The 72,089-nt window shown below is 44.7% G+C and overlaps 3 protein-coding genes across 4 annotated transcripts; all 3 read left to right on the top strand.

The window, feature by feature from the left end:
- Positions 1-2,025: 2,025 nt before the first annotated feature.
- On the top strand, positions 2,026-5,573 carry LOC120036196 (mucin-1-like; the record flags this gene model as incomplete). The annotated part of the gene is made up of 1 exon (XM_038982674.1): positions 2,026-5,573. A coding segment is annotated over one exon (3,548 nt), but the record flags the coding sequence as incomplete, so codon positions are not given.
- Positions 5,574-14,182: 8,609 nt separating this feature from the next.
- Positions 14,183-22,376, top strand: LOC120036194 (neuropilin and tolloid-like protein 1). The gene is made up of 4 exons (XM_038982671.1): positions 14,183-14,198; positions 15,582-15,695; positions 20,225-20,846; positions 22,316-22,376. The coding sequence occupies exons 1-4, from the start codon at positions 14,183-14,185 to the stop codon at positions 22,374-22,376; spliced, it is 813 nt and encodes a 270-aa protein (XP_038838599.1).
- Positions 22,377-28,565: 6,189 nt separating this feature from the next.
- LOC120036195 (mitochondrial import inner membrane translocase subunit Tim21-like) lies at positions 28,566-31,166 on the top strand. 2 transcript variants are annotated; one of them, XM_038982672.1, is made up of 6 exons: positions 28,566-29,105; positions 29,324-29,386; positions 29,493-29,590; positions 29,852-29,925; positions 30,039-30,144; positions 30,307-31,166. In XM_038982672.1, exons 1-6 carry the CDS (start codon positions 28,805-28,807, stop codon positions 30,397-30,399), a joined length of 735 nt encoding a protein of 244 aa, XP_038838600.1. In that variant the 5' UTR covers positions 28,566-28,804; the 3' UTR covers positions 30,400-31,166. The 2 variants fall into 2 exon arrangements, with proteins under 2 accessions (XP_038838600.1, XP_038838601.1); XM_038982673.1 differs by lacking the exon at positions 29,324-29,386.
- Positions 31,167-72,089: the final 40,923 nt, after the last annotated feature.

Genomic DNA, 72,089 nt, shown 5'->3' with positions numbered 1-72,089 from the left:
GTGTGGTTTAATGGGCTTCTCTGTATCAGACAACAGTGTGGTTTAATGGGCTCCTCTGTATCAGACAGCAGTGTGGTTTAATGGGCTCCCCTGTATCAGACAGCAGTGTGGTTTAATGGGCTTCTCTGTATCAGACAACAGTGTGGTTTAATGGGCTCCTCTGTATCAGATAGCAGTGTGGTTTAATGGGCTCCTCTGTATCAGACAACAGTGTAGTTTAATGGGCTCCTCTGTATCAGACAGCAGTGTGGTTTAATGGGCTCCTCTGTATCAGACCACAGTGTAGTTTAATGGGCTCCTCTGTATCAGACAGCAGTGTGGTTTAATGGGCTCCTCTGTATCAGACAGCAGTGTGGTTTAATGGGCTCCTCTGTATCACACAGCAGTGTGGTTTAATGGGCTCCTCTGTATCAGACAGCAGTGTGGTTTAATGGGCTTCTCTGTATCAGACAACAGTGTGGTTTAATGGGCTCCTCTGTATCAGACAGCAGTGTGGTTTAATGGGCTCCTCTGTATCAGACAGCAGTGTGGTTTAATGGGCTTCTCTGTATCAGACAACAGTGTGGTTTAATGGGCTCCTCTGTATCAGACAACAGTGTGGTTTAATGGGCTCTGTATCAGACAGCAGTGTGGTTTAATGGGCTTCTCTGTATCAGACAACAGTGTGGTTTAATGGGCTCCTCTGTATCAGACAACAGTGTGGTTTAATGGGCTCCTCTGTATCAGACAGCAGTGTGGTTTAATGGGCTCCTCTGTATCAGACCACAGTGTGGTTTAATGGGCTCCTCTGTATCAGACCACAGTGTGGTTTAATGGGCTCCTCTGTATCAGACCACAGTGTGGTTTAATGGGCTCCTCTGTATCAGATAGCAGTGTAGTTTAATGGGCACCTCTGTATCAGACCACAGTGTAGTTTAATGGGCTCCTCTGTATCAGACGGTAGTGTGGTTTAATGGGCTCCTCTGTATCAGACAGCATTGTGGTTTAATGGGCTCCTCTGTATCAGACCACAGTGTGGTTTAATGGGCTCCTCTGTATCAGACAACAGTGTGGTTTAATGGGCTCCTCTGTATCAGACAGCAGTGTGGTTTAATGGGCTCCTCTGTATCAGACGGTAGTGTGGTTTAATGGGCTCCTCTGTATCAGACAACAGTGTGGTTTAATGGGCTCCTCTGTATCAGACAACAGCGTGGTTTAATGGGCTCCTCTGTATGAGACGGCAGTGTGGTTTAATGGGCTCCTCTGTATCAGACAACAGTGTGGTTTAATGGGCTCCTCTGTATCAGACGGTATTGTGGTTTAATGGGCTCCTCTGTATCAGACAACAGTGTGGTTTAATGGGCTCCTCTGTATCAGATAGCAGTGTGGTTTAATGTGCTCCTCTGTATCAGATAGCAGTGTGGTTTAATGGGCTCCTCTGTATCAGACAGCAGTGTGGTTTAATGGGCTCCTCTGTATCAGACAGCAGTGTGGTTTAATGGGCTCCTCTGTATCAGACAGCAGTGTGGTTTAATGGGCTCCTCTGTATCAGATAGCAGTGTGGTTTAATGGGCTCCTCTGTATCACACAGTAGTGTGGTTTAATGGGCTCCTCTGTATCAGATAGCAGTGTGGTTTAATGGGCTCCTCTGTATCAGACAGCAGTGTGGTTTAATGCCGCATGCATTAGTATGCATGCATCTGTGTGCGTGTGTGTGTGTGTGTGTCTGTGTGTGTGTGCATGTGTGTGTGTGTGCATGTGTGCGTGCATGTGTGTGTGTGCATGTGTGTTGTGCATGCGTGTGTGTGTGCGTGTGTGCATCTGTGCGTGTGTGTGTGTGTGCATGCGTGTGTGTGAGCGCGTGCGTGCGTGTGTTTTTGCGTGTGTGTGTGTGTGTGTGTGCGTGCGTGTGCGTGTGTGTGAGCGCGTGCGTGCGTGTGTGTGTGCGTCTGTGCGTGTTTGTGTGTGCGTGTGTGTGTGTGAGTGTTACCACTTCCTTTTCCACAGCCTGTAAATAGCCATTATTTAAACACATCCGTCCACTAGGCGCACCCACCACACACTCTAACCAGATCCTACTGGAGACAGGGGCTGTACTGGGAACTGCTGCGCCCACCACACACTCTAACCAGATCCTACTGGAGACAGGGGTCGTACTGGGAACTGCTGCTCCCACCACACACTTTAACCAGATCCTACTGGAGACAGGGGTTGTACTGGGAACTGCTGCTCCCACCACACACTTTAACCTGATCCTACTGGAGACAGGGGTTGTACTGGGAACTGCTGCTCCCACCACACACTCTAACCAGATCCTACTGGAGACAGGGGTTGTACTGGGAACTGCTGCTCCCACCACACACTCTAACCAGATCCTACTGGAGACAGGGGTTGTACTGGGAACTGCTGCTCCCACCACACACACTAACCAGATCCTACTGGAGACAGGGGTTGTACTGGGAACTGCTGCTCCCACCACACACTCTAACCAGATCCTACTGGAGACAGAGGTTGTACTGGGAACTGCTGCTCCCACCACATACTCTAACCAGATCCTACTGGAGACAGGGGTTATACTGGGAACTGCTGCTCCCACCACACACTCTAACCAGATCCTACTGGAGACAGGGGTTGTACTGGGAACTGCTGCTCCCACCAAACACTCTAACCAGATCCTACTGGAGACAGGGGTTGTACTGGGAACCGCTGCTCCCACCACACACTCTAACCAGATCCAACTGGAGACAGGGGTTGTACTGGGAACTGCTGCTCCCACCACACACTCTAACCAGATCCTACTGGAGACAGGGGTTGTACTGGGAACCGCTGCTCCCACCACACACTCTAACCAGATCCTACTGGAGACAGGGGTCGTACTGGGAACTGCTGCTCCCACCACACACTTTAACCAGATCCTACTGGAGACAGGGGTTGTACTGGGAACTGCTGCTCCCACCACACACTCTAACCAGATCCTACTGGAGACAGGGGTTGTACTGGGAACTGCTGCTCCCACCACACACTCTAACCAGATCCTACTGGAGACAGGGGTTGTACTGGGAACTGCTGCTCCCACCACACACTCTAACCAGATCCTAATGGAGACAGGGGTTGTACTGGGAACTGCTGCTCCCACCACACACTCTAACCAGATCCTACTGGAGACAGAGGTTGTACTGGGAACTGCTGCTCCCACCACACACTCTAACCAGATCCTACTGGAGACAGGGGTTGTACTGGGAACTGCTGCTCCCACCACATACTCTAACCAGATCCTACTGGAGACAGGGGTTGTACTGGGAACTGCTGCTCCCACCACACACTCTAACCAGATCCTACTGGAGACAGGGGTTGTACTGGGAACCGCTGCTCCCACCACACACTCTAACCAGATCCTACTGGAGACAGGGGTTGTACTGGGAACCGCTGCTCCCACCACACACTCTAACCAGATCCTACTGGAGACAGGGGTTGTACTGGGAACTGCTGCTCCCACCACACACTCTAACCAGATCCTACTGGAGACAGGGGTTGTACTGGGAACCGCTGCTCCCACCACACACTCTAACCAGATCCTACTGGAGACAGGGGTTGTACTGGGAACTGCTGCTCCCACCACACACTCTAACCAGATCCTACTGGAGACAGGGGTCGTACTGGGAACCGCTGCTCCCACCACACACACTAACCAGATCCTACTGGAGACAGGGGTCGTACTGGGAACTGCTGCTCCCACCACACACTCTAACCAGATCCTACTGGAGACAGAGGTTGTACTGGGAACTGCTGCTCCCACCACATACTCTAACCAGATCCTACTGGAGACAGGGGTTATACTGGGAACTGCTGCTCCCACCACACACTCTAACCAGATCCTACTGGAGACAGGGGTTGTACTGGGAACTGCTGCTCCCACCAAACACTCTAACCAGATCCTACTGGAGACAGGGGTTGTACTGGGAACCGCTGCTCCCACCACACACTCTAACCAGATCCAACTGGAGACAGGGGTTGTACTGGGAACTGCTGCTCCCACCACACACTCTAACCAGATCCTACTGGAGACAGGGGTTGTACTGGGAACCGCTGCTCCCACCACACACTCTAACCAGATCCTACTGGAGACAGGGGTCGTACTGGGAACTGCTGCTCCCACCACACACTTTAACCAGATCCTACTGGAGACAGGGGTTGTACTGGGAACTGCTGCTCCCACCACACACTCTAACCAGATCCTACTGGAGACAGGGGTTGTACTGGGAACTGCTGCTCCCACCACACACTCTAACCAGATCCTACTGGAGACAGGGGTTGTACTGGGAACTGCTGCTCCCACCACACACTCTAACCAGATCCTACTGGAGACAGGGGTTGTACTGGGAACTGCTGCTCCCACCACACACTCTAACCAGATCCTACTGGAGACAGAGGTTGTACTGGGAACTGCTGCTCCCACCACACACTCTAACCAGATCCTACTGGAGACAGGGGTTGTACTGGGAACTGCTGCTCCCACCACATACTCTAACCAGATCCTACTGGAGACAGGGGTTGTACTGGGAACTGCTGCTCCCACCACACACTCTAACCAGATCCTACTGGAGACAGGGGTTGTACTGGGAACCGCTGCTCCCACCACACACTCTAACCAGATCCTACTGGAGACAGGGGTTGTACTGGGAACCGCTGCTCCCACCACACACTCTAACCAGATCCTACTGGAGACAGGGGTTGTACTGGGAACTGCTGCTCCCACCACACACTCTAACCAGATCCTACTGGAGACAGGGGTTGTACTGGGAACCGCTGCTCCCACCACACACTCTAACCAGATCCTACTGGAGACAGGGGTTGTACTGGGAACTGCTGCTCCCACCACACACTCTAACCAGATCCTACTGGAGACAGGGGTCGTACTGGGAACCGCTGCTCCCACCACACACTCTAACCAGATCCTACTGGAGACAGGGGTCGTACTGGGAACTGCTGCTCCCACCACACACTCTAACCAGATCCTACTGGAGACAGGGGTTGTACTGGGAACCGCTGCTCCCACCACACACTCTAACCAGATCCTACTGGAGACAGGGGTCGTACTGGGAACTGCTGCTCCCACCACACACTCTAACCAGATCCTACTGGAGACAGGGGTTGTACTGGGAACCGCTGCTCCCACCACACACTCTAACCAGATCCTACTGGAGACAGGGGTCGTACTGGGAACTGCTGCTCCCACCACACACTCTAACCAGATCCTACTGGAGACAGGGGTTGTACTGGGAACCGCTGCTCCCACCACACACTCTAACCAGATCCTACTGGAGACAGGGGTCGTACTGGGAACCGCTGCTCCCACCACACACTCTAACCAGATCCTACTGGAGACAGGGGTCGTACTGGGAACTGCTGCACCCACCACACACTCTAACCAGATCCTACTGGAGACAGGGGTTGTACTGGGAACTGCTGCTCCCACCACACACTCTAACCAGATCCTACTGGAGACAGGGGTTGTACTAGGAACTGCTGCTCCCACCAGTCTGCATGCAGCTCCTGATAAATGGGATGTCTTGGGGACTGACTTCAACCCTTAGATCCACTAAACCAGAACATGTGCACGTCCAGAATCATTCAAAACAATGTGTGTGAATTGGGACTGTTGGACTTAATTTAAATAGTTTGTTCTAATCCAATGTGCTCTTCTCAGGAGTCGACCCCTACATCCTTACCCTCCGTTCTGTTGAGTCACTGCAGTAAATATTGAATGTTCAGTTAAAACTATACCACTAGAAACAGATTACCATTGGATTGCAATAAAGATTGATTAAATCCCATTCAATGACATCAAATTGAATGGAGGAAACTGTCTCGGCTTGGTGTAGTCATTTGATTCGTCAGCAGGTCTGTCTATTACACTGGGTGGGTCTGTCTATTACACTGGGTATGTCTGTCTATTACACTGGGTGGGTCTGTCTATTACACTGGGTGGGTCTGTCTATTACACTGGTGGGTTTGTCTATTACACTGGGTGGGTCTGTCTTTTACACTGGGTGGGTCTGTCTATTACACTGGGTGGGTCTGTTACACTGGGTGGGTCTGTCTATTACACTGGGTGGGTCTGTTACACTGGGTGGGTCTGTCTATTACACTGGGTGGGTCTGTTACACTGGGTGGGTCTGTCTATTACACTGGGTGGGTCTGTTACACTGGGTGGGTTTGTCTGTTACACTGTGTGAGTCTATTACACTGGGTGGGTCTGTTACACTGAGTGGGTCTGTCTATTACACTGGGTGGGTCTGTCTATTACACTGGGTGGGTCTGTCTATTACACTGGGTGGGTCTGTCTATTACACTGGGTGGGTCTGTTACACTGGGTGGGTCTGTTACACCGGGTGGGTTTGTCTATTACACTGGGTGGGTCTGTTACACTGGGTGGGTCTGTCTATTACACTGGGTGGGTCTGTTACACTGGGTGGGTCTGTTACACTGGGTGGGTCTGTCTATTACACTGGGTGGGTCTGTCTATTACCCTGGGTGAGTCTGTTACACTGGGTGGGTCTGTCTATTACACTGGGTGGGTCTGTCTGTTACACTGGGTGGGTCTGTCTATTACACTGGGTGGGTCTGTCTATTACCCTGGGTGAGTCTGTTACACTGGGTGGGTCTGTCTATTACACTGGGTGGGTCTGTCTGTTACACTGGGTGGGTCTGTCTATTACACTGGGTGGGTCTGTCTATTACACTGGGTGGGTCTGTCTATTACACTGGGTGGGTCTGTCTGTTACACTGGGTGGGTCTGTCTATTACACTGGGTGGGTCTGTCTGTTACACTGGGTGGGTCTGTCTATTACACTGGGTGGGTCTGTTACACTGGGTGGGTCTGTCTATTACACTGGGTGGGTCTGTTACACTGGGTGGGTCTGTTACACTGGGTGGGTCTGTCTATTACACTGGGTGGGTCTGTTACACTGGGTGGGTCTATTACACTGGGTGGGTCTGTTACACTGGGTGGGTCTGTCTATTACACTGGGTGGGTCTGTTACACTGGGTGGGTCTGTATATTACACTGGGTGGGTCTGTCTATTACACTGGGTGGGTCTGTCTATTACACTGGGTGGGTCTGTTACACTGGGTGGGTCTGTCTATTACACTGGGTGGGTTTGTCTATTACACTGGGTGGGTCTGTTACACTGGGTGGGTCTGTCTATTACACTGGGTGGGTCTGTTACACTGGGTGGGTCTGTCTATTACACTGGGTGGGTCTGTTACACTGGGTGGGTCTGTCTATTACACTGGGTGGGTCTGTTACACTGGGTGGGTCTGTCTATTACACTGGGTGGGTCTGTTACACTGGGTGGGTCTGTCTATTACACTGGGTGGGTCTGTCTATTACACTGGGTGGGTCTGTCTGTTACACTGGGTGGGTCTGTTACACTGGGTGGGTCTGTCTATTACACTGGGTGGGTCTGTCTATTATACTGGGTGGGTCTGTTACACTGGGTGGGTCTGTCTATTACACTGGGTGGGTCTGTTACACTGGGTGGGTCTGTCCGTTACACTGGGTGGGTCTGTCCGTTACACTGGGTGGGTCTGTCTATTAAACTGGGTGGGTCTGTCTATTACACTGGGTGGATCTGTCTATTACACTGGGTGGGTCTGTCTGTTACACAGGGTGGGTCTGTTACACTGGGTGGGTCTGTTACACTGGGTGGGTCTGTCTATTACACTGGGTGGGTCTGTTACACTGGGTGGGTCTGTCTGTTACACTGGGTGGGTCCGTTACACCGGGTGGGTCTGTCTATTACACTGGGTGGGTCTGTTACACTGGGTGGGTCTGTCTATTACACTGGATGGGTCTGTTACACTGGGTGGGTCTGTCTATTACACTGAGTGGGTCTGTTACACTGGGTGGGTCTGTCTATTACACTGGGTGGGTCTGTTACACTGGGTGGGTCTGTCTTTTACACTGAGTGGGTCTGTCTATTACACTGGGTGGGTCTGTCTGTTACACTGGGTGGGTCTGATACACTGGGTGGGTCTGTCTATTACACTGGGTGGGTGTGTCTATTACACTGGGTGGGTCTGTCTGTTACACTGGGTGGGTCTGTTACACTGGGTGGGTCTGTCTATTACACTGGGTGGGTCTGTTACACTGGGTGGGTCTGTCTATTACACCGGGTGGGTCTGTCTATTACACTGGGTGGGTCTGTCTGTTACACTGGGTGGGTCTGTTACACTGGGTGGGTCTGTCTATTACACTGGGTGTGTGTGTCCGTTACACCGGGTGGGTTTGTCTATTACACCGGGTGGGTGTGTCCGTTACACCGGGTGGGTCTTTCCGTTACACCGGGTGGGTGTGTCCGTTACACCGGGTGGGTGTGTACGTTACACTGGGTAGGCCGCAGGATGGCCAGTGCGTTAGTGTTATTGGTGATTGAGAGGGGAGGTGTCTTGCTTGTGTAATTATCGCTGTGATGATGAAGCGCTGACACATTACCAGAGACGCTATAATTGGATAACTCTATTCATGCTGCCTCGAAGGCTCTGTCTCTCCATTCTCTCTCCCTCTCTCTCTCTCTCTCTCCCCCTCTCTCTCTCTCTCAACACCTCTCTCTCTCTCTCTCCCTTTCTCTCTCTCTTTCTCCTAACACCTCTCTTTCCGTCCCTCTCTCTCTTTCTCTCTCTCCCTTTCTCTCTCTCCCTTTCTCTCTCTCTCCCTTTCTCTCTCTCTCTCTCTTTCTCTACTAACACCTCTCTCTCTATCTCTCTCTTTCTCCCTTTCTCTCTCCCTCTCCTAACACATCTCTCTCTCTCTCGCACTCTCTCTCTCTCTCTCTCTCTCTCTCTCCATTTCTCTCTCTCTCCTAACACCTCTCTCTCTCCCTTTCTCTCTCTCCTAACACATCTCTCTCTCTCTCCTAACACCTCTCTCTCTCTCTCTCTCTCTCTCCTAACACCTCTCTCTCCCTTTCTCTCTCGCTCTCTCCTAACACATCTCTCTCTCTCTCCTAACACCTCTCTCTCTCTCTCTCTCTCCTAAAACCTCTCTCTCCCTTTCTCTCTCGCTCTCTCCTAACACATCTCTCTCTCTCTCTCTCCTAACACATCTCTCTCTCTCTCCTAACACCTCTCTCTCCCTTTCTCTCTCTCTCTCTCTCTCTCTCTCGCTCTCTCTCTCTCTCTCTCTCTCAATTCAATTCAATTCAATTCAAGGGGCTTTATTGGCATGGGAAACATGTGTTAACATTGCCAAAGCAAGTGAGGTAGATATTATACAAAAGTGAAATAAACAATACAAATTAACAGTAAACATTACACATACAGAAGTTTCAAAACAATAAAGACATTACAAATGTTATATTATATATATACAGTGTTGTAACAATGTACAAATGGTTAAAGCACACAAGTTAAAATAAATAAGCATAAATATGGGTTGTATTTACAATGGTGTTTGTTCTTCACTGGTTGCCCTTTTCTTGTGGCAACAGGTCACAAATCTTGCTGCTGTGATGGCACACTGTGGAATTTCTCCCAGTAGATATGGGAGTTTATCAAAATTGGATTTGTTTTCAAATTCTTTGTGGATCTGTGTAATCTGAGGGAAATATGTCTCTCTAATATGGTCATACATTGGGCAGGAGGTTAGGAAGTGCAGCTCAGTTTCCACCTCATTTTGTGGGCAGTGTGCACATAGCCTGTCTTCTCTTGAGAGCCATGTCTGCCTACGGCGGCCTTTCTCAATAGCAAGGCTATGCTCACTGAGTCTGTACATAGTCAAAGCTTTCCTTAAGTTTGGGTCAGTCACAGTGGTCAGGTATTCTGCCACTGTGTACTCTCTGTTTAGGGCCAAATAGCATTCTAGTTTGCTCTGTTTTTTTGTTAATTCTTTCCAATGTGTCAAGTAATTATCTTTTTGTTTTCTCATGATTTGGTTGAGTCTAATTGTGCTGTTGTCCTGGGGCTCTGTGGGGTGTGTTTGTGTTTGTGAACAGAGCCCTAGGACCAGCTTGCTTAGGGGACTCTTCTCCAGGTTCATCTCTCTGTAGGTGATGGCTTTGTTATGGAAGGTTTGGGAATCGCTTCCTTTTAGGTGGTTGTAGAATTTAACGGCTCTTTTCTGGATTTTGATAATTAGTGGGTATCGGCCTAATTCTGCTCTGCATGCATTATTTGGTGTTCTACGTTGTACACGGAGGATATTTTTGCAGAATTCTGCATGCAGAGTCTCAATTTGGTGTTTGTCCCATTTTGTGAAATCTTGGTTGGTGAGCGGACCCCAGACCTCACAACCATAAAGGGCAATGGGCTCTATGACTGATTCAAGTATTTTTAGCCAGATCCTAATTGGTATGTTGAAATTTATGTTCCTTTTGATGGCATAGAAGGCCCTTCTTGCCTTGTCTCTCAGATCGTTCACAGCTTTGTGGAAGTTACCTGTGGTGCTGATGTTTAGGCCGAGGTATGTATAGTTTTTTGTGTGCTCTAGGGCAACGGTGTCTAGATGGAATTTGTGGTCCTGGTGACTGGACCTTTTTTGGAACACCATTATTTTGGTCTTACTGAGATTTACTGTCAGGGCCCAGGTCTGACAGAATCTGTGCAGAAGATCTAGGTGCTGCTGTAGGCCCTCCTTGGTTGGTGACAGAAGCACCAGATCATCAGCAAACAGTAGACATTTGACTTCGGATTCTAGTAGGGTGAGACCGGGTGCTGCAGACTGTTCTAGTGCCCGCGCCAATTCGTTGATATATATGTTGAAGAGGGTGGGGCTTAAGCTGCATCCCTGTCTCATCCCACGACCCTGTGTGAAGAAATGTGTGTGTTTTTTGCCAATTTTAACCGCACACTTGTTGTTTGTGTACATGGATTTTATAATGTCGTATGTTTTACCCCCAACACCACTTTCCATCAATTTGTATAGCAGACCCTCATGCCAAATTGAGTCGAAGGCTTTTTTGAAATCAACAAAGCATGAGAAGACTTTGCCTTTGTTTTGGTTTGTTTGGTTGTCAATTAGGGTGTGTAGGGTGAATACATGGTCTGTTGTACGGTAATTTGGTAAAAAGCCAATTTGACATTTGCTCAGTACATTGTTTTCATTGAGGAAATGTACGAGTCTGCTGTTAATGATAATGCAGAGGATTTTCCCAAGGTTACTGTTGACGCATATTCCACGGTAGTTATTGGGGTCAAATTTGTCTCCACTTTTGTGGATTGGGGTGATCAGTCCTTGGTTCCAAATATTGGGGAAGATGCCAGAGCTAAGGACGATGTTAAAGAGTTTTAGTATAGCCAATTGGAATTTGTTGTCTGTATATTTGATCATTTCATTAAGGATACCATCAACACCACAGGCCTTTTTGGGTTGGAGGGTTTTTATTTTGTCCTGTAACTCATTCAAGGTAATTGGAGAATCCAGTGGGTTCTGGTAGTCTTTAATAGTTGATTCTAGGATTTGTATTTGATCATGTATATGTTTTTGCTCTTTATTCTTTGTTATAGAGCCAAAAAGATTGGAGAAGTGGTTTACCCATACATCTCCATTTTGGATAGATAATTCTTCGTGTTGTTGTTTGTTTAGTGTTTTCCAATTTTCCCAGAATTGGTTAGAGTCTATGGAGTCTTCAATTACATTGAGCTGATTTCTGATGTGCTGTTCCTTCTTTTTCCGTAGTGTATTTCTGTATTGTTTTAGTGATTCACCATAGTGAAGGCGTAGACTCAGGTTTTCCGGGTCTCTATGTTTTTGGTTGGACAGGTTTCTCAATTTATTTCTTAGATTTTTGCATTCTTTATCAAACCATTTGTCATTGTTGTTCATTTTCTTCGGTTTTCTATTTGAGATTTTTAGATTTGATAGGGAAGCTGAGAGGTCAAATATACTGTTAAGATTTTCTACTGCCAAGTTTACACCTTCACTATTGCAGTGGAACATTTTACCCAGGAAGTTGTCTAAAAGGGATTGAATTTGCTGTTGCCTAATTGTTTTTTGGTAGGTTTCCAAACTGCATTCCTTCCATCTATAGCATTTCTTAATGTTACTCAGTTCCTTTGGCTTTGATGCCTCATGATTGAGTATTGCTCTGTTCAAGTAGACTGTGATTTTGCTGTGGTCTGATAGGGGTGTCAGTGGGCTGACTGTGAACGCTCTGAGAGACTCTGGGTTGAGGTCAGTGATAAAGTAGTCTACAGTGCTACTGCCAAGAGATGAGCTATAGGTGAACCTACCATAGGAGTCCCCTCGAAGCCTACCATTGACTATGTACATACCCAGCGTGCGACAGAGCTGCAGGAGTTGTGACCCGTTTTTGTTGGTTATGTTGTCATAGTTGTGCCTAGGGGGGCATATGGGGGAGGGAATGCTGTCACCTGCAGGCAGGTGTTTGTCCCCCTGTGTGCTGAGGGTGTCAGGTTCTTGTCCAGTTCTGGCATTTAGGTCGCCACAGACTAATACATGTCCCTGGGCCTGGAAATGATTGATTTCCCCCTCCAGGATGGAGAAGCTGTCTTTATTAAAGTATGGGGATTCTAGTGGGGGGATATAGGTAGCACACAGGAGGACATTTTTCTCTGTTAAGATAATTTCCTTTTGAATTTCTAGCCAAATGTAAAATGTTCCTGTTTTGATTAATTTAATGGAGTGAGTTAGGTCTGCTCTATACCAAATTAGCATTCCCCCTGAGTCCCTTCCCTGTTTCACACCTGGTAGTTTGGTGGATGGGACTACCAGCTCTCTGTAACCTAGAGGGCAACCAGTGGGTCCGTCTCCGCTATACCATGTTTCTTGCAGGATGACAATGTCTGCATTACCGATTTCTTTGGGGAAGTCCGGGTTCCTGCTCTTTAGGCCAAAGGCAGATGACCTCAGGCCTTGGATATTCCAGGATGATATAGTGAAGGCTTTTTGTTCCATAAAGTGTCCAATGTTGTTGGCCGTGTGGTTTGGCCTCAGGCCAGTAAGTGTGAGCAGAGCCTGCTGAGCATCTGGTACATGCCGATCTCTCCCTCTCTCCCTCTCTCCCTCTCTCCCCTTCTCTGCCTCTCTCCCTCTCTCCCTCTCTCCTTCTCCGCCTCTCTCCCTCTCTCCCTCTCTCCCTCTCTCCTTCTCCGCCTCTCTCCCTCTCTCCCTCTCTCCTTCTCCGCCTCTCTCCCTCTCTCCCTCTCTCTCTCTCTCCTAAAACCTCTCTCTCTATCCCCTCTCTCTCTCTCGCTCTCTCCTAACACATCTCTCTCTCTCTCTCTCCTAACACATCTCTCTCTCTCTCTCTCTCTCTCCTAACACCTCTCTCTCCCTTTCTCTCTCTCTCTCTCTCTCTCTCTCTCCTAAAACCTCTCTCTCTCTCTCTCTCCTAACACCTCTCTCTCTCTCTCTCTCTCTCTCTCTCTCTCTCTCTCTCCTAACACATCTCTCTCTCTCTCTCTCTCCTAACATCTCTCTGTCTCTCCCTCGTTTCCTCACATCTCTCACTTTGTATGATCTCAGTCGCCAACAATCATCGCAGCTACAGCTCTGTATCTTACGGATACACACATACACGCACACGCACAAACACACATACACACACACATATGCACACATGTACATACACACACGTACGCACTCACAAACACACACGCACAGCGTTCCATTCTCTGCCAGTATCAACACACCGTCATAACGTACCTCTTCTAAGTTTGCACGTGTCTCCCTATTGGCATCTATACATAGGTAATTAGTGTTCCCATTCAAGTTAAGTTATGTATATATGCAGTAACTCTGGCCCTGAAGGATTCAGGCCTACATGTGTTAGTGTGATATCTCCAGGATATCAAGGTATTCTCTCCAGGTGTTACCCTGCCTGTGTAATTATATAGATCGCTTTATGAAGTACACTCCCAGAGAGATTACTATGCACGGCCTTGTCTCAGGGGATTTCTGAAAAAGGAGGAAAGATGAAAATTCATGAAGAACAGATGGTTCAGAGCTGAATCATTTATACAGGTTCATGTCTGTCTCTGATAATGATTCATGTTGTTGACTGATTTGTGCTTCCTGCTGGGGTTGATTTTGTGTCAGATCAGACGCGGTAACTAGGCTGTTTGGTCTGCAATAGTATGCACTCCTTTCATTAAAATCACAATCATCCTTAACCATTTGAGTAATGTAGCTTATACTTGTGATTATTATGGGGAAACGTCTAATACATAATTGATTACAAAAATGGAAGGGGTGACAGGTAGCCTAGTGGTTAGAGCGTTGGGTGGCAGGTAGCCTAGTGGTTAGAGCGTTGGGCCAGTAACCAGCAGGTAGCCTAGTGGTTAGAGCGTTGGGCCAGTAACCAGCAGGTAGCCTAGTGGTTAGAGCGTTGGGTGGCAGGTAGCCTAGTGGTTAGAGCGTTGGGCCAGTACCCAGCAGGTAGCCTAGTGGTTAGAGCGTTGGGTGGCAGGTAGCCTAGTGGTTAGAGCGTTGGGTGGCAGGTAGCCTAGTGGTTAGAGCGTTGGGTGGCAGGTAGCAAAGTGGTTAGAGCGTTGGGTGGCAGGTAGCCTAGTGGTTAGAGCGTTGGGCGGCAGGTAGCCTAGTGGTTAGAGCGTTGGGCGGCAGGTAGCCTAGTGGTTAGAGTGTTGGGTGGCAGGTAGCCTAGTGGTTAGAGTGTTGGGTGGCAGGTAGCCTAGTGGTTAGAGTGTTGGGTGGCAGGTAGCCTAGTGGTTAGAGTGTTGGGTGGCAGGTAGCCTAGTGGTTAGAGCGTTGGGTGGCAGGTAGCCTAGTGGTTAGAGTGTTGGGTGGCAGGTAGCCTAGTGGTTAGAGCGTTGGGTGGCAGGTAGCCTAGTGGTTAGAGCGTTGGGTGGCAGGTAGCCTAGTGGTTAGAGCGTTGGGTGGCAGGTAGCCTAGTGGTTAGAGCGTTGGGCGGCAGGTAGCCTAGTGGTTAGAACGTTGGGCCAGTAACCAGCAGGTAGCCTAGTGGTTAGAGCGTTGGGTGCCAGGTAGCCTAGTGGTTAGAGCGTTGGGCGGCAGGTAGCCTAGTGGTTAGAGCGTTGGGCCAGTAACCAGCAGGTAGCCTAGTGGTTAGAGCGTTGGGCCAGTAACCAGCAGGTAGCCTAGTGGTTAGAGCGTTGGGCGGCAGGTAGCCTAGTGGTTAGAACATTGGGCCAGTAACCAGCAGGTAGCCTAGTGGTTAGAGCGTTGGGTGCCAGGTAGCCTAGTGGTTAGAGCGTTGGGCCAGTACCCAGCAGGTAGCCTAGTGGTTAGAGCGTTGGGCGGCAGGTAGCCTAGTGGTTAGAACGTTGGGCCAGTAACCAGCAGGTAGCCTAGTGGTTAGAGCGTTGGGCCAGTACCCAGCAGGTAGCCTAGTGGTTAGAGCGTTGGGCCAGTACCCAGCAGGTAGCCTAGTGGTTAGAGCGTTGGGCCAGGACCCGGAAGGTTGCTGGATCGAATCCCCGAGCTGTTCCCCTGGCACCGAAGACGTTGATCTCAATTTAGGCAGCCCCCCCGCACCTCTCTGTTTCAACTGACTAGGTATCCCCTTTCCCCACTACAGTTGTTGAGCATTGCAAGCAGCTAATTCCTATGAGTACATGATGTATATCTCTGTCTAATGTTGCTCTCTCTCCTGTCGTTTCAGCTCCATGCGAGCCAGATGCCTTCTTCTGTCACAGTAACATGTGTATCAACAACACCCTGGTGTGTAACGGTATTCAGAACTGTGTCTACCCCTGGGACGAGAACCACTGCAAAGGTGAGAGGTCAAACCCAGGCTCAATATTATTATTATTTTGTATTTATTTTTTACGTCATTACATGAAGATAAGGGGGATCATAGCTATATTCAAAACAATTCAGGAGCTGATTCAAAACCTGTGTTTAACCCTTCATTATGGTTGGTGTCTTGACTGATTTGTCCAAAATCGGCTCTACCACTCTCTCCCTCTCCCAGCTCACTCTCTCCCTCTCCCAGCTCACTCTCACCCTCTCCCAGCTCATTCTCTCCCTCTCCCAGCTCACTCTCTTCCACTTCCAGCTCACTCTCTCCCTCTCCCAGCTCACTCTCTCCCTCTCCCAGCTCACTCTCTCCCTCTCCCAGCTCACTCTCTCCCTCTCCCAGCTCACTCTCTCCCTCTCCCCTCTCTCTTGATTTTAACACATTAATTCCCGTCAATCCAAACCAATCCACCGTGTATCCCCTCCCTGTATCCAATCTATGTTCCCCTCAATCCATGCACTTCCCACAGTGTTTCCTTCACACTCTGCTAATAGAATTCTATCCCACATGATGCTCAGTATTTCAATGTATGTATTTTACCCAGAAGCATTCAGCACAATTCCCTGTGCATTGATCTCTCCCTCTCTCCCTCTCTCCCCTTCTCCGCCTCTCTCCCTCTCTCCCTCTCTCCCTCTCTCCTTCTCTGCCTCTCTCCCTCTCTCCCTCTCTCCCTCTCTCCTTCTCCGCCTCTCTCCCTCTCTCCCTCTCTCCTTCTCCGCCTCTCTCCCTCTCTCCCTCTCTCCTTCTCCGCCTCTCTCCCTCTCTCCCTCTCTCCCTCTCTCCCTCTCCGCCTCTCTCCCTCTCTCCCTCTCTCCTTCTCCGCCTCTCTCCCTCTCTCCCTCTCTCCCTCTCTCCCTCTCTCCCTCTCCGCCTCTCTCCCTCTCTCCCTCTTTCCCTCTCTCCCTCTCTCCTTCTCCGCCTCTCTCCCTCTCTCCCTCTCCCTCTCTCCTTCTCCGCCTCTCTCCCTCTCTCCCTCTCTCCCTCTCCGCCTCTCTCCCTCTCTCCCTCTCTCCCTCTCTCCTTCTCCGCCTCTCTCCCTCTCTCCCTCTCTCCCTCTCCACCTCTCTCCCTCTCTCCCTCTCTCCCTCTCTCCCTCTCAATCCATACCTGATTCTGGTGCACACTTCCTTAACAATGTATCATGTTCCACTGATCCCATGTCATGACCCACTGCCAATCTATCCTCAATGAAGACCAAGTCTATAAATATTACATTGCTTATTATTTTATTTCCTGAACTCTGTCCCTCTCAGCTTTTTCCTGATCTTCAGTGCTTCTCTGTTACCTCAGTGTTCTCCACACTCTCTCTGTTTCTCCTTTTAGATCTACACCATGATTCATACAACCCCTTCCCTTCTATCCTGTTGGTCCTCAGGGTTGATCAGGGGCTATTGTACGTTTATTTTATTTCCTGAACTAGGTTCCCTTTCAACGCCCTCTCCTGATCTCTCCTGACTCCCTCTGTTCTTACAGCTGTCCAATTAGATCCATACAATGATCCTTAGCTCTTTATGTCTGAGCTCCACATCAGTTGATACAGTGTTCCTCCTGACAGACTCCTACAGGGAAGAGGTTAGCACTGGTTCTAGTGGGTTGGTAGGACACATGCTATATCTAAGGCTGGGTGAACTGTTCCTCCAAGCTCCTTTCAGCTCTGTGGGCTACACACTAACCATGCTGGTGACCAGAGTTTGAACCCAGGCAGCCGCCAAACCTCTCCATTCACTGCATGTTTGTTCCTCTGTCTAACCCTGGTGTTTGTTGCTCTGTGTATCCCTGGTGTTTGTTGCTCTGTGTATCCCTGGTGTTTGTTGCTCTGTCTAACCCTGGTGTTTGTTGCTCTGTGTATCCCTGGTGTTTGTTCCTCTGTCTAACCCTGGTGTTTGTTGCTCTGTCTAACCCTGGTGTTTGTTGCTCTGTGTATCCCTGGTGTTTGTTGCTCTGTCTAACCCTGGTGTTTGTTCCTCTGTCTAACTCTGGTGTTTGTTGCTCTGTCTATCCCTGGTGTTTGTTCCTCTGTCTAACCCTGGTGTTTGTTCCTCTGTCTAACCCTGGTGTTTGTTCCTCTGTCTAACCCTGGTGTTTGTTCCTCTGTCTAACCCTGGTGTTTGTTCCTCTGTCTAACCCTGGTGTTTGTTGCTCTGTCTAACCCTGCTGCTGCTCATCAATAACATCTTTATCATGTAGTTTATTTCCTCTGTGTGTTGGGAATCATATTTGCTTGTTAACTGTGATCTAGCTGTCTGCTGGGATGTGTGTGTGTGTGTGTGTGTGTGTGTGTGTGTGTGTGTGTGTGTGTGTGTGTGTGCGTGTGCGTGTGCGTGCGCGTGCGCGTGCGTGTGCGTGTGCGTGCGTGCAATTATGCAGGAAACTTTGGTGCTGTTTTCGTGACTTGTGTGGGTGTAAGTTGGTCATTTCTTAAAGGGACAGTGCCACACAGTGGAATCATTTTAGAACTGCAGTGTGTTTTACCACTTGGCTGCATCTACAAAGAGGAGATGAAAGCAAAGGACACACTCTCTAGACCTCTAAATTAGAAACATTAACATGTCTCCTGACCTCTAAATTAGAAACATTAACTCTAAAACAGAAACATTAACATGTCTCCTGACCTCTAAATTAGAAACATTAACATGTCTCTTGACCTCTAAAACAGAAACATTAACATGTCTCTTGACCTCTAAAACATAAACATTAACATGTCTCCTGACCTCTAAATTAGAAACATTAACCTGTTTGGCGTGCAAGCCCGACGTCGGTACACTTATGACAACAGCCAGCTCAAAGTGCAGGGCGCGAAATTCAAAAGATATTTTTTTTAAATATTTAACTTTCACACATTAACAAGTCCAAGACACCAGATGAAAGGTACACATCTTGTGAATCAAGCCAACATGTCCGATTTTTAAAATGTTTTACAGGGAAGACACAATATGTAAATCTATTAGCTAACCACGTTAGCAAAAGACACCACTATTTTTACTCCATCAGTTTTTTACTCCATCAGTAGCTATCACAAATTCGACCAAATAAAGATATAAATAGCCACTAACCAAGAAACAACTTCATCAGATGACAGTCTGATAACATATTTATTGTATAGCATATGTTTTGTTAGAAAAATGTGCATATTTCAGGTATAAATCATAGTTTACATTGCAGCTACAGTCAGAAATTGCACCGAAAGCAGACAAAAATACATAGTGTACAGCAATTGAAAGACAGGCATCTTGTGATTCCAGACAATATTTCCGATTTATCAAGTGTTTTACAGCGAAAACACAATATAGCGTTATATTAGCGTAGCCACAATAGCCAGAAACACTTGGGCGCCGACGACCAGTTCACATGCACGACAGATATTAGAAATAGCATCATAAAATGTTTCTTACTTTTGGTGATCTTCCGTCAGAATGTTGGACAAGGTGTCCTTTGTCCAGAACAGTCGTTGTTTGGATCTGGAACGGCAAATTTCCCTCTTGATTTAGCATGGGCACTTGCCAAGTGGCACGGATCTCTCCAACGTCAACAAAGTCAGAGAACGGAACACGGCAAAACTCCCGAAAAAATGTCAATAATCTGATTAAACTATATTGAAAAAACATACTTTACGATGATATGGTCACATGTATCAAATAAAATCTAAACCGGAGATGTTAGTCGTCCATAACGACAGCTAAACAGAAGGCAAATCCATGTCCCCTTTCGCGCGCTCCAGAAACAGGAAATGGACGGTCACGTCATACAAAGAGCTTTAATTCCACCTCAGACCAAGATAAACACGAAATTTCTTCTCTCACCGCCTCTTGACAACCAGGGGAAGGTGTATGAAGTGTACGTAGACTCTTACGTATCATGCCCATGTATAGGCAGGAAGTTGAACAGAGCATCGATTTCTGACATTCCACTTCCTGGTCAGGAAATGTGCTGCAGAATGAGTTCTGTTTCACTCAGAGAAATAATTCAAACGGTTTTAGAAACTAGAGAGTGTTTTCTATCCAATAGTAATAATAATATGCATATTGTACGAGCAAGAATTGAGTACGAGGCCGTTTGAAATGGGCACGATTTAACTGGCTACTCAATACTGCCCCTTGCAGCCATAAGAAGTTAACATGTCTCTTGACCTCTAAAACAGAAACATTAACATGTCTCTTGACCTCTAAAACAGAAACATTAACATGTCTCTTGACCTCTAAAACAGAAACATTAACATGTCTCTTGACCTCTAAATTAGAAACATTAACTCTAAAACAGAAACATTAACATGTCTCTTGACCTCTAAAACAGAAACATTAACATGTCTCTTGACCTCTAAAACAGAAACATTAACATGTCTCTTGACCTCTAAAACAGAAACATTAACATGTCTCTTGACCTCTACTATTTGGTCTTCTCACTGTATCTCTCTGTCTCCCTCCCACCTATCTCTCTCTTTCTCTCTCCCCCTATCTTTCTCTCTCCTCATCCCTTCCCTCTCATCCTCTCCCTCCGTCCCCCTACAGAGAAAAGGAAAGCTAACATCCTGGACAACCTGAACAACACCAACGCCACCATCATCGGCGTCACCTGCTGCATCGTCCTCATCCTCCTCATCGTGTCCGTCATCGTTCAGATCAAACAACCCAGGAAGAAGTACATCCTCAGGCGCGAGGACTTTGACCCCACGATGTTCCAGGAGGTCTTCGAGCCGCAGCATTATGGGCTCTGCACGTTACGCAGCACCACGCAAGCCACCGCCGCTTCGGCGGATATAGCGGATCTAGCAGAGGACTTGGAGAACTACCACGCGCTGCACCGCTCGTCCTCGCGCCGCGTCCATTACCACCATTGTGGATCCACCTCCAACCCTGGTTCCGCCCACCTGTCCCAGCTGTCACTCAGTGGGCGGGAGGGCCGCGGGAACCTGAGCGCACGCGAGGCCGCGGCCCTCCTCACGGACCTTCCACCGCAGTCGGTACGGCCGCTGCTGCCCAGCGTTGCCACGGGGAACCGGCGCAGCATCCTAGTGATGAAGCACAGCTACTCGCAGGAAGCGGCCGACAATGGGTGTGACCCCGACGACGACCTGGAAGAGGTTCCCACGACGAGCCACCGACTGTCGCGTCACGAGAAGGCAGTCCAGCGGTCAGTATCTATAGATTTCCATGATAATCAATGATAACTCAATCTGTCAATCAATGAAGACATCCTAATAGAAGATGTCATGGTGGAGGGTGACATTGATTTTTCTTCCTTTTTTAAACATTTTTTAATCCTCCTCCTCTACTTTTCTTCTTTCCTTCATTCTACTGTTCATTTATTTGTTTGGAGGGGAGGGGTTATGCTTTCTTTTCTGCTTCGATCTTCCTTTTTCCCGTCAACTCTGTTATCATTCATAAAGGGCTGTAACGGCTTTCTTCCTGGGATGAAGGAGAGGACCAAAATGCAGCGCAGTTAGTGTTCAACATGTTTAATTAAACAATAAACAATGAACATTAACAAATAACAAAATAACAAACGTGAAAGCCGAGACAGTCCTATCTGGTGCAGAACACAAACACAGAGACAGGAAACAACCACCCACAATCCCCAACACAAAACAAGCCACCTTTATATGATTCTCAATCAGGGACAACGATTGACAGCTGTCTCTGATTGAGAACCATATTAGGCTGAACACAGAAACAGACGAACTAGACACACAACATAGAATACCCACCCCAACTCACGCCCTGACCAACTAAACACATACAAAACAACAGAAAACAGGTCAGGAACGTGACAAGGGCAATGCTGTGGTAGTGAGAGCTGCCCCCTCTGTTTCTTTATCACCCATTATGTCACTTCTTCCCCTTCTCACTATCTTTATATTGATTTATTTCTCCATCTGTGTAGCTCCTGTGGCTCCAGACCACGCCCACAAATATGACCAGTGTCCTTGCTAAGTATTTAGATCTACGTCGTGAATTAAAAGACTGATTTATGATGTACAACGATAGTGCATGTTGCCTTTTTTCTACAGAGGACATGTAGATCAGTCTGTCTGTCTTCTCTGACTCTCAACACAAGGGCTTGTATTGGTGCCTGGCACCGATAAAGAGATTATTGACTCATCCATTTAGAATGCAAATAACTTTATTTCATAAACTCAAAAGATAACTTCTAACATTAACAAAGTGAATTATGTTTTTAACTGTGATAATGTAATTTTTTTTGGTGCAGTTCACTTTGGCATGAACCTGTTTTCTATAAATGATTTAAAATAATATTTTAATGTACATGTATCTGCATCGTGATGGCTTGATGCATTACATGTTACCAAGAATAAATGGAGGAACACTTCTTGTACCTCCAAAATAACTTCCAAGTTCCAGTACCTTTGTTGTGCATGCACCTTGTGTGCTCTACTCTATTCAACCTGTATACCTGTATACGTCTTGGTTTAACTACAGTATAATTCACAGCACAGATATTTCTATGCATGCAAGACTTCCAGAGCTCAAAACTCTGTTGAAATGTTCTGCAAATTTTTTTTGTAGCAAATATATGCATTTTATATATGATAATCTCTATGCAAACATTTGATATTAAACAACAGAGCGGTGACATTTCAGGTTCTGCCTCATTGGCTCTTTGAGCAAACAGGAATCAGAATACAACACGACTAGGGTCTAAGACAATCTCAAGGTAAGCCCCCCCCTCTCTCTCACTTCTACAACAACAAAACATACTGTATGTTGTTGCTGTGTAGTTCATAGCTTCACCATGTCAGTCAGTTTCTCAGTCATTGTAGTTTGATGTAGCTTTGATTGTTACATTTTTCGTGAAGTTGTTCTGGATATAGTTTGTTTTTTGTATGATTCATTATCATCATCAAGATGGTCCCTCTGCTTGCCGCCATCTTGGTTTGTGGTGCGTTTTTTTGTGTGAAATTTTTGTGTGAAACTTTTCCAGTCATCTTCCGTTGAACCTGTGGACATTAAGGATGTTTCTACCCTTTGACCTGTATTATAAGGATATTTTATTAACAGACTTTTGATTAAGCCTATATATAGTACTTTCCAAGTACATACACCAATACTAAAATCATAGTTTTAATTCTAAACAAGTTAGTCAACTGTAATGTTTTCAGACATTGACAACCATTTCCCGAAGTCACACTTACACTGTATTCTCCTGTTTTCTTGACTTGTTGAATGAATCAAATACTGAACATGGCTTTTTCCAGCATCTATGTCTACTGTTGTCTTCAGTTTTAGCTTAACGTTCAAAAAAGGCACTTGCACATCGGAGCTATCTTTGTTGCAGGTGCATGGTAACAATAACATGAGAGAAAAAAAGAAGAAACCCACACACTGCTTTTGCTAGTATCACTACTCTTTATTAAGCGTTACGTATCGGCCACAAGGCCTTCGTCAGAGCTTTTGTGAGTGTTTTTTATTTGCACCCTTATATAGGAGCAATGTCTACATAAGAGTGCAAATTAAAAACACTCACGAAGGCCTTGAGGCTGATACGTAAACCTTAATAAAGAGCAGTGATACTATCAAGAGCAGTGTGTGGATTGTTTTTTCTTTTTCTCTCAAGTTACCTTAATTTGAAAGCATATTATTGGATGTCTTTAGTCGGGTAATACTTTAAGTGAACGTTACGTCATAATGCCTAGTTAAGGTTGTCATATCACATATCACCGAGACATTTTTAGTGCTAAGTTAATCGTAATAATACAATTGACTGGTAATAACTAGTTGATCACTTGGGAACTAACCCCAGTGTTCTATAGCCTTTTTTGAATACGCCAAATCAAAATCAAAAAACAATTTAACATCTAGATTGAAAGTTAAGTCAACCACTAATACAATTCATGCAATTATAAATAAGTTCACTATAACATAAACAAAGGACATCCATTCATAAAAGTAGTATTGCTAGTGTTAATTGATTGCATGCTAATTAAACTAAATTACATTTCAAATAAATGCCAATGCAAAACTAACCTTTGACATTTTAATTTTCAAATTTTGATTCCTCTCGAGAATATTAAATTATTTAAAAAATGTAGTTTATTATTTGACAAAAAAACGATTTCATTTCAGTTCATTTGTCACACTGTCTTTTAGTAGCCTGTCATCATTGTACTCAGACTTTTCTACTGGGAGTATTTGAAAAGAGGAGCGTTTTCAAAGCTTTGTAAGAAAATAAACAATAAAGCTTAATCGTTTTTCTTTTAAGGTTTTATCTAATCATTTTCGACAATGTGTTTTCCAAGTCCTTATCATTCAAGTCCAATCAAGTCATGTGATTCTTTATAAAACGAAATGAAAGGAAATGAATTTGGTTGCGAGTAACATTTGCAAAATATAAATACAAATAGTTGCAAACTCACACGCACATGCACACACACATGTGCCCCAACACACACATGTGCTCCAACACACACATGTGCCCCAACACACACATGTGCTCCAACACACACATGTGCCCCAACACACACATGTGCCCCAACACACACACTCTCACAAATGGACACCATTTAGCGAACACCAAGACTATACTAAATCTAAATATTTTGATCTCCACTCTATCGTACATTGTATTTCCAGTCCACTCTCACTTAAACATTATCGGGAAGTTGTTACAGTGTTGACAATGACACAGATGATGTCATTGTCTACACTACATCGTTGCAACTATGCTGACACCTTCAGTATCCCAACAATAAATCAATCTTTACTTTAATTTCACATGCTTGCTCAGTTTTCCGCTTGCTGATGTTTATGTTAGTGTTTGTTCTTTCAGTAATGCACTTTGTGTGTTTTCACATGTTCAGTTTATGTTTTGTGGTCACTTCATTTTGACACAGTTTGTTGTGCTGTTATTGTATTACTGTAATTTAAATTTAAGAGAATGAAAATCAAATGCTATGTAAACACACACACACACACACACACACACACACACACACACACACACACACACACACACACACACACACACACACACACACACACTGTCACGCCCTGGCCTTAGTATTCTTTGTTTTCTTTATTATTTTAGTTAGGTCAGGGTGTGACATGGGGAATGTTTGTGTTTTTGTCTTGTCTTGGGTGGTTATATGGTAAAGGGGGTGTTGGGTTTAGTTTATGGGGTTGTGTTTAGTAAATGTGTCTAGGTATGTCTATGGTTGCCTGAGTGGTTCTCAATCAGAGACAGCTGTCTTTCATTTGTCTCTGATTGGGAGCCATATTTAAGGCAGCCATAGGCATTATGCGTTTTTGGGTAATTGTCTATGTAGAACGTTTGTAGCTTTTGTATTGCACTTACGTTTGTAGCTTCACGGTTGTTTTGTTTCGTTTTGTTATAAGTGTTCGTTTCGTGTTTCTCTCTTCTCTAAATAAAAGAGAATGTATTTTTCACACGCTGCGCCTTGGTCCACTCATTATCCTCAAGACGATCGTGACACACACACACACACACACACACACACAGACAGCAAAATAAAAGTACATATCTTAACCCTGTAGGCAACTTTTAAAAAGATAAGCCTACTTTATGTTGGAAGGTGTTATTGCTGTAGGGTCTAATTTCATTCACACAGTAAACTGTTCTAATGAAACTTCAGGATGGCGACAGAGAGGTAAAGTTAAATCACATCAAACTGTAATAACATTTAGTTATATATATTTTTTCCAGATTAACATTCTTATTAGTTCTTAAAAAAAACATATCCAATTGAAGCTGTCTCAAACACGTGAGAGAGAATAGAGTTGCAGTAACTGTGGACAGAGTAGGATAATAGTGTTTTCTTGTCTCTACAGGTACTTCAGAAAGATGAACCATTCTTCTGCATCTTGCCAAGTTTGACAATTTATGGAAGTAACATTAATCTCCCTCATGAGAACTGTTGCATTGAGCGACAAAAACAATTTAGAGTGTTGTGATAAGAAGAAAAAAAATGTATTTTTTGTTGTTGTGAGTATGCGTTGTCTTGTTTTGATGACAGCGGTGCAATGCCCTGTTGGTGTTCATCAAATGGCTGAGATTGTAAAGCCAGAGACACGTACTGATACTTTCGGATACTGGACTGAAACTTTAAAAGATACATAAATACCTTAAATGTACATTGTTCATGGACTGAACCTGAACCTGTTCTTTTAAACTTTTTTTTTTATTTGTATTTTACATCAAACACGTGAGGACGCCATTTTGGTACTGAAATCCCATCTGGGAACCCACTGTGTCGCTGTTATGTTTCCTACACTCTATTAGGGCTCAGGTTCTTTCCCCTGGACGAAGTTTCAAACCCCAGAGAATGTTGTGATGTCACAAGGGTATAAACTGTATAGTGTTCCAAGCCTCTGGACAGGAAGGGTCTCCATGTTGATATTTTCTGAGGACTGAAATGGGACATTGGGATGTATAGGTAATTTCTATGGCAGCCACAGGTCTCATCAGGAAGTAATGAAATTGGTTTTGAGAATTCCCAGTCAGATTTCCTACTAGGAACCTAAACATTGGTAATGGTTGTATTTGTGGCTTGTCTATGCACACTAGACTACAGTAAGAAAAGTGGGCTCAATTATTAGGCTACTACATAATCCCTTGATTGCCCAATAGCCTTAGGCCTTCTTTGCATTAACATCAATATTTTATTTCCTGTCTTTCAGAATATGTCTGAGACCCCTCTGTTTGCTGAGATCTCTACTTTGTTTGGTAACACATTAAAGAAATGCTGGGCAGAATGTTTTCAATAAACTGATACTAAATCTTATCGTGTCTTGCTGAGTTTGTATTGGAAAGTGATATTAATTTGTTCCTGTCCATGAACAACGTAAGCTGACACTTGTGACATCTTGTTGTAATGCTGTAGCCGAAGTGGGACCCAGTGGAGGATCCTCAGAGGAGAAAGGGGTGGACCATCCTCCTCAGTGAATTATTTAGATTTTTTTGTAAAACATTTTAAAAAGTTTCTTTATTAGATAAAACTACACTAAATGTATTCACGTCACCAATTAATTGATTAAAACACACTGTTTTGCAATGAAGTTCTACAGTAGCCTCAACAGCACTCTGTAGGAGAACACCATGGTGTAGCCAGAGGACAGCTAGCTTCCGTCCTCCTCTGGGTACTTTGACTTCAATACAAAACCTATGAGGCTCATGGTTCTCACTCCCGTCCATAAACTTACACAGTAATTATGACAACTTCCGGAGGATGTCCTCCAACCTATCAGAGCTCTTGCAGCATGAACTGACCTGTTGTCCACCCAATGAATTTAGTACTGAAAGCATATGCTACAGCTAGCTAGCACTGCAGTGCATAAAATGTGCTGAGTAGTTGACTCAAAGAGAGAGAAAGACAATAGTCAAAATGAAAGAGAAGCAAGAGGCAAGAGAGAGTTTTTCTATTTTTTTTAAACTTTCAGTTTCACTTACTCAAACACCCTGCTCAACTTACTTTGAGTAAGCTAGTTTAGCTTACTCAAACACCCTGCTCAAACAGAGGGATGCTACGTTAGCTAGCTGGCTATAACTATCCAGCACAACACTGGATCTCTTCCAAGTCAAGATAAGCTTTTGGTTTTACTAATTTATTGCCATCGGGGCCCGCCGGTGTAAGTGCTAAACTGCTTACTGACTGTACACTAACGTTACTGCATGATTGAAGCTGGTTTACTAACACGTTAGTTCTATTAGCTATGTTGACCATGACGTTACTTAAGCTAATATGGTGACAACGATGTAGGCTGTGTGTAACGGTTATGATATGGTTTGGCTTGGAAAGTTTTTTTTGCCTGGTCACATACAGCTGATGTGTTGTGCATTGTAATCCACAAGCGAAGGGAAAAGGTGAGAGGAAGAGAGTGCATTGAGTCGCTCTGGATAAGAGCGTCTGCTAAATGACTTAAATGTAAATGTAAATGATGCAAGAAGGAATACAGCGTGGCTGCTATGAAAGTTAACTGTGTTTACGTGTGATCAAGGGTGTATTCATTCCACCGATTCTGTTGAAAAGTTTCTTAAATGGAAGCAACGGAAAAGAAATGTGCATAAACATACCTGAATTCGTCCAATAGAAACTCTTTTTTGCAACTGTTGGACTAATGATTACACCCAAGATCAGCTAAATGCAGGCATGAGTGTATTGAATGTGTCACTGTCTGTCCACCAAATTTTCTCTTGACCTGTCTGCATCTACGTTGTAAACTTTCATTCATAGGCTAGGTTGTAGCAACCTCATGATGGGTAAAGGGAAAATTTGAGTATCATGTAGTAGCCTAAACCTATCGCTGTTACATTGAACTGGGTGAATGGAATATGAATTACAGTCATCCAATATGGCGTAATAGAAATCAATCCGTGCTCATGAAAAAATAAATAATCACACTCCCTCATCTTAAAACGGCACTGACCGCCACTGTTGGCGCCATTCCCCTAGTCTAGAATAAGTGCCCATATTATCAAAGAGAATAAACATGTTTTAATATATACATGTTTCAAAAACTCTCTGTGATATTGCTGTGATGTCTATTTCATCCAGCACAGCATTCTCTTTGATATAATTCACTGGGACTTGTCAGGGACATTATATCAGCCAGGATTCCTTGTGCTTGTGGTAACTAGTTAAAATCGTAAAAAGTCATGCACACAAAAAAGTGCTTTTTGGTCTTACTTAAAGGTTAGTATTAGACACAGTTTAGCAGTGTGGTTAAGGTTAGGTTTAAAATAATATTATAAGAAGATAAATTGTAGAAATAGACGGGGTTTAGCCATAATAATGACTTTGTGGCTGTGGTATCTAGTGACGACCATTCTACCAAGAAAACTCCCTCTCCCACAGTTCTTTGCGCGGGTACTGCGAGGACGACACATACGTGCGCCCAAGGTTCAACAGTAAGCTTCCAAATTTAACGCTGACAGACCTGCAAGTATTTATCGAAATGTAGATTGAATTTTGTTCCTATGAGGTCATATTTATCGTATAATGGTTTGACTTTAGTAACAGTTAATTAATACTGGGAAAGTTTGCGAAGTAGAGGCCAGACACCGAGTGCGTTTTGACAGCTGAGGTGGCTAGCAAGTCAACGTGAATAGAGGACAACATGGTGTATTCTTTCATACTGAAAGTTGTGCAGCGTAATTTGCAGCAACATCAATCACTATCAACGCAATGCGTTGATCGAATATGGAAACGCATGCAAAACATTGTGCACCTTCAGAAACCGACTACAGCACCATCCAGATATATTTTCTACAGGACCGCAGATCGCTCAGCTATTGTGAGCGGTATATTTTGTACACAGAATCGAAGCATTTCTCTCGACACAAGGTTGAGAAGTAAAGAAGAAAAGGATGGTGGACAGGTGTCAGTACCTAAGCGAGGACCTTCTACTGCACAAAAAGGTAAGTCTGTCAAACACAGGAATGTAATTGTCAAACAATCAGCCAGTAACTGGACAGAATCGGTGGATTTGTTTTTGGCGATGATCACACTTGTTGCAAAATAAGAATGGAAGAGCCCAAACTATTGGAAGTGTTGACATTGGCCCATCCTTTGCTCCAGTTATCAGAGTTTAGAACTAGAAGGGTATACTAAGTCACAGTTATTGTCCTCTCAACAGTCAAAGAAGCTGGCAAAGACTTCACCTATCTCATAGTTGTGCTCATCGGACTTGGAGTAACTGGTGATTCCACAACGTCTACAATATGATATTGAAACATTAGTTGATGTAATCTGATGGAAAGGCAGTATTGCTCCCACCTGTTGACACCTGTGTGTTTTGTTCCCAGGTGGGTTGTTGTATGTGGTGTTCCAGGAGCTGTTTTCCTCCTCCAGCCCCAGCAAGGTCTACAGCAAAGCCTTCAACAAAGCCAGGTTGCACCCAGAGGTGAGATTAGAACAAGCGCAGAAACATAACATCAACAAAACCATCTAGTCTTGGTCTGCATTTCAGTTCAATTGATTTATGTATTGGCCTTTCACAGGAATGTGTCTTGGAATACAAGAGCACTGAGTTAGACATGAACCGTCAATATGTCATTAGTCTTGTCTCCTTTCCTGCATCTGCACTGATCTGAAAACACAGGGTAGGTTAAAGCTATATGGTGTAAAGCTGATTGCTCTTTTCTATCATCTTGTTAAACCAAAGGTGATTGGAGTGTTTGGGGAGCCAATCAAGTGCTTTGGTGAGACGTCCCGTCGTGGTAGAAGACAGCAAGTCAGGTGAGAATTCACTTTTTACCAAGATGGTCTTTCTTCAGACACTAGGAATACAAAATGACCTCATTAAAACAGACTGACTTTTGTAAGTGTGATAACTAGCATATTTTCTTCAGTCATGTAGAGTATATGAAGGATGGACTAAAGCACATGAGGCTGAAGTTCTACATTGAAGGGGACGAACCAGGCCGTCAGGGAACGGTGCACACGGAATCCAAAGAGGTTAGACATACTATTCATGTACTATTTTGTCTTTCTTTCATGTGTCAATAATCTGGTTGATTGATCTTAACTCAATTTTCATCTTTAAGATTTGGCTAATCTGCATAGAGGCTGTTTAAGTTGTGAAAGAAAGTTGAACGTGCTTTTGTCCTCTTTTGACAGAACCCTGAAACTGGGAAGTTAGAGTTTCGCTACATCTTCGTGGAAGTAGACACCTACCCAAGGAGAACCATCGTCATCGAGGACAACAGATAAGATGGAGGCTGACTCTTTTACCAGTCTGAAAAGGTGCTGCAGCTGGTGCAGGGAGTAAATGAATTTGTTGCTGAGTAATATTTGTGACACAATGTCTTCTCAACAGATGCCAATACAGTTTTAGAGTGTATCAGTTTAAACAACAAAATATCAGATGGCAATCAAGTCTATCTCCCGACGTATTAGTTTTAATGTTGATAGCATTGTCACAGATATGTTGGGTGATTTAGAAAAATGGGGTAAGAAGATGATTGTAAAGCAAAACAGAACACTACAGCCAACGCTCAGGACAATTTCTTTATTTTGAGACGAAAGATGATCTCTTTGAGTCGGCTGTTGCCTGCTGATTGCCAACCAATGCTATGCAGTGTAGAAGATCCAGAGGATAAAAGGCGTTTGTGAAAGAATTATACGCTTTTCCTGCGAAATCATGGAAACTGTTGCACTGATGCGATTTGTGTTTTGACACTCAAAGTGTGAATGTATTTCCTGGGTTGTGGATCTGTACTAAACGGAGACACAAACCTGTCAAGAGATCATTTCGATTTTGCTTAAGACAATTTGGTGTTAAAAGTAAAAGTTGAGAAATTATTTGTCAACTTTAACGAGTGTGTTCCTGCGATGAGATTTGACATCTCGTGAGCTAAATATTGCCATGATATTTATACCCTTTGGAAATTAAATGTCAATCATGTTTTGCAATTGTGTTTCCCACCTTCAAGTGTATTGGAGAAAGAAATTACACTTTAAATAAATTGATTATATTAAATAAAATGTATCTCTTTGATTTTTGTGTGTATGGACACCAGATGGTGACATTTCCACAGGCCTGCTCACATTTCCAGTCAGATGCTCACATTTTCGTCAATCCCATTCCAATAAGTGGAGGATTGCTTAATCAAAAGCATAAGCGAATGTAGCTATGCGTGCTCTCCTCTGCCAAGAGGTCTGATCTTTTTGGCAAAGGCAGTAGTGTGCTTCCCCTGTATTTGCAGAGCTGTGTCAAGTCAGTGCTCCAGTAGTCTGTGTTGTTATAATTGAACATATTAGTGGAGATGACTGTTCAGGGCCACATAACTTCAATTAGAGTTTGATAGTTGTGGCAACTAGGCCACTCCATATGTAACCCATAAACCAATCTCAGTTTATACAATTTTAACAAACAGTAACGGTAGCTTCTAGGCTGTGGACAGAAGTATCCAGAATAGAAGTCAAAGTAACAGGTAAGTATTGTGTGCTTTGAGGGAAATTCAACATACTTTTCAATGTCAAATGAAAGGCAAATGTCAATGAAGATTGTCAAACTAACTGTTAATCTGAATTTCAAATCATAAAATGCTGTCTGGTTTTTAGAATACACATTAGTATTAGTGTATCACAGTCCATCTGAGTCATTGACTGAAAACCATTACTTAAATCCTTCTCAATCGAGGAAAAGCAAGTGGACATTTTTGGAAATATCTATTTTACTTCTTAATAGATCACATGCTTTTACGTTTGTTTTTTCTTCTGGTCTTAATAGAAGCTACAATTAAGTGTTTGGAATTTATATATTTTTTTTACTAACCAAGGTGGCCAACAAGAATAAGCCAAAAGGGTATGGTAGGAATTTCATAGGCACTCTTTATTTTGTACGTCATTTAGTTATTTTCATTTGACTTAAATTATATTAAGCTTTGTTAATTTTAACTATTGATCACATTGCAGAGTTTTCTAAAAGAAAAACAGCCTATATAACATAAGTGTTTAGAATTGTTATTGGCAGATATCTGCTCTGCCTCTGTCGTTGCAGTGCTAGTGAAATAAAAAAAAGTCTAGATTTTTTGGAGTGTATTCTCAGAACTCTTCCCTACATTCTCCTCCCTATAGACATGTCATCTGACCATAGCACAGGTCCCAATCCAAGTGCCAATTAAGTTTTAGCAGTCTCCAAGGCATTTACATTTGTTGGATGGCATGAAAATAGAGCTCTTTGACCAAGCACGCTAGTGGTGGGTTTGGAGTCTAAAGAAAGAGGCATACGCAGAAAAGAACCCTGAATACCTGCTGTAAAATATGGTGGTGGAACTTTGATGTTATGGGAATATTTTGCTTCCACTGGTCCTGGTGCCCTTGTTAAGATCAACGGCATCATGAACTTTACCCAGTACCAGGATCTTTTAGCCAAAAACCTGGTTGCCGATGCAAGTGGATCTTCCAGCAAGACAGTAACCCCAAGCACACATCAAAATAAACAAAGAAATGGTTAATTGACCACAAACTTTACATTTTGCCATGGCCATCTCAGTCTCCGGACTTGAACCCCATTGAAAACCTATGGTTTGAATTGAAGTGTGCAGTCCATAAGCGCAAACAAACGATATCAAGAATCTGGAAAGATTCCGTATGGAGGAATGGTCTAAGAATCCTCCCAATGTGTTCTCCAATCTCATAAAACATTTTAGAAAAAGGCTCAGTGCCATTGTCCTCGCAAGGTAAGGTATTGAAAAAAGGTGTGCCAATAATTTTGACAGCCATTTTTTTTAATAAATAAAACAAATATTACTCGGTAAACAACATCTATTTCTCTGAGCAATTATATGTATTAGTATATGTATTAGTATAAAATATAATTTCCCCAATTTTTCTGGAGCATACGATACAGCTCCGTATTTGAATGTATCTTTTGTGTCCTTTTTGCACATCTTTATTAAGGGTGCCGATCATTTAGGACCTGACTGTACATATAAAATTGTCTGAGAAGTTTCATGGCTGATTGATATAGGGTATCTTTCTAGAAGTGAACCGTTATTAATGGGTACCTCTGTATTTTTTCTATTGTTAATAATGTGATGATAGTCATTCGTGCTGTTGTTATTGTTTGAAAATTGCAGTAAGTGTAGTGACACACGTTCCCACCTGCCATCGTGTTGTCAGAAGGACCACAGTGGAAGTAAGTTAATAAGCCTTTGGAGTTTAGGCCTTTATTGTTTGTGTAGGACACACATACTACAGTTTTCAATCTACTGTTGTATCTGGCTGGAGCCTAAACTTTTGTGATTATCACATCATAATGGATTGAACTTTGATCTAGTTCTATTTGAGATGTATTCAAATCTGTTTCTTCCTATGCTGAAAGAGTATCCTTTTCTAAAAGAACATTCAATTCATAGGCTCATCTTCTTTCAAACATGTTTGCTTCTTTAGTTCCTTATTGCGTGTAATGGAGATAGATCTTACTTTGAATTTAAATATTTCCCAGTTACTTCCATGCTTTGGTTCTAAATCCTCCCTGATTAAGCTCTTTATGCTCTTATTAAAGACTGGCTGGATCATTTAGGAGTGAATTATTAAGTTTCCAGTGTCCTCAAATGCCCTGGAATTTCCAGAACATTCTAACTTCAGTAATTTAATTTTATGATCAGTCAAAGTAGCATGTTTATAACTTACTTCTGTAAAAGTGGGGGAGAAATTAGAAACAGATTAAGTTTGTATTAAAGAAGCACAGTGTATCAACCACTGTCAGTTTGTATTAAAGAAACTCCATGTATCAATCACAGTTAGTTTACGGCAAAATGAGATGATGATGTCACTATTCTGTGATCTCTGAGCTATTCTAGGTGAAAATCGAAAGAGTTATCAGGTGTTTCATTGAAGTCTCCAGCTATTATAAGCCATGCATGTGTACACTTGTTTTGCAGCTCAGTAAGCTTATCAGCAAGATCCAAAAATAAAGTCTTATTTGAGGTGTGACAATTGTACCCATAGATTTAGCTTATAATAAAACAAGCATTATCTAGTTTGAAGATCAATATAACCCATCTCACATCTTTGGACACAAAAGACTCTGACATATCACCTCTAAACTTATGAAGCAATTTCATCATACCAGCTGAGTGGTTAGACCCGTGACTATAATAAACAGTATTTCCCCATTTTCTCCTGAAGTGAAATCTGCATGAGTCTTTACAAAATAAAAAAAAGTGATTTTCTTTAATTTATGTCTCGTAAACCCCTGCCATTTATATGCAACATTTAGTGCATAGAATTAAAAACTTTGCATAACCTTATTATTTTATTTTTTAATGAGAAAACAAATACAGTGTAGTGATATGAATAACAGGTTATTAACTAGTTTAACTAGTAAACTAGGTAACGTTAGCCAGTAAGGAAACCTGAGCTTAGAGAAATAACTAGACAAACATTACCCTAAACCAAGGTAGTTTTGATCAAGATGATGAACCCGTTTTCACATTTACGAACCTGGTGATATAAAACTGGGTGAATGTAAAAATGACAATTGACTTATTACTCAAGAGTAATTTAGTTAACTCTTAGCATTTTCATTTGACTTAGAAAGACTAGAACCACATTGATTTCAAGTCATTGTAGCTATATACCCGAGCACAGTGTTTTCAAGTCATTCAGTCCTCTCATGTCAAATTGAGACATTCACTTGAAGTCTTGGCAATCGATCTTCTTTCCATCGATAAATGCAAAAAGGTCTGCTGTTGATGCAAAAAGGTCTGCTGTTGAAATAGGCTCTCTTCCATTCTTCTCTATGCTCCCTTGCAGCAGCATCTTCTGGAGTGAGAGCTGGACTCCTTGGCTTCTGACTAGTTATTCCCCTTTCCCCATTGTCTTTCTTTCCATACGACATCTCTGTAGATTCTCATTTTGAACCGCTTGATGGTTGTCCGCGGAGATCCGTCATCCCTTCGCTTTCTCAGGTGGTGCACCACGTTGACGACATCCGGGAGCTTATCTCGAATCCTGGGTGCTACTGTGCTAGGATGTGAATGGTAACACTCCATATGGTAACACTACCCTGTATTTGGTAGGAAGGTTCTTACTCAGAGTAGGTGGCAGTGGTGTAAGTAAGGAGTATTTTGCCATTAATTCTGGAAAGTCTTCACGTGTGCTGCAAGCTTCTGTATCCCTGCTAGCCTTTCTCGTTTTTTTCTGGTCGTGTGATTTTATTTATATAACTAGGCAAGTCAGTTAAGAACAAATTCGTATTTACAATGACGGCCTACCCCGTCTAAACCCGGACGATGCTGGGCCAATTGTGCACCGCCATATGGGACTCCCAATCGCGGCCAGTTGTGATACAGCCTGGAATCGAACCAGGGTCTGTAGTGACGCATCTAGCACTGAGATGCAGTGCCTTTAGAGTGGCGCAGCGTCAAGCATTTCGCTACACTGGCAATAACATCTGCTAACCATGTTTATGTGACCAATACAATTTTATTTGAAATGTTTTTTTACAATCACCTTCTGTTACTTCTAATATGAAAGGTTCAGTTTACCCCCCCCAAAAAAGGTTATAAAATCCACAAGTATTTTTCATAATCTTCCTGGTTTATCGTGAGTAAATTCAAATACACCCGCTCAAAGAGATGACATCTTTCATTACATATACGGTATTTTCCACACTGTTACAAGCGGCGGCAATGGTAGTGGGTGTGGTATGTAGTGACGCAATGCTAATGACGTCTCATGTGGGGCGTTTCTTGTTGTAACTTCAGTCCGCAGCTCGAGCTTCGCCCCTACCTCATCGCTGACCAGCACAGCGCTCAAACTTGAGTAGCAGTCAAGGTAGGGTGGTGAAACAAATTGTTGCTAAATAAAGTGCCGTCTTTACTTTCGGGCTTCGAACTATGTTTAAATTCTGATTTTTTTGGAACGATTATACACTTCGAAAATTGACAGGTAGTTGGATTTCCTCGGCATCAGGATAACACCAGACGGTGTTTGATTAAGTCGTTGATGCTAAGCTAGCTGGCTAACATGAGCTAATGTACTGTAAGCCACACAGGCGGCTAAAGGAAAACAACAAGCCTGGCTAGCGGTTTCTGGATGATATAACGTTAGCTAGCTAAATTACTTGGCTGATACGGTAAGTTGTTCGTTATGTTTTGCCACAAATACTTAAACTAGATTCTTTTCATGTCTTAATATAGCTAACGTTACCATTGTATTAACTAAATAGCTGGTTACCTACGTTTAGTAGCCAACTGACCATTGGCTCTCGTTTGTAACGAAATAGTATCTAGCTAGCTACTGTAGCTAGTTACGTTAGCTACCCTTTCTTGTAAGAAGTGTTTGCTAGCTAACAGTTAGCTGCTCTTTTAGATTGGAAATGCAACACCTACTGTAACTAGCTAACGTTTAGACTGCTTTTGATAACTACAGCTAGCTAGTTTCCTAGCTGGCAGTCGTTCTTTGTATACTGTAGTTAACAGTTAACTATAATTGAGTAGCTAACTTAGTTCATTATCCGTTCTAGATGTCTTACATACAATTATTTTATTTCTTCCGCTCGCTCTAGCGCTATTAACACGAAATCAACTTCTAAATGTGCAGACTCTCTCAATTTACATAGCTTGAGAAAATATTTGTTATACTTTTTGTACTACAACAATATTTAAATTAGTTCCCAATACATTTCAATGGCAATGAAAGTGCCATGGATTTACATGGGCAAAATTGGGAAATTTGGTTGTGTATCTCTTCTTACACGATTTACGATATCAATGTCAACCAACGATGAGATGTTCAGACGGACCCAACTTAGATTGCTTGTGTTTATAATTTTGATGACATTTTATACTTTTTGAACTATAGCAATTTTAAATGTTAAAACCTCCGTAGTCTTGAATGGGAAATATTTGGATTCGCCACTGCTCTTACACGGTTTAAGCTATCAACGCAAAACTAACGTCAGTTCAGACTGACCCAATTTCGAGCGCTTGAATTCAGGTTTTTTAAATATTTATATTTTTAATTAGAACCATTTAAAATATGCGTAAATTGACATGGGTTTGAATTAGGAGCAGTAATAGTGGTAGCTAATTAATATGTAACTAACTACTCCTTGGCCAATTAAGCTATAAGACGAAGTTTAAAACATTCAGGCTATCCTAACTTAAAATTCTTCAAGATCTTTATCAACTATAATTGTACAAATTAGCATAAAGTAACCAACCCACAGTAACTCTTAAACCATTCAATGTAGACACCACACCAGCTTTCAAATGCTCAGGCTATCCTAAATTGTAATTATTTCAAACTTCTATCAACTATAATTATAAATATTTGCATAAAAATAAATCAGCAACAGTGACTCTGAAACTGTTCAAGCTAGAGATACTAAACCAACTTCCTCATGTTCAGGCTATCCTAACTTAATTCTTAAACTTTTATCTGCTATAACTATACAAATGTACATCAATTTGTATAAATAACTCACCACCAGTTACTCTTGAACTATTCAAACCAGAGACACCTAACCAACTTTCACACGTTGGTTGGACTTGTCTAGTTTTCTAGTTTGATGTTAGATTGTTTCTCCCCCTGATAGTAGTGCATGGGCCAGGAGAAACTAATCCATAGTTCAGTTTGCTTTACACAGCCGCTACAAACTTCACTTTAGCCACCACAAGCTAACAATCAATGGAAAAGTGTGTGTTTTGTTTTAAAATGGCTAAATCACCTTTAAGTGATTGGAATTGATTTCAGGAGATTTTAACTGTTTGTTGTTTTTGCATGCTGGCATGCCCAAATCACTTCCATTGATTTGTAGTTTATGGTGGCTAAATGTAGCTGAAGATTATAGTGTCAGTTTAAGGAACTGAACCTTGGATTACAGTTTCTCTTGTCCCATATATATACATATATATATATATATATATATACTACTTTCAGGATGAGGAAGTTGTAAAATAAGGAACTGCTTCTTTTTAACTGGTTATGCTTTCAGTTGTTGACAGGCTAGCTAGCTACATGGATTATGAAGCTAACATTACAGTCATTGTTTAGGGGAACTATCTAAATAACAGCCTGTAGTTTGAAGTGCCTCTTCCAAGAGTTAAGGGTGTTTAAAGCCACATAATATATCTTGTATCGGATGTTGAACTGTTGCTCACATTGTGCCACATGTCTCTTGCAGATCAAAGGGGACTCGTTTATTCTTCAGAGGTGAGGTTGCCATGGTTTCCATTTGGGTTTACAGTAAACAGTTTCTCTCGGCCATCTTATTTCAGAATAACACACACTGGGCTGTGCCTCAAACGTCTAAACAGGACTTTGGCTTTGTGTTTCAGGCACCATCGTTTTTTTGACCATGCTCTGATGACTAGTGATCTCAATATGGAGTTGTACTGGTACATGTAAGTACAATTTAATTCTTATATTCACTTTCATACACTTGACTCTGTGGGTTGAACAACGTTGAGTTCAACAGGAGACATTCTTTGCTGCTACTGTACATCTCTCTCTTCCAGAGTGGTCATCATATTCATCGTCATCAAGATCTTCTTCTATGTGTGCTGGTACCGCTCGCGTCAGAGACAGCTCGCAGCGTACCTCAACAACCCTCGTAATTCGCAGATAGTTATCGTGGGAGGGAGGGCCTACCTGCATCAGATGTGTGAGAGACAGAATGTAAGTAGCAAAGCATGCAGGGATTCCCCTGTTATTGACAGACCACAAAACACAGGCTGAGCTGATATTCATATACAATCATATGATTTGGCAACCAATCTTAGTTTTTGTAGGCCTGGCGCTCATCCTGTCTGAGGCCTGGCGCTCATCCTGTCTGAGGCCTGGCGCTCATCCTGTCTGAGGCCTGGCGCTCATCCTGTCTGAGGCCTGGCGCTCATCCTGTCTGAGGCCTGGCGCTCATCCTGTCCCAGGCCTAAATTTAACAACCGCCACCTGCTAAATGTGGGTAGATTTTGGCATTGGCAGGTGGGATGTCTATTTCACCAGCATTGTTGGCGGGTGTTCAGGGCTCCTCAGTGGGAGCCTTTCACTCACATTTATTAATAAAAATAGTCAAGTTTGATCACATGTAAAAAATAAATGCCGCAGTTGCTGTTTTCAAAGTAATTGTGCCGTTTTTTAAATAGTTGGTAAATCAATCACACATAGTCGAAGAACTACAAATCATACATAGCCTATTCCGCCCCGTGCTGCAACACTGCCTGGCTGGGGGCTGTGCGCACCTGAAGAGCTGAGTGAAAGATACATTTTTAGAAGCGCTGTGCACAGGCATAAAAGTTGGTCTAATTTACTTGAAACAAAGGTCTACTGAAGTGAGACTTTGTCCTTGTGTTTATTGGCTATTTGCATTGTTTTGTTCATAAGCTAGGTTGTTTTTCTATGTTTGACTTTCAACTGCTAGAGAAGAGAAGACCACGCTTCTACTAGGCAGACGCTTCTACTAGGCAGACGCTTCTACTAGGCAGACGCTTCTACTAGGCAGACGCTTCTACTAGGCAGACGCTTCTACTAGGCAGACTCTTCTACTAGGCAGACTCTTCTACTAGGCAGACTCTTCTACTAGGCAGACTCTTCTACTAGGCAGACTCTTCTACTAGGCAGACTCTTCTACTAGGCAGACTCTTCTACTAGGCAGACTCTTCTACTAGGCAGACTCTTCTACTAGGCAGACTCTTCTACTAGGCAGACTCTCACAGGCACAAACATGACTCCAGTCGCGCTACCACGGTAACCTCCCGCCCTTAAAGGGGCAGGTGAAAATTTGTCTCATCTGTGATATTTTGGTTAAAAGACTGTGGTATAATAAATGATAGTTAATATACCACATTAGTTATTTCTTGCTAGTAATAAATGTATTGTTTTATAAACATTACAAAGCATGTTTTGCCTAGTTAAATAAAGGTTCAATAAAATAATGTTGACTATAATTTGTGGCAAAAAATATTTCGGCTGGTAAAAAACATGAGTGGCTGGTACATTTTCAAATGGACCAAATGTTTATTTTCTACCCTGATTCTGTCTGGGGTATGGCTCTTAGGCCCACATTGTGACGACATAAATGCGGAAGTAGCCCTGCTGTTTAGGGTTATTCTGAGACTCACATTGTTTTTGCTCAGTCGTGCACAAGGAAGCATATCCTATATACTCTGGTTCCAGTCATGCACAAGGAAGCATATCCTATCGACTCTGGTTCCAGTCATGCACAAGGAAGCATATCCTATCGACTCTGGTTCCAGTCATGCACAAGGAAGCATATCCTATCGACTCTGGTTCCAGTTGTGCACAAGGAAGCATATCCTATAGACTCTGGTTCCAGTCATGCACAAGGAAGCATATCCTATAGACTCTGGTTCCAGTTGTGCACAGGGAAGCATATCCTATAGACTCTGGTTCCAGTTGTGCACAGGGAAGCATATCATATCGACTCTGGTTCGAAGAGTTCAGTAAGGTTGCCGTTTCAACGTTGTGTGTCAGTGTGTGGGGGAAGAGTTCAGTAAGGTTGCCGTTTCAGCGGTGTGTGTCAGTGTGTGGGGGAAGAGTTCAGTAAGGTTGCCGTTTCAGCGGTGTGGGTCAGTGTGTGGGGGAAGAGTTCAGTAAGGTTGCCGTTTCAGCGGTGTGTGTCAGTGTGTGGGGGAAGAGTTCAGTAAGGTTGCCGTTTCAGCGGTGTGGGTCAGTGTGTGGGGGAAGAGTTCAGTAAGGTTGCCGTTTCAGCAGTGTGGGTCAGTGTGTGGGGGAAGAGTTCAGTAAGGTTGCCGTTTCAGCAGTGTGGGTCAGTGTGTGGGGGAAGAGTTCAGTAAGGTTGCCCTTTCAGCGGTGTGTGAGGGAAGAGTTCAGTAAGGTTGCCGTGTCAGTATGTGGAGGAAGAGTTGTTTGCTTTCCTGACTGCTTGGTGGTTAGATGAGTCACTTTCCACTGTGAATGACTGACTGAGAATGGGATGCTTTCTCACTGTGTCGATTACTCAGCTTCCCACCCGTCCTGTGGTTAACAGCAGATTGTTTAGTGGGCGTGGTGTGTGCACGTAATACACATACTTGCTTTTTGAGGATTCGGTTACAAAAATATATAACGGTTTCAAACATTTTTTTAACAATAAATTGCATTGTGGGTTGAATACTGTAACACATAGTAAAATAATTAAAGATGGTTACTGCTTATCACTTATTAGGCTCTAGCTGTCATTTATTCACATTCATTTACTTAAATATTTGTGTGTTGGTGACTTTATTATTTCATTAATAAAACCCCAATGATGGTAGTGACTGTCCATTTCTGCATATCACTTATTAATAAACCATCCTTTATTCACATTACTTTAATATTATATTGCAGTTGAGGTCTATTATTTATATAGATGTGTGTGTGTATATATATATATATAATATATGTATGTATAACTTATTATTTAATTCCAAGTCATCTAATCTCTGCTCAGGCAGTAGCAGCCAGCCATCCATCTCTGTGGTCCCTAAAGAGTCATCCTATTTATGCTGAATAACAACTATCAATTAAAAATCCAAGCACTCCCTCTCGTGTGCCACTTGATCTGTCCCGCCCTCCGGGTCGTCACTAGTTACCACAGGTACAAAGTCATAAACCCCGCCTATTTCTACAATTTATCTTCTTAAAAATGTTATTTTAAACCTAACCTTAACCACACTGTTAACTTTATATCAAGAACAAAAGGCTTAGATTTGTTCAAGAATTCTTACGATATAGCCAATGTTGACTTTGTAGCTGTGCTATCTAGTAGAAACCCTTAATCTCCTTGTCTGTCTGCCAGCCCCACAGGCTTGCCTGGGCAAGAACCATTGAACAGGCATCTATAGGAACAATGGATTGCTGCCATTATAGTTAAATACCACTATTTCTGCACTTAACTTTGGTGTAAACTACAATTTCCTACAACGTCCTATAGTTTATTCTTGATTTGATTCACTCTAGAGAAACGATGTGGTAAGCTCAGAAAAAAAGCTAAACGGAATTCAAATAATTGAACTGACGTCAGTCAATTAGTTATTTTAAAAAAGGAAAAAAACTGACATTTCGGAAATGGCTCAGCACTCGTATATGTGCATGTATGTGGGTATCAGTAATTGTTTGTGTGCACTTACAGTACCAGTCAAATGTTTGGACACACCTATTCATTCAAGGGTTTTCCTTTATTTTTCCTTTTTTCTACATTGTAGAATAATAGTGAAGACATCAAAACTATTAAATAACACATGGAATCATGTAGTTAACAAAAAAGTGTTAAACAAATCAAAATATATTTTATTTTTGAGGCTTCAAAGTAGCCAGCCTTTGCCTTGATGACAGCTTTGCACACTCTTGGCATTCTCTCAACCAGCTTCACCTGGAATGCTTTTCCTACCGTCTTGAAGGAGTTCCCACATATGCTGAGCACTTGTTGGCTGCTTTTGCTTCACTCTGCGGTCCAACTCATTCCAAACCATCTCAATTTTGTTGGGGGATTGTGGTGGCCAGGTCATCTGATGCAGCACTCCATCACTCTCCTTCTTGGTCAAATAGCTCTTACACAGCCTGGAGGTGTGTTGAGTCATTGAGTCGAAAAACAAATGATAGTCCCACTAAGTGCAAACCAGATGGGATGGCGTATTGCTGCAGAATGCTGTGGTAACCATGCTGGTTAAATGTGCTTTGAATTCTAAATTCATCACTGACAGTGTCACCAGCAAAGCACCATCACACCACCTCCTCCATGCTTCACGGTGGAAACCACACATGCAGAGATCATTCGTTCACCTTCTCTGCATCTCACAAAGACACGGCGGTTGGAACCAAAAATCTCAAATTTGAACTCATCAGACCAAAGGACAGATTTCCACTGGTCTAATGTCCATTGCTCGTGTTTCTTGGCCCGAGCAAGTTTCTTCTTATTGGTGTCCTTTAGTAGTGGTTTCTTTGCAGCAATTTGACCATGAAGGCCTGATTCAGTCTCCTCTGAACAGTTGATGTTGAGATGTGTCTGTTACTTGAACTCTGAAGCATTTATTCTGGCTTCAATTTCTGAGGCTGGTAACTCTAATGAACTTATCCTCTGCAGCAGAGGTAACTCTGGGTCTCCCATTCCTGTGGCGGTCTTCATGAGAGGCAGTTTCATCATAATGCTTGATGGTTTTTGCAACTGCACTTGAAGAATCTTTGAAGAAACTTTCAAAGTTCTTAATGTTCTGTATTGACTGACCTTCATGTCTTAAAGTAATGATAGACTGTTCTTTCTCTTTGCTTATTTGAACTGTTCTTGCCGTAATATGGACTTGGTCTTTTACCAAATAGGGCGATCTTCTGTATGCCAACCATACCTTGTCACAACACAGCTGATTGGCTCAAACGCATTAAGAAGGAAAGGATCTCCACAAATGAACTTTTAACAAGGCACACTTGTTAATTGAAATACATTCCAGGTGACTACATCATGAAGCTGGTTGAGAGAATGCCAAGAGTGTGCAAAGGGAGGCTACTTTGAAGAATCTCAAATATAAAATATATTTATATTTGGGTAACACTTTTTTTGGGTTACTACATGATTCCATATGTGCTATTTCATAGTCTTGATGTCTTCACTATTAATCTACATTGTAGAAAATAGTACAAATAAAACCCTGGAATGAGTAAATGTGCCAACTTTTGACTGGTGTACTGTGTGTGAGAGTGACCTTGCTGAAACGTCAGGGCTCTGGCAGGCCTCAGAACTTGTGTGAAGCAGTGTAAGGGCTACAGTGAATGTGTGAGAGTGACCTTGCTATAACGTCAGGGCTCTGGCAGGCCTCAGAACATGCGTGAAGCAGTGTAAGGGCTACAGTGAATGTGTGAGAGCCAGTGTTGGAGTTGGTTTGTCTTCCGGTGGCTGTCCAGCACTTGTCAAATCTAACAAAAGCCTGTGAAAGTCTTTGAGCCAATAGGAACATCTAAAATGGACGGGGAAAGAGAAGAGCTCCAGAGAAGAGGCGAGCCATAATAGTTCCCCTGGTCTCAACTATTGAGAAATCTGCCTATGAAGTCAAAACAATAGATCAAATAAAATTGTGTTGGTCACATATACATATTTAGCAGATGTTATTGCGCGTGTAGAGAAATGCTTGTGTTCCATTTTTAGATATGTTAATAGTTTAGTGGTAAGAAAACGTTCCAATCTTTCCTAAGATTCCATGAAACCTTTGAGAAGAGGAACTCCCCATCTTGTTTCCTGGAGGTTTCAAAGTGACGTTCATTCATCTTTCCTCTCTGCATTCCTTTGTTGTGTTGGTCAGGGACTCTCAAAATGCCAACTGTTTCCTTGTGTTGTGTTTTATTGTCCTCTGTGGACTAATATCTCCAGAACTATTGACGTTTTCATAAACAATACTCAGATTGCATTATACAAACTCTGACATCAGTCCTCCTTCGTGACATCAGCTCTGCCTTCGTGTTGCTTCCAGATGTTCTAGGAAGAAGCCATTTCCGTGAATCAGAACCCTGGGTCCATGAATATTTTATTTTATTTTACCTTTATCTAACTAGGCAGGTCAGTTTAATAAGAACAAATTCTTATTTACAATGACAGCCTAGGAACAGTGGGTTAACTGCCTTGTTCAGGGGCAGAACGACAGATTTTTTTACCTTGTCTGCTCGGGGATTCGATCTTGCAACCTTTCGGTTACAAGTCCAACGCTCTAACCACTAGGCTACCTGCCGCCCTGGCTCCGTGAATCAGAACCCTGGCTCCGTGAATCAGAACCCTGGCTCCGTGAATCAGAACCCTGGCTCCGTGAATCAGAACCCTGGCTCCGTGAATCAGAACCCTGGCTCCGTGAATCAGAACCCTGGCTCCGAAACACATTCATCATCTCTCTCAATTCAATTCAAGGGGCTTTATTGGCATGGGAAACATGTGTTAACATTGCCAAAGCAAGTGAGGTAGACAATACACAAATGTGAAACAAACAATACAAATTAACAGTAAACATTACACATACAGAAGTTTCAAAACAATAAAGACATTACAAATGTCATATTATATATATACAGTGTTGTAACAATGTACAAATGGTTAAAGCACACAAGTTAAGATAAATAAGCATAAATATGGGTTGTATTTACAATGGTGTTTGTTCTTCACTGGTTGCCCTTTTCTTGTGACAACAGGTCACAAATCTTGCTGCTGTGATGGCACACTGTGGAATTTCACCCAGTAGATATGGGAGTTTATCAAAATTGGATTTGTTTTCGAATTCTTTGTGGATCTGTGTAATCTGAGGGAAATATGTCTCTCTAATATGGTCATACATTGGGCAGGAGGTTAGGAAGTGCAGCTCAGTTTCCACCTCATTTTGTGGGCAGTGAGCACATAGCCTGTCTTCTCTTGAGAGCCATGTCTGCCTACGGCGGCCTTTCTCAATAGCAAGGCTATGCTCACTGAGTCTGTACATAGTCAAAGCTTTCCTTAAGTTTGGGTCAGTCACAGTGGTCAGGTATTCTGCCACAGTGTACTCTCTGTTTAGGGCCAAATAGCATTCTAGTTTGCTCTGTTTTTTTGTTAATTCTTTCCAATGTGTCAAGTAATTATCTTTTTGTTTTCTCATGATTTGGTTGGGTCTAATTGTGCTGTTGTCCTGGGGCTCTGTGGGGTGTGTTTGTGTTTGTGAACAGAGCCCCAGGACCAGCTTGCTTAGGGAACTCTTCTCCAGGTTAATCTCTCTGTAGGTGATGGCTTTGTTATGGAAGGTTTGGGAATCGCTTCCTTTTAGGTGGTTGTAGAATTTAACGGCTCTTTTCTGGATTTTGATAATTAGTGGGTATCGGCCTAATTCTGCTCTGCATGCATTATTTGGTGTTCTACGTTGTACACGGAGGATATTTTTGCAGAATTCTGCATGCAGAGTCTCAATTTGGTGTTTGCCCCATTTTGTGAAATCTTGGTTGGTGAGCGGACCCCAGACCTCACAACCATAAAGGGCAATGGGCTCTATGACTGATTCAAGTATTTTTAGCCAGATCCTAATTGGTATGTTGAAATTTATGTTCCTTTTGATGGCATAGAATGCCCTTCTTGCCTTGTCTCTCAGATCGTTCACAGCTTTGTGGAAGTTACCTGTGGTGCTGATGTTTAGGCCGAGGTATGTATAGTTTTTTGTGTGCTCTAGGGCAACGGTGTCTAGATGGAATTTGTGGTCTTGGCGACTGGACCTTTTTTGGAACACCATTATTTTGGTTTTACTGAGATTTACTGTCAGGGCCCAGGTCTGACAGAATCTGTGCAGAAGATCTAGGTGCTGCTGTAGGCCCTCCTTGGTTGGCTCTCTCCAACTTGACTCTGTTGTGCCTACTTTTTAATAGTGCTCAAAGCCGTTCCATACTAGCCTGACCTAGGCTATCCTTCTAATTGTCTGTCTACAGAGAGCAGTGTTATGCTAAGCAATAGTGCTTGAAGGACTGTAAATGCTATGCTTACTCAAACAAGCATCTCAAAGTTTGTCAGGGACCCAAGTCGTTAGACTACTTTCAGAGTGAATGGTCTTCTAACTATCTCGACGTTCACACCATACCAATTCTGCTTTATTGCAGTCCCTGCCATTTACTGAATCAGTATACGTGCCTTTGTTTTCCAGATGGGCTTTTTAGGCTATTTATAGTGTTAGGAGTAGCTTTCTCATAGCGGAAATGTCTCCATTCTAAGAATGAGGCCTATTGTGGTTAAGGGGAGATTCCAGCCTCTAGCTAGCTCTCCTAGGAAGCTGCCCCCGGTAATGACATTACTGCAGCTGCTTTACAATTCATCTGATTTTGAAGATGCTGGAGACAATGCACACACAAGCCACGTCTGGCTTGGCTTCTGTTACTGTGTTTGGACCTGAAACGGCTCTATTAGGTAACCAAGTTCAAGTAACTAGGTCATTGTAGAGGAGAAACAACCCCCGCAGTTCTGTTAGGCTGGAATTAGAATGTAGTTGTGTGCTCTGCACAGAACAGAACCCAAGTATAATTGAGCTTCGTAACCCTGTGATTCCATCCTTCTCAGCCACACCCCAGTGAGCTAGCTTTAATGACCTGTTGCTCTCCACTCCAAGTCTAGTCTAAACCATGATGCTCCCTGTTTAGATTTTAATGGAATGTGCAGCGAGGAGGCCCCAGAGCCATCCATAACTCCAGCAGACAGGCAGCAGCCCCCCTGAAAAGGTCCCTGGAGAGAGGCCAGGGGGAGACCAGAGGGAGGGGGGAAAAGAGAGAGGCCAGGGGGAGACCAGGGGGAGGGGGGAAAAGAGAGAGGCCAGGGGGAGACCAGAGGGAGGGGGGAAAAGAGAGAGGCCAGGGGGAGACCAGAGGGAGGGGGGAAAAGAGAGAGGCCAGGGGGAGACCAGAGGGAGGGGGGAAAAGAGAGAGGCCAGGGGGAGACCAGAGGGGGGTGGGGGGGAAGAGACCGGAGAGTGTCTCAAATGACCACCAGGGCCCATAGAGTAGTGCACTAAGTAAGGAATAGGGATCCATTTTGGACGCAGTAGATGGGAGATGCCGGGTGTAGATTCTCTTTTACCCACCAGTGAGCTTTAGATTCTTTCTTCATCGTCACGCTCCAGTTGAGCTCCAAAAGTAAGTGTGTGTGTGTGCGCGCTCAGTGCACCTATGTGTATATGTGGTAAAAATTCCTGTTTTCTCTCTCCGTCTCTCTCCCCAGACGTCTATCTGGCCCAGTTGGTATGGGGTTCAGGATGAGGGATCAGTGGGCGAGCCTTCTGCCTCACCCGCCCCGCCAGCAGTATCCTTCTCTCACATGGACATGCCACCACCATACCAAGCTGTCTCCGGAGGTAACACACACACACACACACACACACACACACACACACACACACACACACACACACACACACACACACACACACAGGATATGTTTAGGTGAGAAGATGGCTCTGCAGGAAATGGATCAAAGAAACACCACCTAAGGTCATACTTGTCTTATCTTAAGAAGGGGCTGCACCTGGGGGCTTGAGCCTTGAGGCAACCTTAGAGAGCAGGGGGCCAAACAGGGTCTTATTCATTCGTGTATACCGTAGCAAAACATTTTGCATCAGAAAACAGCTTTTCTTTTTGGGCAAGTTTAGGTAGCTCCTTCCCTTTTCTGTCTGTTTGGTTCCTAGTGAACATCTCCCAGGATAATAACCCTGCTCGGCTGGCTCTGTGGTACCACTGACATCAGGCTTGTTTTAACCCCGTCACAACCACACTGCTGCCAAAGGGGGAGTATTCTACCCCTGTTGAAAAGAGTGATTATGCACATCCAGACTTAACACAAGAGCTGAGCAGAGTAGTCCCAGAAGGGCTCTTTAGTGATGACACCATTATTTAGATCAGAATGGTCTTTGTCAGTTTAAATGTTTTCACAACTAACTGGTGCTAACGCTTTTTTTCTAAACTGATGCTAAAGAGGCTGTTTTTTCCCCGCCTGTCCCACTCCTGTGTGATTCCATTAGTGGAACCTGGCCGTTTTTGTTGTTGAGACACGACACTATAGGAACAAAGGAGGTCAAGAAATTGACCTGTAGTAGTTAGCTGAAATGGAGGACTTCCCTGCTTGGCTTCACTGGGACATAGATCTTTAGTGCTTAGATCATCTGCCAACACCTCGCCCCTCAGTGACTGTGTCTGCCGTATTAAAGACAGCCTCGCCCCCATAGTGACTGTGTCTGCCGTATTAAAGACAGCCTCGCCCCTCAGTGACTGTGTCTGCCGTATTAAAGACAGCCTCGCCCCATAGTGACTGTGTCTGCCGTATTAAAGACAGCCTCGCCCCCATAGTGACTGTGTCTGCCGTATTAAAGACAGCCTCGCCCCTCAGTGACTGTGTCTGCCGTATTAGACAGCCTCGCCCCTCAGTGACTGTCTGCCGTATTAAAGACAGCCTCGCCCCTCAGTGACTGTGTCTGCCGTATTAGACAGCCTCGCCCCTCAGTGACTGTCTGCCGTATTAGACAGCCTCGCCCCTCAGTGACTGTGTCTGCCGTATTAAAGACAGCCTCGCCCCTCGGTGACTGTGTCTGCCGTATTAAAGACAGCCTCGCCCCTCGGTGACTGTGTCTGCCGTATTAAAGACAGCCTCGCCCCTCGGTGACTGTGTCTGCCGTATTAAAGACAGCCTCGCCCCTCGGTGACTGTGTCTGCCGTATTAAAGACAGCCTCGCCCCTCGGTGACTGTGTCTGCCGTATTAAAGACAGCCTCGCCCCTCGGTGACTGTGTCTGCCGTATTAAAGACAGCCTCGCCCCTCGGTGACTGTGTCTGCCGTATTAAAGACAGCCTCGCCCCTCGGTGACTGTGTCTGCCGTATTAAAGACAGCCTCGCCCCTCGGTGACTGTCTGCCGTATTAAAGACAGCCTCGCCCCTCAGTGACTGTCTGCCGTATTAAAGACAGCCTCGCCCCTCAGTGACTGTCTGCCGTATTAAAGACAGCCTCGCCCCTCAGTGACTGTGTCTGCCGTATTAAAGACAGCCTCGCCCCTCAGATCTCTTCATGATCGCAGAGCCGCCTCCCCTCAGACGTGACCGCAGAGCCGCCTCCCCTCAGACGTGACCGCAGAGCCGCCGCCCCTCAGACGTGACCGCAGAGCCGCCGCCCCTCAGACGTGACCGCAGAGCCGCCGCCCCTCAGACGTGACCGCAGAGCCGGCGCCCCTCAGACGTGACCGCAGAGCCGGCGCCCCTCAGACGTGACCGCAGAGCCGCCGCCCCTCAGACGTGACCGCAGAGCCGCCGCCCCTCAGACGTGACCGCAGAGCCGCCGCCCCTCAGACGTGACCGCAGAGCCGCCGCCCCTCAGACGTGACCGCAGAGCCGCCGCCCCTCAGACGTGACCGCAGAGCCGCCGCCCCTCAGACGTGACCGCAGAGCCGCCGCCCCTCAGACGTGACCGCAGAGCCGCCGCCCCTCAGACGTGACCGCAGAGCCGCCGCCCCTCACACGTGACCGCAGAGCCGCCGCCCCTCACACGTGACCGCAGAGCCGCCGCCCCTCACACGTGACCGCAGAGCCGCCGCCCCTCACACGTGACCGCAGAGCCGCCGCCCCTCACACGTGACCGCAGAGCCGCCGCCCCTCACACGTGACCGCAGAGCCGCCGTACCTGTTTTATTCAACTTTTCACCTACCCATTGCTTTAGCTAGTGCTTCCTCCTGCCACTGGCTTGTAGTCCGGCGTTCTCAGGAACGAAGTACGCATCTAGGATCCTCTTCCCCTCCCCCAATCCTAAAGGTGAAATTTGATTGCACCAGCCCATACGTCCATCACCAATAAATACACAAGGACACAGACACTACAAGCAGCACATCATCAATGAATAATGAACATGTTTTTTTATATTCGTTGATGTGCTGCTTTTGTCTGTGTTCTTGTTTTTAAAGTGTGTTTATTGGTAATGGATGTATGGGCTGGTGCCTTTGGGGATGATTAAATTACTCTCTTATCTTAACCACTAGTGGGGGAATGCAAAACTGATCCCAGATCAGCGTCTAGGGACAACTTCACCCTACACCGGTTCTAGCCAGCTCACTGAACAGTAACCGGATGTGGTACGGGAGGATTTACAGTGCCTTCAGAAACTATTCACACCCCTTGACTTATTCCAAGTTTGTTACAGCCTGAATTCAAAATGTTATAAATAAATATAAAATGACCCATCTACACACACTAGCCCATAATGACATGAAATACAGAAATCTAATTGACGTAAGTATTCACATCCCTCAGTCAATACTTTGTAAAAAAGCATATTTGGCAGTGATTACAGCTGTGAGTCTTTCTGGGTAAATCTCTAAGATCTTTCACACCTGGATTGTGCAACATTTGCCCATTTTCAAAGTTCTTCAAGCTCTGTCAAATTGGTTGTTGATCATGGCTAGACAGCAATTTTCACGTCTTGACATAGATTTTCAAACCGGTTTGTCACAACTGTAACTCGGCCACTCGGGAACATTCGCTGTTTTCTTGGTAAGCAACTCCAGTGTAGATTTGGCCTTGTGTTTTAGGTTATTGTGCTGCTGGAAGGTGAATTAATCTCCCAGTGTCTGTTGGAAAGCAGACAACCAGGTTTTCTACTAGGATTTTGCCTGTGCTTCATTCCGTTTCTTTTTTTATCCTGGATAAACTCCGCAGTCCTTAATGATTACAAGCATAATCATAACCTGATGCAACTACCACTATGCTTGAAAATATGGAGAGTGGTACTCAGTAATGTGGTTAGGGTTGAGCCCATTTAGTCGATTGTTTGGTTGATAGGTTGTTGGTCGACTCAAATAAAATATTTGATAACAAATGTTCTTTCTCCCACGTTTGATAGCGGTCGCTGTCCGCGGTTCTGAAACACCAGTGTGCTGTTGAATTGGTGTCTTTTCCTAGACCATGTTGCTATGTGCATAATAGCTAAGTTAACCAGCATATTGGTGTTGAGAACAATGTGGAGGCAGCAGCAGAGTTAGGAGATGAGAAAACAGCCCTTGCCTTATTGTCTAAGAAAAGTGAGGAGAGAGGAAACCACAACTTAATTAGGTCTATAATCAATAGCCTAACTGTTAAATGTGGCTGGCTTTATAAATCATCCACCTGTACAGAAATAAGACAGATTCTGCGTCTGTTGTCTGGCTGTTTGGTTGATACAGATCCTGCGTCTGTTGTCTGGCTGTCTGTTGTCTGGCTGTTTGGTTGATACAGATCCTGCGTCTGTTGTCTGGCTGTTTGGTTGAGACAGATCCTGCGTCTGATGTCTGGCTGTTTGGTTGATACAGATCCTGCGTCTGTTGTCTGGCTGTTTGGTTGAGACAGATCCTGCTTCTGTTGTCTGGCTGTTTGGTTGAGACAGATCCTGCGTCTGATGTCTGGCTGTTTGGTTGAGACAGATCCTGCGTCTGATGTCTGGCTGTTTGGTTGAGACAGATCCTGCGTCTGTTGTCTGGCTGTTTGGTTGAGACAGATCCTGCGTCTGATGTCTGGCTGTTTGGTTGATACAGATCCTGCGTCTGATGTCTGGCTGTTTGGTTGATACAGATCCTGCGTCTGTTGTCTGGCTGTTTGGTTGAGACAGATCCTGCTTCTGTTGTCTGGCTGTTTGGTTGAGACAGATCCTGCTTCTGTTGTCTGGCTGTTTGGTTGAGACAGATCCTGCTTCTGTTGTCTGGCTGTTTGGTTGAGACAGATCCTGCTTCTGTTGTCTGGCTGTTTGGTTGATACAGATCCTGCGTCTGATGTCTGGCTGTTTGGTTGATACAGATCCTGCTTCTGTTGTCTGGCTGTTTGGTTGAGACAGATCCTGCTTCTGTTGTCTGGCTGTTTGGTTGAGACAGATCCTGCGTTTGTCTGGCTGTTTGGTTGATACAGATCCTGCGTCTGTTGTCTGGCTGTCTGTTGTCTGGCTGTTTGGTTGAGACAGATCCTGCTTCTGATGTCTGGCTGTCTGTTGTCTGGCTGTTTGGTTGAGACAGATCCTGCTTCTGATGTCTGGCTGTCTGTTGTCTGGCTGTTTGGTTGATACAGATCCTGCTTCTGTTGTCTGGCTGTCTGTTGTCTGGCTGTTTGGTTGAGACAGATCCTGCTTCTGATGTCTGGCTGTCTGTTGTCTGGCTGTCTGTTGTCTGGCTGTTTGGTTGAGACAGATCCTGCTTCTGTTGTCTGGCTGTTTGGTTGATACAGATCCTGCTTCTGATGTCTGGCTGTTTGGTTGATACAGATCCTGCGTCTGTTGTCTGGCTGTCTGTTGTCTGGCTGTTTGGTTGAGACAGATCCTGCTTCTGATGTCTGGCTGTCTGTTGTCTGGCTGTTTGGTTGAGACAGATCCTGCTTCTGTTGTCTGGCTGTTTGGTTGATACAGATCCTGCTTCTGATGTCTGGCTGTTTGGTTGAGACAGATCCTGCTTCTGATGTCTGGCTGTCTGTTGTCTGGCTGTTTGGTTGAGACAGATCCTGCTTCTGATGTCTGGCTGTCTGTTGTCTGGCTGTTTGGTTGAGACAGATCCTGCTTCTGATGTCTGGCTGTCTGTTGTCTGGCTGTTTGGTTGATACAGATCCTGCGTCTGTTGTCTGGCTGTTTGGTTGAGACATATCCTGCTTCTGATGTCTGGCTGTTTGGTTGATACAGATCCTGCTTCTGATGTCTGGCTGTTTGGTTGAGACAGATCCTGCGTCTGTTGTCTGGCTGTCTGTTGTCTGGCTGTTTGGTTGAGACAGATCCTGCTTCTGATGTCTGGCTGTCTGTTGTCTGGCTGTTTGGTTGATACAGATCCTGCGTTTGTCTGGCTGTTTGGTTGATACAGATCCTGCGTCTGTTGTCTGGCTGTCTGTTGTCTGGCTGTTTGGTTGAGACAGATCCTGCTTCTGATGTCTGGCTGTCTGTTGTCTGGCTGTTTGGTTGAGACAGATCCTGCTTCTGATGTCTGGCTGTCTGTTGTCTGGCTGTTTGGTTGAGACAGATCCTGCTTCTGTTGTCTGGCTGTTTGGTTGATACAGATCCTGCTTCTGATGTCTGGCTGTTTGGTTGATACAGATCCTGCGTCTGTTGTCTGGCTGTCTGTTGTCTGGCTGTTTGGTTGAGACAGATCCTGCTTCTGATGTCTGGCTGTCTGTTGTCTGGCTGTCTGTTGTCTGGCTGTTTGGTTGAGACAGATCCTGCTTCTGTTGTCTGGCTGTTTGGTTGATACAGATCCTGCTTCTGATGTCTGGCTGTTTGGTTGAGACAGATCCTGCTTCTGTTGTCTGGCTGTTTGGTTGAGACAGATCCTGCTTCTGATGTCTGGCTGTTTGGTTGAGACAGATCCTGCTTCTGATGTCTGGCTGTTTGGTTGAGACAGATCCTGCTTCTGTTGTCTGGCTGTTTGGTTGATACAGATCCTGCGTCTGTTGTCTGGCTGTTTGGTTGAGACAGATCCTGCTTCTGTTGTCTGGCTGTTTGGTTGATAGCCTACTGATGCCGTGAGCACCGAGCCTCACGCAATAATTTCCCATTTGGATCTTTTTAATCTTTGCCTTGCTGTAATAAAGGTTTACACTTTTCTTCCATTGTTAGACCAGCCTTTCTGGTATTGTTTATTTAGTGTTTACACTTCTAAATTGTCAGAAATGATAATAATAACCCTCCTTTTTCCTTGATCTCATTATTATGATCATCGTATAACCACCATCGAGCTGTTGGCCTAAGAGCTCTTCCTATTTAGTCTTAATTCCGTAACTTACGCCTATATTTCAATACTTACATAGGCTTCTGTATCAACCATTCATGACGTGAAATGCAATCAAGCATTTTAGTTTTAAAATAAAACAAAGCCACCATCGAACAATTAGCGTAAACAATACATTTGTCTAAACTGTTCAATTTCGGGAAATGCCATTCACGAATGAATGCGGCTGTTTTTAGTCTTTGCTATAATAAAGGCTTTACGGAAATAAAAATAAACTTACAACAGACTTTCTGGTACGCTTATTTAGTGTTTACATTGTTCCAAACAATGATATTGTAATCTGACAGCACGTGTTTGGCACACAGGCCTAACATGCCTGCAGCACTTGCACCTTCTTTTTCTTGATCTCCGGTATTTTCCACAACTAGTCACATTTATTCCACACATCTGACTTCCCCTTTACCTCCTGAACAACCAGTAAACATTCCCCTTTACCTCCTGAGCAACCAGTAAACATTCCCCTTTACCTCCTGAACAACCAGTAAACATTCCCCTTTACCTCCTGAGCAACCAGTAAACATTCCCCTTTACCTCCTGAGCAACCAGTAAACATTCCCCTTTACCTCCTGAGCAACCAGTAAACATTCCCCTTTACCTCCTGAGCAACCAGTAAACATTCCCCTTTACCTCCTGAGCAACCAGTAAACATTCCCCTTTACCTCCTGAGCAACCAGTAAACATTCCCCTTTACCTCCTGAGCAACCAGTAAACATTCCCCTTTACCTCCTGAGCAACCAGTAAACATTCCCCTTTACCTCCTGAGCAACCAGTAAACATTCCCCTTTACCTCCTGAGCAACCAGTAAACATTCCCCTTTACCTCCTGAGCAACCAGTAAACATTCCCCTTTACCTCCTGAGCAACCAGTAAACATTCCCCTTTACCTCCTGAGCAACCAGTAAACATTCCCCTTTACCTCCTGAGCAACCAGTAAACATTCCCCCGTTTCCAGTTTATTTGTCACGTCCTCTGCATCCATTTTGCTGTCAGAGTTCAAAGTTGTTCAAAGTTTATAACCAATTTATTGATGTGATTATGCTGTAGGTCAGGCCCTATTGGTCACGCGGATGAGAAACAGACATGTTTCATAAAGAAAGCAAGAGTTTAGGGAATGTTTTGCCACAGCAAATAAGGCTATTCGGTAACACAGCTATTTCTGACTGAAAAGTTGTAATTATGTTATAGCTTCAGCAACACGTTCAGTGCCAGACACACTGATGTTCTGTGGTGGTCGCTGCAGCAGGGAGGAGAGAGAGAGACAACACTATACATACTGATGTCCTGTGGTGGTCGCTGCAGCAGGGAGGAGAGAGAGACAACACTATACATACTGATGTCCTGTGGTGGTCGCTGCAGCAGGGAGGAGAGAGAGACAACACTATACACACTGATGTCCAGTGGTGGTCGCTGCAGCAGGGAGGAGAGAGAGACAACACTATACATACTGATGTCCTGTGGTGGTCGCTGCAGCAGGGAGGAGAGAGAGACAACACTATACACACTGATGTCCTGTGGTGGTCGCTGCAGCAGGGAGGAGAGAGAGACAACACTATACACACTGATGTCCTGTGGTGGTCGCTGCAGCAGGGAGGAGAGAGAGACAACACTATACACACTGATGTCCAGTGGTGGTCGCTGCAGCAGGGAGGAGAGAGAGACAACACTATACATACTGATGTCCTGTGGTGGTCGCTGCAGCAGGGAGGAGAGAGAGACAACACTATACACACTGATGTTCTGTGGTGGTCGCTGCAGCAGGGAGGAGAGAGAGACAACACTATACACACTGATGTTCTGTGGTGGTCGCTGCAGCAGGGAGGAGAGAGAGACAACACTATACACACTGATGTCCAGTGGTGGTCGCTGCAGCAGGGAGGAGAGAGAGACAACACTATACATACTGATGTCCTGTGGTGGTCGCTGCAGCAGGGAGGAGAGAGAGACAACACTATACACACTGATGTTCTGTGGTGGTCGCTGCAGCAGGGAGGAGAGAGAGACAACACTATACACACTGATGTTCTGTGGTGGTCGCTGCAGCAGGGAGGAGAGAGAGACAACACTATACACACTGATGTTCTGTGGTGGTCGCTGCAGCAGGGAGGAGAGAGAGACAACACTATACACACTGATGTTCTGTGGTGGTCGCTGCAGCAGGGAGGAGAGAGAGAGACAACACTATACATACTGATGTCCAGTGGTGGTCGCTGCAGCAGGGAGGAGAGAGAGAGACAACACTATACACACTGATGTTCTGTGGTGGTTGCTGCAGCAGGGAGGAGAGAGAGACAACACTATACATACTGATGTCCTGTGGTGGTCGCTGCAGCAGGGAGGAGAGAGAGAGACAACACTATACACACTGATGTTCTGTGGTGGTTGCTGCAGCAGGGAGGAGAGAGTGACAACACTATACACACTGATGTCCAGTGGTGGTCGCTGCAGCAGGGAGGAGAGAGAGAGACAACACTATACACACTGATGTTCTGTGGTGGTCGCTGCAGCAGGGAGGAGAGAGAGAGACAACACTATACACACTGATGTCCTGTGGTGGTCGCTGCAGCAGGGAGGAGAGAGAGACAACACTATACACACTGATGTTCTGTGGTGGTCGCTGCAGCAGGGAGGAGAGAGAGACAACACTATACACACTGATGTTCTGTGGTGGTTGCTGCAGCAGGGAGGAGAGAGAGACAACACTATACACACTGATGTCCAGTGGTGGTCGCTGCAGCAGGGAGGAGAGAGAGACAACACTATACACACTGATGTTCTGTGGTGGTCGCTGCAGCAGGGAGGAGAGAGAGACAACACTATACACACTGATGTCCAGTGGTGGTCGCTGCAGCAGGGAGGAGAGAGAGACAACACTATACACACTGATGTTCTGTGGTGGTCGCTGCAGCAGGGAGGAGAGAGAGACAACACTATACACACTGATGTTCTGTGGTGGTTGCTGCAGCAGGGAGGAGAGAGAGACAACACTATACACACTGATGTTCTGTGGTGGTCGCTGCAGCAGGGAGGAGAGAGAGACAACACTATACACACTGATGTTCTGTGGTGGTTGCTGCAGCAGGGAGGAGAGAGAGACAACACTATACACACTGATGTTCTGTGGTGGTTGCTGCAGCAGGGAGGAGAGAGAGACAACACTATACACACTGATGTCCAGTGGTGGTCGCTGCAGCAGGGAGGAGAGAGAGACAACACTATACACACTGATGTTCTGTGGTGGTCGCTGCAGCAGGGAGGAGAGAGAGAGACAACACTATACATACTGATGTCCTGTGGTGGTCGCTGCAGCAGGGAGGAGAGAGAGACAACACTATACATACTGATGTCCTGTGGTGGTCGCTGCAGCAGGGAGGAGAGAGAGACAACACTATACATACTGATGTCCAGTGGTGGTCGCTGCAGCAGGGAGGAGAGAGAGAGACAACACTATACACACTGATGTTCTGTGGTGGTTGCTGCAGCAGGGAGGAGAGAGAGACAACACTATACATACTGATGTCCTGTGGTGGTCGCTGCAGCAGGGAGGAGAGAGAGAGACAACACTATACACACTGATGTCCTGTGGTGGTCGCTGCAGCAGGGAGGAGAGAGAGAGACAACACTATACACACTGATGTTCTGTGGTGGTTGCTGCAGCAGGGAGGAGAGAGAGACAACACTATACACACTGATGTCCTGTGGTGGTCGCTGCAGCAGGGAGGAGAGAGAGAGACAACACTATACACACTGATGTTCTGTGGTGGTTGCTGCAGCAGGGAGGAGAGAGTGACAACACTATACATACTGATGTCCAGTGGTGGTCGCTGCAGCAGGGAGGAGAGAGTGACAACACTATACATACTGATGTCCAGTGGTGGTCGCTGCAGCAGGGAGGAGAGAGAGACAACACTATACACACTGATGTCCAGTGGTGGTCGCTGCAGCAGGGAGGAGAGAGACAACACTATACACACTGATGCTAGTCACTTGCTGTTTAAAAAAAAATGTACGCAGCAAGTCTGAGCCAGGCGGCCCAATCAAATCAATGACTGTCGGACTCCCTCTAGTCATTTGTGTGTCTTAATTATTTCATCAAAAAGTTTCCTTAAAGCGTCAGACAAGCTCAGGGCATATAGTTGATTTGATTAAAACACCATAGGATGTGTCTATATGGGGAAAAATACACGTTTTAACATTTCAACCAATCGATTGTTCATAAAATGTTTTATTTTGTACAGGCTTCCTTTTCACTCTATCAATTATGTTAGTATTGTGGAGTATCTACAATGTTGATCCATCCTCAGTTTTCTCCTATCACAGCCGTTAAACTCGAACTGTTTTGAAGTCACCATCGGCCTCCATGGTGAAATCCCTGAGCGGTCTCCTTCCTCTCCGGCAACTGAGTCGGGAAGTGACTGGGTGCATTGCTACACCATCCAAATCGTAATTAATAACTTCACTATGCTCAAAGGGGGATATATATTTTTCTTCTCCCATCTACCAACCCCTCTTTGCGAGGCATTGGAAAACCTCCCTTTGTAGTTTAATCTGTTTCAAATTCACTGCTTCTCTGAGTGACCTTATAATTATCTGTATGTGTGGAGTACAGAGATGAGGTAGTCATGTTAAATACTATGCACACAGAGTCCAACATATTATGTAACTTGTTAAGCAACTTTTCACTCATGGACTTATTTAGGTTTGCCGTAACAAAGGGTTTGAGTATGTATTGAGTATGTATTGACTAATATGTAAACATTTCAGAAAACATAATTCCACTTTGACATTATGGGGTATTGTGTGTAGGTAGGTCAGTGACAGTGAACATCTCTATTTAAATGTCAGGCTGTAACACAACACACTGTAGAATAAGTCAAGGGGTTTGAATACTTTCTGAAGGCCCTGTAGTGTGCAGCCTACCAAGGCAACATTCTTTAGTTGCTTTCCCTGTTGACTGCATTCGACGTTCACTTCAGTTCCTGTATTTCTGCTTACTGAACTCTAACCTCTGACCCCACAGCTGATGACCTGAAGCCTCCTCCGTACAGCGAGGTTGCCCAGAGCGACGACGTCGACGCATCTCGCCCCGCCTCTCTCCCCATTCTCCCTCCCCCTCTCTTTGAGGGTGAAGACTCTGCCAGCATCATAAGCGAGGCCCCGCCTCCATACACCCCCAGCCCCAATCGGCATGAGCGTCCCGTCAACCCCAGCCAATCACATTCAGAGGACCGACCCAACTAGACCAATCGAACCCTGATGCCGACGGACTCTTTACCTCCTTTCCAAGTGCTGCCTTCTAACCTCAGCGATCCCTGCCAGCTATGCTCTCACTAAACCGAGAGGGCAGAATTTGTTTTTCTTTTCTAGGTTTTAAAAAGGTTGTTTTCTATTTTCTACTGTCTGAAAGTGATTTATTGTGATCATGGATATGATAAATAAATAGAAGGTCATGTGGTGTAGATGATGGGAGTTTGACTCTGCTATACCACGGCTCTCTGGAACACCCCACTGCCTCATGGGAAGGGATGTACACAGCCGCCAGCGACGGAGAGGAGAAAGGCCACAATAATGTCTGATATCCAATGAGTCCATAATGGCCTTTAGTGCTGCGTCCTCCAGTCCAGTGCTCCCTATCAGAGGTGTGTGTATCTGCTGCCCTCTCAGAACTGACTACAACTCTGTTCTACACATCTTTAGAATGTCCAACAGCTTTTCTTTGGTGATTTAGAGAGGGGTGTCAATTATTTTCCAAGAAATCTACTGAAAAGAATGTTGGGAATAAACTACTTGATCATAATGTTTATACAACAATCATCATGATAATGAGTAGTGTCATCTTCTCGTCACTATCTGGCTTGGTTAGAACCTAAACCTGTAGAATGTTGTCCTTTTCTGTTATTGTCTCACCCCGTCGGCTAGGAGTTTTTCCTCAACCAAAACTTCTGTACCTTAAAGCCTATAACTAGGGTCCATAGTGTTTTCCCTGATCAGGTCATGTACTCAGGAGAGACTCTTAAGCCCTAGTCCACTCCGGTCACTGAATATGGGAGATGTCATGCGATTGCTACAGGGCCATTGCATTTACCATAACTCCAAGATGTCTATAAGCATAGAGTTTAAGATGACTTTACATGTTATTGTTACATGATTGTCCTTTGTTTTGTGATACCGTCTCTTTGGTGTGTGTCCTTTCCAGATGCGTAACCTCGCCTCATTGGCCTTACTCTATACAGTTGTTAGTATTGAGTTACTTCATTCAACATCTCTGCACAATAGTTGGAACCAAATAAAGACCAACACCTTGATTTACACTCTTCATAATATAGCAGGTTTCTGTCTGTTTTTAACCATCTAGGTTATTTAAGTTGTTTTGTTTTTATGTTCATTCCTGTGGTTTAAGTGACATGTCAAACCATCCCAGACAGGTAGCCATATGCGGTATGGGGTTTGATTCTGCATTTTAGAGACTTGATTTTATTGTTGGGAATTTTGGGGAGTAATTAATTGTACATTAAACATTATGTTCATATCTCGTTTCTGGTGTGTCCGTCTTTTCACAGGTCAAATGTAATTTTCACATTGAGGCCGTTATTCTACCAACAATTCTAAAGGTTTCGTCATTTGGTATCCATTGCTTTATTTGAATTCCTTCCATTAATTCCTTCCAGTTTTGTTGATAATCAAGCTAATATTTCCTCCCCTCTAATGTCCACTATTCCACCTCAACCAGTATTGTTATATTGAGCCACTAGGGGGGAGTATTGCTCCAAGTTTTATTTCAACCAAGCCTCTGTGGCAGGGCCTGCTCTACATGAACCACCTGTTGAAGATGTTCCTCAAGGCTAGTCTATAGGGCCTCTGTGGACTGCTCTACAAGATGTTCCTCAAGGCTAGTCTATAGGGCCTCTGTGGACTGCTCTACAAGATGTTCCTCAAGGCTAGTCTATAGGGCCTCTGTGGACTGCTCTACAAGATGTTCCTCAAGGCTAGTCTATAGGGCCTCTGTGGACTGCTCTACAAGATGTTCCTCAAGGCTAGTCTATAGGGCCTCTGTGGACTGCTCTACAAGATGTTCCTCAAGGCTAGTCTATAGGGCCTCTGTGGACTGCTCTACACGATGTTCCTCAAGGCTAGTCTATAGGGCCTCTGTGGACTGCTCTACAAGATGTTCCTCAAGGCTAGTCTATAGGGCCTCTGTGGACTGCTCTACAAGATGTTCCTCAAGGCTTGTCTATAGGGCCTCTGTGGACTGCTCTACACGATGTTCCTCAAGGCTAGTCTATAGGGCCTCTGTGGACTGCTCTACAAGATGTTCCTCAAGGCTAGTCTATAGGGCCTCTGTGGACTGCTCTACAAGATGTTCCTCAAGGCTTGTCTATAGGGCCTCTGTGGACTGCTCTACAAGATGTTCCTCAAGGCTAGTCTATAGGGCCTCTGTGGACTGCTCTACAAGATGTTCCTCAAGGCTTGTCTATAGGGCCTCTGTGGACTGCTCTACAAGATGTTCCTCAAGGCTTGTCTATAGGGCCTCTGTGGACTGCTCTACAAGATGTTCCTCAAGGCTAGTCTATAGGGCCTCTGTGGACTGCTCTACACGATGTTCCTCAAGGCTTGTCTATAGGGCCTCTGTAGACTGCTCTACAAGATGTTCCTCAAGGCTAGTCTATAGGGCCTCTGTGGACTGCTCTACACGATGTTCCTCAAGGCTAGTCTATAGGGCCTCTGTGGACTGCTCTACAAGATGTTCCTCAAGGCTAGTCTATAGGGCCTCTGTGGACTGCTCTACAAGATGTTCCTCAAGGCTAGTCTATAGGGCCTCTGTGGACTGCTCTACAAGATGTTCCTCAAGGCTTGTCTATAGGGCCTCTGTGGACTGCTCTACACGATTTTCCTCAAGGCTAGTCTATAGGGCCTCTGTGGACTGCTCTACACGATGTTCCTCAAGGCTAGTCTATAGGGCCTCTGTGGACTGCTCTACAAGATGTTCCTCAAGGCTAGTCTATAGGGCCTCTGTGGACTGCTCTACAAGATGTTCCTCAAGGCTAGTCTATAGGGCCTCTGTAGACTGCTCTACAAGATGTTCCTCAAGGCTAGTCTATAGGGCCTCTGTGGACTGCTCTACACGATGTTCCTCAAGGCTAGTCTATAGGGCCTCTGTGGACTGCTCTACAAGATGTTCCTCAAGGCTTGTCTATAGGGCCTCTGTGGACTGCTCTACAAGATGTTCCTCAAGGCTAGTCTATAGGGCCTCTGTGGACTGCTCTACAAGATGTTCCTCAAGGCTAGTCTATAGGGCCTCTGTGGACTGCTCTACACGATGTTCCTCAAGGCTAGTCTATAGGGCCTCTGTGGACTGCTCTACAAGATGTTCCACAAGGCTTGTCTATAGGGCCTCTGTGGACTGCTCTACAAGATGTTCCTCAAGGCTAGTCTATAGGGCCTCTGTGGACTGCTCTACAAGATGTTCCTCAAGGCTAGTCTATAGGGCCTCTGTGGACTGCTCTACAAGATGTTCCACAAGGCTTGTCTATAGGGCCTCTGTGGACTGCTCTACAAGATGTTCCTCAAGGCTAGTCTATAGGGCCTCTGTGGACTGCTCTACAAGATGTTCCTCAAGGCTAGTCTATAGGGCCTCTGTGGACTGCTCTACAAGATGTTCCACAAGGCTTGTCTATAGGGCCTCTGTGGACTGCTCTACACGATGTTCCTCAAGGCTAGTCTATAGGGCCTCTGTGGACTGCTCTACACGATGTTCCTCAAGGCTAGTCTATAGGGCCTCTGTGGACTGCTCTACAAGATGTTCCTCAAGGCTTGTCTATAGGGCCTCTGTGGACTGCTCTACACGATGTTCCTCAAGGCTAGTCTATAGGGCCTCTGTGGACTGCTCTACAAGATGTTCCTCAAGGCTAGTCTATAGGGCCTCTGTGGACTGCTCTACAAGATGTTCCTCAAGGCTAGTCTATAGGGCCTCTGTGGACTGCTCTACAAGATGTTCCTCAAGGCTAGTCTATAGGGCCTCTGTGGACTGCTCTACACGATGTTCCTCAAGGCTTGTCTATAGGGCCTCTGTGGACTGCTCTACAAGATGTTCCTCAAGGCTAGTCTATAGGGCCTCTGTGGACTGCTCTACACGATGTTCCTCAAGGCTTGTCTATAGGGCCTCTGTGGACTGCTCTACAAGATGTTCCTCAAGGCTAGTCTATAGGGCCTCTGTGGACTGCTCTACACGATGTTCCTCAAGGCTAGTCTATAGGGCCTCTGTGGACTGCTCTACAAGATGTTCCTCAAGGCTAGTCTATAGGGCCTCTGTGGACTGCTCTACAAGATGTTCCTCAAGGCTAGTCTATAGGGCCTCTGTGGACTGCTCTACAAGATGTTCCTCAAGGCTAGTCTATAGGGCCTCTGTGGACTGCTCTACACGATGTTCCTCAAGGCTTGTCTATAGGGCCTCTGTGGACTGCTCTACAAGATGTTCCTCAAGGCTAGTCTATAGGGCCTCTGTGGACTGCTCTACAAGATGTTCCTCAAGGCTAGTCTATAGGGCCTCTGTGGACTGCTCTACAAGATGTTCCTCAAGGCTTGTCTATAGGGCCTCTGTGGACTGCTCTACAAGATGTTCCTCAAGGCTTGTCTATAGGGCCTCTGTGGACTGCTCTACAAGATGTTCCTCAAGGCTAGTCTATAGGGCCTCTGTGGACTGCTCTACAAGATGTTCCTCAAGGCTTGTCTATAGGGCCTCTGTGGACTGCTCTACAAGATGTTCCTCAAGGCTAGTCTATAGGGCCTCTGTGGACTGCTCTACACGATGTTCCTCAAGGCTAGTCTATAGGGCCTCTGTGGACTGCTCTACAAGATGTTCCTCAAGGCTTGTCTATAGGGCCTCTGTGGACTGCTCTACAAGATGTTCCTCAAGGCTAGTCTATAGGGCCTCTGTGGACTGCTCTACAAGATGTTCCTCAAGGCTAGTCTATAGGGCCTCTGTGGACTGCTCTACACGATGTTCCTCAAGGCTAGTCTATAGGGCCTCTGTGGACTGCTCTACAAGATGTTCCTCAAGGCTAGTCTATAGGGCCTCTGTGGACTGCTCTACAAGATGTTCCTCAAGGCTAGTCTATAGGGCCTCTGTGGACTGCTCTACAAGATGTTCCACAAGGCTTGTCTATAGGGCCTCTGTGGACTGCTCTACAAGATGTTCCTCAAGGCTAGTCTATAGGGCCTCTGTGGACTGCTCTACAAGATGTTCCTCAAGGCTAGTCTATAGGGCCTCTGTGGACTGCTCTACAAGATGTTCCACAAGGCTTGTCTATAGGGCCTCTGTGGACTGCTCTACAAGATGTTCCTCAAGGCTAGTCTATAGGGCCTCTGTGGACTGCTCTACAATATGTTCCTCAAGGCTAGTCTATAGGGCCTCTGTGGACTGCTCTACAAGATGTTCCACAAGGCTTGTCTATAGGGCCTCTGTGGACTGCTCTACACGATGTTCCTCAAGGCTAGTCTATAGGGCCTCTGTGGACTGCTCTACACGATGTTCCTCAAGGCTAGTCTATAGGGCCTCTGTGGACTGCTCTACAAGATGTTCCTCAAGGCTTGTCTATAGGGCCTCTGTGGACTGCTCTACACGATGTTCCTCAAGGCTAGTCTATAGGGCCTCTGTGGACTGCTCTACAAGATGTTCCTCAAGGCTAGTCTATAGGGCCTCTGTGGACTGCTCTACAAGATGTTCCTCAAGGCTAGTCTATAGGGCCTCTGTGGACTGCTCTACAAGATGTTCCTCAAGGCTAGTCTATAGGGCCTCTGTGGACTGCTCTACACGATGTTCCTCAAGGCTTGTCTATAGGGCCTCTGTGGACTGCTCTACAAGATGTTCCTCAAGGCTAGTCTATAGGGCCTCTGTGGACTGCTCTACACGATGTTCCTCAAGGCTTGTCTATAGGGCCTCTGTGGACTGCTCTACAAGATGTTCCTCAAGGCTAGTCTATAGGGCCTCTGTGGACTGCTCTACACGATGTTCCTCAAGGCTTGTCTATAGGGCCTCTGTGGACTGCTCTACAATATGTTCCTCAAGGCTAGTCTATAGGGCCTCTGTGGACTGCTCTACAAGATGTTCCTCAAGGCTAGTCTATAGGGCCTCTGTGGACTGCTCTACAAGATGTTCCTCAAGGCTTGTCTATAGGGCCTCTGTGGACTGCTCTACAAGATGTTCCTCAAGGCTAGTCTATAGGGCCTCTGTGGACTGCTCTACAAGATGTTCCTCAAGGCTTGTCTATAGGGCCTCTGTGGACTGCTCTACACGATGTTCCTCAAGGCTTGTCTATAGGGCCTCTGTAGACTGCTCTACAAGATGTTCCTCAAGGCTTGTCTATAGGGCCTCTGTGGACTGCTCTACAAGATGTTCCTCAAGGCTTGTCTATAGGGCCTCTGTAGACTGCTCTACAAGATGTTCCTCAAGGCTAGTCTATAGGGCCTCTGTAGACTGCTCTACAAGATGTTCCTCAAGGCTAGTCTATAGGGCCTCTGTGGACTGCTCTACAAGATGTTCCTCAAGGCTAGTCTATAGGGCCTCTGTGGACTGCTCTACAAGATGTTCCTCAAGGCTTGTCTATAGGGCCTCTGTGGACTGCTCTACAAGATGTTCCTCAAGGCTTGTCTATAGGGCCTCTGTGGACTGCTCTACAAGATGTTCCTCAAGGCTTGTCTATAGGGCCTCTGTGGACTGCTCTACAAGATGTTCCTCAAGGCTAGTCTATAGGGCCTCTGTGGACTGCTCTACAAGATGTTCCACAGTGTTCCTCAAGGCTAGTCTCTAGGGTATGATACTTGGCATATCTGTTTTGTATTCCCCATGAGGGATGGAGAAAATTCTATTCAGAATGCTCAGATTTTTCATGAATAGTGCATTTTAAAACGATGGCTCATTTCAGTCAAAAACAAAAAGTTATCTCTACCCACTGTTATTATGCTGCACATATCTCTAGCCTGTGTGTGTTTGTGCGTGGGTGAGTGAGTGCTGGCTATAATGAGCAGTAAACGACAAACAGTCAATGCCAGACCGAGTAGTGGGTGGCAGTTATGGTTTCACCCAGCCACCATGCCAATGCTACTGTCTTCCTCCTGTTAAGATCCACTCAATGTTTCATTTTAATTAGCAGGACAAATAAATTACCCCAAAATAATACAATTACATATCCAATTAGTAAGAGGTGTCTGAATATTTTTGAGAAAAACCTTTTCAGTTGAGACCAAATTTTTAGATGAAAACTTTACAAACTGGCTGTGTTGCTTGAAACATGTCACATATCTCAAGATTTTCTCTCTTCCCTTTAAGTTGTCATTCCTCTCAGAGGTTCTGAATATGACATACTGCCCTTGGCTATTTCATATATTCATCTTATCTAGTTGAAATTCACATTAATCAACCACATCAATGTTAGGTGGTGTAGAAAGTAATGTGTTGTGTATGCTGTGTTTGTGAGATATTTAAGGCCATCTTCAGGGCTGAAAATCCTCCGAAACACAGCAAGGCCCCCAACTTCAATGTCTTTGATGCCTCTTCTCGAGAACATCGGTGTACTGCTCGTCACCTCAGCAGCACACATCACGGACTCCCACATGAAATATTAGGAGTTTAGTTTAGGTGTGAAATGTTTACGTTGTGAAAAAACCAAGCCTGCGATCCATACTCACTGAATATGGCATTTCTTTCATAGGCAATATGTTAAAAAGTGGCACATGGGAGTTCTGAGGGTATTTTCAGGTAGGCATTAGAGGTAGGCTTACACCTCCACAACACACGTCTCCACAGATGACATTTGTATACATCCTTAGAGAATCATTGACCGCTTCAGAATCAATGAATAATCATAGACATAAAATTCAAATGTAGTTTTGTTTTTTTCATTGGGGCTCAGCATAGGTTATTGCTCTCAAATAACCTGCCTAAATTACCTATCAAATATCAAGTATTTGGCGCCCGTGAAAAATATCACACCTTGTGTTTTTAAATTCTGCACGAGAGAACATTCCTGCAAAGGCTTAGGATAGATAAGGTCTACAGAGTTTATTTTTTATTTTTTTTCTCCCCTAAATAATTTCAGTTGAGGGGCCATGGCTAAAGATAAAGATACACGGTTTCAACTGTTATTTCACTGTGAATGAACATCATCAGTGTGAAGGAGCAAGTTAACATTTCCCCTGTCACAGAAAACTGATATTTGAGCTAATGGCTGACACATATATGAAGTAACATCAGACTTGTCCAAATATGAACCCGAGAATGTCCTTAGGCTGTCAGCAGCACCACATTTTTAGTAATTGTTTGATTTTCAGTCATTGTTCCTCTTTGGAAATGAAAAGCATGTACGCACACACACACACACACACACACACACACACACACACACACACACACACACACACACACACACACACACACACACACACACACACACACACACACACACACACACACACACACACACACACACACACACACACACACACACACACACACACACACACACACAACTAAGCTAAGAGACGGCCAGCCAAACTCCTGCCTGCTCTGTTTGTTCTGGGCAGTCATTTATTGGTTTTTGAAACACAAACAGACACACACAGACACACACACACACACACAAACTCAGCAATTTATTGGCTTGTGTATTTGATGTGTAACAGCAGTGTTATGAAGAGTTTGTGTTATCTTTAGACAACCTGCCAACAGACACGTTATCAAATCACAGTGTTCTCCTTAGACAACCTGCCAACAGACACGTTATCAAATCACAGTGTTCTCCGTAGACAACCTGCCAACAGACACGTTATCAAATCACAGTGTTCTCCGTAGACAACCTGCCAACAGACACGTTATCAAATCACAGTGTTCTCCGTAGACAACCTGCCAACAGACACGTTACACAATCACAGTGTTCTCCTTAGACAACCTGCCAACAGACACGTTATCAAATCACAGTGTTCTCCTTAGACAACCTGCCAACAGACACGTTATCAAATCACAGTGTTCTCCTTAGACAACCTGCCAACAGACACTATCAAATAACAGTGTTCTCCTTAGACAACCTGCCAACAGACACGTTATCAAATCACAGTGTTCTCCGTAGACAACCTGCCAACAGACACGTTATCAAATCACAGTGTTCTCCTTAGACAACCTGCCAACAGACACGTTATCAAATAACAGTGTTCTCCTTAGACAACCTGCCAACAGACACGTTATCAAATCACAGTGTTCTCCTTAGACAACCTGCCAACAGACACGTTATCAAATCACAGTGTTCTCCGTAGACAACCTGCCAACAGACACGTTATCAAATCACAGTGTTCTCCTTAGACAACCTGCCAACAGACACGTTATCAAATCACAGTGTTCTCCTTAGACAACCTGCCAACAGACACGTTATCAAATCACAGTGTTCTCCTTAGACAACCTGCCAACAGACACTATCAAATCACAGTGTTCTCCTTAGACAACCTGCCAACAGACACTATCAAATCACAGTGTCCTCCTTAGACAACCTGCCAACAGACACGTTATCAAATCACAGTGTTCTCCTTAGACAACCTGCCAACAGACACTATCAAATCACAGTGTTCTCCGTAGACAACCTGCCAACAGACACTATCAAATCACAGTGTTCTCCTTAGACAACCTGCCAACAGACACTATCAAATCACAGTGTCCTCCTTAGACAACCTGCCAACAGACACGTTATCAAATCACAGTGTTCTCCTTAGACAACCTGCCAACAGACACGTTATCAAATCACAGTGTTCTCCTTAGACAACCTGCCAACAGACACGTTATCAAATCACAGTGTTCTCCTTAGACAACCTGCCAACAGACACTATCAAATCACAGTGTTCTCCTTAGACAACCTGCCAACAGACACTATCAAATCACAGTGTTCTCCTTAGACAACCTGCCAACAGACACGTTATCAAATCACAGTGTTCTCCTTAGACAACCTGCCAACAGACACTATCAAATCACAGTGTTCTCCGTAGACAACCTGCCAACAGACACTATCAAATCACAGTGTTCTCCTTAGACAACCTGCCAACAGACACGTTATCAAATCACAGTGTTCTCCTTAGACAACCTGCCAACAGACACTATCAAATCACAGTGTTCTCCTTAGACAACCTGCCAACAGACACTATCAAATCACAGTGTTCCTCCTTAGACAACCTGCCAACAGACACGTTATCAAATCACAGTGTTCTCCTTAGACAACCTGCCAACAGACACGTTATCAAATCACAGTGTTCTCCTTAGACAACCTGCCAACAGACACGTTATCAAATCACAGTGTTCTCCTTAGACAACCTGCCAACAGACACGTTATCAAATCACAGTGTTCTCCTTAGACAACCTGCCAACAGACACGTTATCAAATCACAGTGTTCTCCGTAGACAACCTGCCAACAGACACGTTATCAAATCACAGTGTTCTCCTTAGACATCCTGCCAACAGACACTATCAAATCACAGTGTTCTCCTTAGACAACCTGCCAACAGACACGTTATCAAATCACAGTGTTCTCCTTAGACAACCTGCCAACAGACACGTTATCAAATCACAGTGTTCTCCTTAGACATCCTGCCAACAGACACATTATCAAATCACAGTGTTCTCCTTAGACAACCTGCCAACAGACACGTTATCAAATCACAGTGTTCTCCTTAGACAACCTGCCAACAGACACGTTATCAAATCACAGTGTTCTCCTTAGACAACCTGCCAACAGACACGTTATCAAATCACAGTGTTCTCCGTAGACAACCTGCCAACAGACACTATCAAATCACAGTGTTCTCCTTAGACAACCTGCCAACAGACACGTTATCAAATCACAGTGTTCTCCTTAGACAACCTGCCAACAGACACGTTATCAAATCACAGTGTTCTCCGTAGACAACCTGCCAACAGACACGTTATCAAATCACAGTGCTCTCCTTAGACAACCTGCCAACAGACACGTTATCAAATCACAGTGTTCTCCTTAGACAACCTGCCAACAGACACGTTATCAAATCACAGTGTTCTCCGTAGACAACCTGCCAACAGACACGTTATCAAATCACAGTGTTCTCCTTAGACAACCTGCCAACAGACACGTTATCAAATCACAGTGTTCTCCTTAGACATCCTGCCAACAGACACGTTATCAAATCACAGTGTTCTCCTTAGACAACCTGCCAACAGACACGTTATCAAATCACCGTGTTCTCCTTAGACAACCTGCCAACAGACACGTTATCAAATCACAGTGTTCTCCGTAGACAACCTGCCAACAGACACGTTATCAAATCACAGTGTTCTCCTTAGACAACCTGCCAACAGACACGTTATCAAATCACAGTGTTCTCCTTAGACATCCTGCCAACAGACACGTTATCAAATCACAGTGTTCTCCATAGACAACCTGCCAACAGACACGTTATCAAATCACAGTGTTCTCCTTAGACAACCTGCCAACAGACACTATCAAATAACAGTGTTCTCCTTAGACAACCTGCCAACAGACACATTATCAAATCACAGTGTTCTCCTTAGACATCCTGCCAACAGACACTATCAAATAACAGTGTTCTCCTTAGACAACCTGCCAACAGACACGTTATCAAATCACAGTGTTCTCCTTAGACAACCTGCCAACAGACACTATCAAATCACAGTGTTCTCCTTAGACAACCTGCCAACAGACACGTTATCAAATCACAGTGTTCTCTAGAGACAACCTGCCAACAGACACGTTATCAAATCACAGTGTTCTCCTTAGACAACCTGCCAACAGACACGTTATCAAATCACAGTGTTCTCCTTAGACAACCTGCCAACAGACACATTATCAAATCACAGTGTTCTCCTTAGACATCCTGCCAACAGACACTATCAAATAACAGTGTTCTCCTTAGACAACCTGCCAACAGACACGTTATCAAATCACAGTGTTCTCCTTAGACAACCTGCCAACAGACACTATCAAATCACAGTGTTCTCCTTAGACAACCTGCCAACAGACACGTTATCAAATCACAGTGTTCTCCTTAGACAACCTGCCAACAGACACGTTATCAAATCACAGTGTTCTCCGTAGACAACCTGCCAACAGACACGTTATCACAATCACAGTGTTCTCCTTAGACAACCTGCCAACAGACACGTTATCAAATCACAGTGTTCTCCTTAGACAACCTGCCAACAGACACGTTATCAAATCACAGTGTTCTCCTTAGACAACCTGCCAACAGACACTATCAAATAACAGTGTTCTCCTTAGACAACCTGCCAACAGACACGTTATCAAATCACAGTGTTCTCCGTAGACAACCTGCCAACAGACACGTTATCAAATCACAGTGTTCTCCTTAGACAACCTGCCAACAGACACGTTATCAAATAACAGTGTTCTCCTTAGACAACCTGCCAACAGACACGTTATCAAATCACAGTGTTCTCCTTAGACAACCTGCCAACAGACACGTTATCAAATCACAGTGTTCTCCGTAGACAACCTGCCAACAGACACGTTATCAAATCACAGTGTTCTCCTTAGACAACCTGCCAACAGACACGTTATCAAATCACAGTGTTCTCCTTAGACAACCTGCCAACAGACACGTTATCAAATCACAGTGTTCTCCTTAGACAACCTGCCAACAGACACTTTATCAAATCACAGTGTTCT

This window comes from Salvelinus namaycush, unplaced genomic scaffold (genome assembly GCF_016432855.1).
Source record: "Salvelinus namaycush isolate Seneca unplaced genomic scaffold, SaNama_1.0 Scaffold1239, whole genome shotgun sequence".
Lineage (NCBI taxonomy): Eukaryota > Metazoa > Chordata > Actinopteri > Salmoniformes > Salmonidae > Salvelinus > Salvelinus namaycush.
The sequence above is the reverse complement of the archived record's forward strand: the minus strand, read 5'-3'. Positions and strand labels throughout refer to the sequence as shown.

What these genes read in the sequence shown, in the direction of transcription:
- LOC120036194 (XM_038982671.1), top strand. An exon ending in GGACGAGAACCACTGCAAAG is followed by an intron (nt 15,696 to 20,224) that starts GTGAGAGGTCAA and finishes GTCCCCCTACAG; the next exon opens with AGAAAAGGAAAGCTAACATC. An exon ending in CACGAGAAGGCAGTCCAGCG is followed by an intron (nt 20,847 to 22,315) that starts GTCAGTATCTAT and finishes GTGACATTTCAG; the next exon opens with GTTCTGCCTCATTGGCTCTT.
- LOC120036195 (XM_038982672.1), top strand. Translation starts at nt 28,805, where the DNA reads ATGGTGTATTCTTTCATACTGAAAGTTGTGCAGCGTAATTTGCAGCAA. An exon ending in CATCGGACTTGGAGTAACTG is followed by an intron (nt 29,387 to 29,492) that starts GTGATTCCACAA and finishes TTTTGTTCCCAG; the next exon opens with GTGGGTTGTTGTATGTGGTG. An exon ending in TGCACACGGAATCCAAAGAG is followed by an intron (nt 30,145 to 30,306) that starts GTTAGACATACT and finishes CTCTTTTGACAG; the next exon opens with AACCCTGAAACTGGGAAGTT.